General features: G+C 43.8%; 1 protein-coding gene, 1 long non-coding RNA gene, 2 other non-coding genes and 1 pseudogene across 4 annotated transcripts in view; 4 read left to right on the top strand and 1 right to left on the bottom strand.

Moving 5' to 3' along the window:
* NOP58 (NOP58 ribonucleoprotein) overlaps nucleotides 1-26,736 on the top strand; it is a 37,182-nt gene extending 10,446 nt beyond the window's left edge. The window contains 13 exon segments of the mRNA XM_033230680.1: nucleotides 4,195-4,316; nucleotides 6,316-6,452; nucleotides 9,876-9,940; nucleotides 13,101-13,235; nucleotides 13,920-14,065; nucleotides 15,737-15,863; nucleotides 18,364-18,527; nucleotides 20,061-20,195; nucleotides 20,519-20,580; nucleotides 22,924-22,994; nucleotides 22,997-23,056; nucleotides 25,930-26,072; nucleotides 26,461-26,736. Coding sequence (XP_033086571.1) covers nucleotides 4,195-4,316; nucleotides 6,316-6,452; nucleotides 9,876-9,940; nucleotides 13,101-13,235; nucleotides 13,920-14,065; nucleotides 15,737-15,863; nucleotides 18,364-18,527; nucleotides 20,061-20,195; nucleotides 20,519-20,580; nucleotides 22,924-22,994; nucleotides 22,997-23,056; nucleotides 25,930-26,072; nucleotides 26,461-26,511 — 1,418 coding nt within the window. The 3' untranslated portion in view covers nucleotides 26,512-26,736.
* On the top strand, nucleotides 8,103-8,917 carry LOC117094641. The gene is made up of 2 exons (XR_004441623.1): nucleotides 8,103-8,232; nucleotides 8,540-8,917. It is a non-coding gene; the product is annotated as an uncharacterized LOC117094641 (long non-coding RNA).
* LOC117095528 lies at nucleotides 14,127-14,214 on the top strand. The gene has a single exon (XR_004442057.1). It is a non-coding gene; the product is annotated as a small nucleolar RNA SNORD11B (small nucleolar RNA).
* On the top strand, nucleotides 16,011-16,094 carry LOC117095526. Its single transcript, XR_004442056.1, has one exon. It is a non-coding gene; the product is annotated as a small nucleolar RNA SNORD11 (small nucleolar RNA).
* A 34,817-nt stretch (nucleotides 26,737-61,553) lies between the features above and the next one.
* Nucleotides 61,554-62,275, bottom strand: LOC117094175 (annotated as a pseudogene).
* Nucleotides 62,276-71,599: the final 9,324 nt, after the last annotated feature.

Genomic DNA, 71,599 nt, shown 5'->3' with positions numbered 1-71,599 from the left:
TGTTAAATAACCACAGGAGAAAGGTACAGTTTTTGTTCGAAAATTGGGAATCCAACTAAACATTCTGGAATGTAACAGACCACCCTAACCTTGGCAGAGGGTAGACTGAAGGAAGACCCATAGGGCCAGTTTCTTTGTTTTTTGTTTTTTGTTTTTGAGACGGAGTCTCGCTCTGTCACCCAGGCTGGAGTGCAGTGGCCGGATCTCAGCTCACTGCAAGCTCTGCCTCCCAGGTTTATGCCATTCTCCTGCCTTAGCCTCCCGAGTAGCTGGGACTACAGGCACCCACCACCTCGCCCGGCTAGTTTTTTGTGTTTTTTAGTAGAGACGGGGTTTCACTGTGTTAGCCAGGATGGTCTCGATCTCCTGACCTCGTGATCCGCCCGTCTCGGCCTCCCAAAGTGCTAGGATTACAGGCTTGAGCCACCGCGCCCGGCCCTGTTTTATAAACATAGTTCTCCGGCAGCTTCACCAACCCTTCAGTAATTAGAGTTATATACAGCCATAAAGAACAACTGTGGTAATATTAACTGGGAGAATTTTTTAAAAGTATGGGTAAAAATTTGGTAAAAAAAAGTATGGGTAAAAATTTGGTAAAATTCCAAGCAAGATTGTGTTACCTGTATTCCAACTCTAGGGGGTGATGTTGACATAGACTGGGATATGAACAGTTCCTAGTGGAGATGTAGTGTGCTGCAGTCCTGATCTCAATAGTCTCTTCTGAATTCTTTTTTGCATATGATCTTTAATCTGCTTGGGATATTTCTGGCCAGTCCTTATTAAACTGTATTAAATGGACAAGCCAAGCTTTTGCCCAAACAAGCAGGGGTTTACTATTAATACCTAATATATTGAGCACATACTGATTGTCAAATTTATGTTTATGATTTCATAATTGTTATTTAATTCTTGAATCCTGTGAGGAAGATAACCATCATCTCTATGTTACAGATGATAAAACTTGAAATTTGAGCAGTATTTCCAGATTCCTTTACCTAGCTTCTTTGTATTATTTAAAGTAATGTACAATAAGGCTAGGCACAGTGGCTCACGCCTGTAATCCCAGCACTTTGGGAGGCCGAGACAGGCGGATCACCTGAGGTCAGGAGTTCGAGATCAGCCTGGCCAACATGGTGAAACCTCGTCTCTACTAAAATTACAAAAATTAGCTAGGTGTGATGGCAGACACCTATAGTCTCAGCTACTCGGGAGGCTGAGGCAGGAGATTCACTTGAACCCGGGAGGCGGAGGTAGCAGTGAGCCGAGATTGCACCACTGCCCTCTAGCCTGGGCAACAGAGCGAGACTCCGTCTGAAAAATAACGTAAAATAAAGTAATAAAGTAATATACAGTAAATAGACAAAATGCCATAGTAGTTGAGAATTTAAAGTCAGACTCACCCCTCCCCTCCCAGTCTAAGCTCCTTGAGGGCAAAGACTGTTCTGTACTGTCAAATTCCTGTGTAAGGTTTATAAATAAATACTTTGGGGAAAATGAATGAAAATAGTGAATTTTGTCAGGAGTGCTGTCATAGAAACATTTACAGTGCCTTTTCCTATCTGTTTTCACCAGAAAGTTAAATGAACATCAGCTAATTAAGAGAGCAGAATCCTTTTTTGAGAATTCACTTCTCACTGCCTGTTACGAGGCAGTTTTGACATGACAGAACTACAACTAAATGACTGTTAATGTCACAGTGTACATTTTAAACCTCATAGCCTTAGAGTTTGATGAGACCAGGTGCAGTGGCTAACGCCTGTAATCCCAACACTTTGAGGGGCTAAGATGGGCAGGAATTTGCGATCAGCCTGGGCAGTATAGTGAGACCCCCTCAAATTTTTTTTTTTTTGGAGATGGAGTCTTGTTCTTTATGTCACCTAGGCTGGAGTGCAGTAGCACGATCTTGGCTTACTGCAGTCTCCACCTCCTAAGATCAAGCAATTCTCCCAGGAGGCTGGGTTCAGCCTCCTAAGTAGCAGGGATTACAGGTGGTGCCACCATGTCCAGCTAATTTTTATATTTTTTAGTAGAGACGGGGTTTTGCCTGTTGGCCAGGCTGGTCTCGAACTCCTGACCTCAGGTGATCCACCTGCCTTGGCCTCCCAAAGTGCTGGGATTACAAGCACGAGCAAGTGTTCCTGGCCATCAGTTTTTTTTTTAAATGAAGAAATAGGGTCTGGGCCGGGCGCGGTGGCTCACTCCTATAATCTCAGCACTTTGGGAGGCCAAGGTGGTTGGATCCCGAGGTCAGGAGATCGAGACCGTCCTGGCTAACAGTGAAACTCCGTCTCTACTAAAAAAAAAAAAAAAATAAATACAAAAATGTAGCCAGGCGTGGTGGTGGGTGCCTGTAGTCCCAGCTACTCGGGAGGCTGAGGCAGAATGGCATGAACCCGGGAGGCGGAGTTTGCAGTGAGCTGAGATCGCACTACTGTACTCCAGCCTGGGCGGCGGAGCGAGACTCCGTCTTAAAAAAAAAGAAAAAGAAATTGGGTCTGTTGGGGTATGACGTTGAAGTTGTATTGGTTTCAGACATTCATATATGCTATCTGCATGAAATGGTTTATTTTTATTCTTAATTGTGTTTTCAACTTGCAAGTCTTTTTTTGTTTTTTGAGACTGATCCTCGGCTGGAGTGCAGTGGCGCAATCCCAGCTCACTGCAATCTCTGCCTCCCACGTAGCTGGGATTACAGGTGCACGCCACCATGCCCACCTAATTTTTGTATTTTTAGTAGTAGAGACGGGGTTTCACCATGTTACCTAGGATGGTCTCATCTCCTGACCTCGTGATCTGCTCACCTTAGCCTCCCAAAGTGCTGGGATTATCCATTTGATCGTAATTCAAATGGGTATACGATCTGGAGGGAAGAGCAAGACCTTACTTATTAAGTGCAAACTGCCTGACCTTGGAAATTGTTGACTTCCTTCCTTCCAAGCATTTTGCTTTTTTTTTCTTCTTCTTTTTTTTTTTTTTTTTTGAGATGGAGTTTTGCTCTTGTCTCCCAGGCTGGAGTGCAATGTCACAATATCACTGCAACCTCCACCTCCTAGGTTCAAGTGATTCTTCTACCTCAGCCTCCCAAGTAACTAGGATTACAGGCATGAGCCACCAGGGCCAGCTAATTTTTGTATTTTTAGTGAAGAGAAGGTTTCGTCATGTTAGCCAGGCTGGCCTCTCGAGCTCCTGACCTTAGGTGATCTGCCAGCGTCAGCCTCACAAAGTGCTGGAATTACAGACTTGAGCCACCGCGCCCGGCCCAAGCATACTTTCTATGTTTTTTGTTTTTGTTTTTGTTTTTTTGAGACAGAGTCTCGCTCCTGTCATTGGGCTGCTGGAGTAGAGTGGTATGATCATGACTCACTGCAGCCTCAAGCTCCCTGGGCTCAGGTGATTCTCCCAGCTCAGCCTCCCCAGTGGCTGGACTACAGGCATGTGCCACCACACTCAGCTAATATTTGTATTTTTAGTAGAGACAGGGTTTCCCCATGTTGGCCAGGCTGGTGGTACATGCCACCATGCCTGGGTAACCCAAGCATACTTTTACCTCAGTCAAATGTCAGATAAATATCAGAAGAGGTTTAGTTCATGTGGGTCCAAAAAATGGGAATAAAGGTCTAAGGAAGGATCAGTATCATAAAGTAGCCGATTTAGAACTTCCCAGAAATACCAGGGGTCTCAAAATAGAATAGGTAGCCTTTGCTACTAAGTTTTACATTGCTGGAGGTGTACAAGCAGAGATACGAGCAAAGGTAAGGCTTTCACTCAAACACGCTTATGTTGTGGCAGAACTTTGAAAATGATTACACTCATTTTTACTAGGTTTGATGTGATTTTAGGGTACTTCAGGGCAGTCTATTTGAAATGACAAAGGAAAGTGAATCTATTTTGTCTTCCCAAAAAGATTGTTTCTAAGATTTCATGATTCTTGAGTTCATGAGAAGATTCTTGTGAGAGGGAAAGAAACTCTGTACCTGATTTTACCCCTGACTCTGTAGCAAAAATGAGGGTGGGAAGATCAAATGAAATTGTGAAACTTGTAACTTATAAAACATATATCATTTCATTTCAGAAGTAACATTAAATTCAAGCCCTTTGAAAGGTCTATTTTATTTTTTTAAATGTCAAATAGGACAAGGTCTCAAAGTTAAAAATTTGAGAGTTAATGCTTTTGTTTTTCTTTTTCCTGAAAAGCATTCACAGCTCTGATGGAGGGCAAAATCAATAAGCAGCTGAAGAAAGTTCTGAAGAAAATAGTAAAAGAAGCCCATGAACCGCTGGCAGTAGCTGATGCTAAACTAGGAGGGGTCATAAAGGTAAAGTCATGATTTTTTTGGTCATGCCTGCTAGTCAAATCTCACAGCATACCAACTACAAAACCTAGCCTTTGTAATAAGCTGCTTATCGTAAGTTCTTAATACTTTTTTTCTCTTTTCTCTAAGCTGCATGATACTGGATTTCCCCTAACATCTGCTGAACCAAGCAAATAAGCAATACCTATTTGTTGTAGAAGATATAGAAGAACAAAAAATGATAAAAATTGTCTTTAACAAATCTACTACCCATATATAATGTTAACATTCTATGTATATCATGCCATATTTTTGTCTAGCCACATTTTTCTTTTTTCAACAAAAATGGGGTCCTTATATTTTTTAGAAATTGTTTATTAGAGAACTTTGGTAGGGGTGTATTGCTGAAGATGAAATAAAATGTGAGAGTGAATAGAAAGACTAGGAAAATAGCTTCCCAAATGCAGAAAGCAGAACAATTTGGGCCGGTCACGTTGGCTCACACCTGTAATCCCAGCACTTTGGGAGGCCGAGGTAGGAGGATCACAAAATCAGGAGATCGAGACCATCCTGGCTAACATGGTGAAACCCCATCTCTACTAAAAATACAAAAAAGTAGTTCGGCATGGTGGCAGGCGCCTGTAGTCCCAGCTACTTGGGAGGCTGAGGCAGGAGAATGGCGTGAACCCAGGAGGCGGAGCTTGCAGTCAGCCGAGATCACGCTACTGCACTCCAGCCTGGGCAACGGCAAGACTCCATCTCAAAAAAAAAAAAAAGAACAATTTGAAAGTCAAGGCTGGAGTGCAGGCAGTGGCGCAGTCTCACAGCTCACCACAGACGTGACCTCTGTTCTCGAGCAATCCTCCCTCTTCAGTAGCTGGGACTACAGGCACGTGCCAGCATGCCGGCTAATTGTTTTATTTTATTTATTTGAAACAGAGTCTCGCCCTGTTGCCTTAGCTGGAATGCAGTGGCACAATCTCAGCTCACTGCAACCTCTGCCTCCTGGGTTCAGGGGATTCCCCTGCCTTAGCCTTCCCAGTAACTGGGATTACAGATACCCGCCACCATGCCCCGGCCTCCCAAAGTGCTAGGATTACAAGTGTGAGCCACCACGTCCAACCTGTAATTTTTTTTTTTAAGGCGGAGTCTCACTCTGTTGCCAGGCTGAAGTGCAGTGGCACAATCTTGGCTCATTGCAACCTCCGCATGCTGGGTTCAAGAGATTCTCCTGCCTCAGCCTCCCAAGTAGCTGGGACTATAGGCACCTGCCACCATGCCCGGCTAATTTTTGTATTTTTACTAGAGACGGAGTTTCACCATGTTGGCCAAGATGGTCTTGATCTGGTGACCTTGTGATCCTCCTACCTCGGCCTCCCAAAGTGCTGGGATTACAGGCGTGAGCCACTGCGCCCAGCATAACCTGTAATTTAAAAAGAAAGTTAAATAGCAGGTAGTAAAAGATCCCCTTAAACCGACTACTTGGTCAAATTATATTAATCTTTTTATAGCTTTTGTCTTACATAACCAAGCTGCCTTCTGGAAGCTTGTATCAGTTTTTACTTCCACCAATGATACACTCAAATAATCTACAAACACACAAGAAATTATACTTCTTGTCCAGCTGAGAAATGCATATATTTAAGTCAGTGCCACTTTAAGAAATAATTTCAGGCTGGGCACGGTGGCTTATTACTGTAATCCCAGCACTTTGGGAAGCTGAAGCAGGCGGATCACTTGAGGTCAGGAAACCAGCCTGGCCAACATGGTGAAACCCCGTCTCTACTAAAAATACAAAATTAGCTGGGCATGGTGATTCATTCTTGTAATAATCCCCGCTACTCGGGAAACCGACATAGGAGAATCACTTGAACCCAGAAGGTGGAGGTTGTGGTGAGCCAAGATTGCGCCATTGCACTCCAGCCTGGGTGACAGAGCGATACACTGTCTCAGAAATTAATAATAATAACTTCAGGTAAGTCTTCTTTTTCTTTGTTTAATATAGATGTTCTTGTTCTCGTAGGAAAAGCTGAATCTCAGTTGTATCCATAGTCCTGTTGTTAATGAACTTATGAGAGGAATTCGTTCACAAATGGATGGATTAATCCCTGGGGTAGAACCACGTGAAATGGCAGCTATGTGTCTTGGATTGGCTCACAGGTGAGAATTACTGGAAAATAAAGTCAACTTACTTTTGTTTGATAAGCACTGTTCTAAGAATATTACAAATGTTCATTTGAACCTCATCAGAACCTTATGAAGACGATTATAGTAATATCCTCATTTATAGATGAAACTGATGCCCAAGGTCAGTACAGCTAGTAAGTGGTAAAGCCAGGGTTTGAACCCAGGCAGTCTGGCTCCATTGTCTGAGTTGTTAAAACCTCAAAACCTCATCAAAGGAATTCTCTACTCCTCTGATCTTGGATCCCCTATTTCTTGGGCTTTCCCTCTTTTATCTCTGCTAAGTCATGCCACTCCTCCATCTACTTAATATTTCCCCAAATTCTGTCATCTGCTATGGTCTCATGGGGTAGGTGTGTATTTGTGTTTGGGTTATTTTACTCTGATATTTAATGAGGCAAAGAGGACTAGGTGCAGTGGCTCACCCCTGTAATCCCAACTCCGGGAGACCAGTAGTTTGAGACTAGCCTCGGACACCATAGCAAGACCTCGTGTGTCTCTTTTTGTTTTGTTTTTTTTTTTGAGACAGAGTCTTATTCTGTCGCCCAGATTGGAGTGTAGTGACGTGATCTCAGCTTACTGCAGCCCCTGCCTCCTAGGCTCAAGTGATTTTCTTGCCTCAGCTTCCGAGTAGCTAGGATTACAAACGTGCAACACCACTGCCCAGCTAATTTTTCTATTTTTAGTAGAGATGGGCTTTCACCTTGTTGGCCTGGGTGATCTTGAACTCCTAACCTCAAATGATCCACCTGCCTCGACCTTCCAAAGTGCTGGGATTACAGGCTTGAGCCACCACGTCTGGCCTTTTTTTTTTTGGAGACAGGGTCTCACTCTGTCGTTTAGGCTAGGGTGCAGCGGTGCGATCTTGGCTCGCTGCAGCCTTGATGTCCTGAGATCAAACAATGCTGCCTCAGCCTCCCAACTAGCTGGGACTACAGATGTATGCCACCATCCCTCGCTGATTTTTTAACTTTTTGTAGAGATGGGGTTTTGCCATGCTGCCCAGGCTGGAACTGCTAGGCTCAAGTGATCCACCTGCCTCAGCCTCCCAAAGTGCCGCTGCTACAGGTGTGAGCCATCATGCCCAGCCGTGTCCCTATTTTTAATTGCATCTTAACCCTATCATATTTAATTAGAATAGGCATTATTCTACCTTAGAATAGGCATTACTGCTTTGTTGTGATTTATCTGTTCATGAAAAGCATAATGCTCTGGAATTGCACTACAGTTAACAGGGTTATGAAGAAAGTAATGGTAGGTAGTTACTCAAAACCTGTGCAATTTTGTAATCAGTACTATCAAATAGTAATCCTAATAAAATTATTACCACAGTTCAAAAGACATCTTAAGTTCATATTAAAGAAACACTGCAGGCCGGGTGCAGTGGCTCACGCCTGTATTCCCAGCACTTTGGGAGGCCAAGGTGGGCGAATCATGAGGTTAGGAGATTGAGACCATGGTGAAACCCCGTGTCTACTAAAAATACAAATAATTAACTGGGCGCGGTGGCGGGTGCCTGTAGTCCCAGCTACTCAGGAGGCCAAGGCAGGAGAATGGCATGAACCCGGGAGGTGGAGCTTGCGGTGAGCCGAGATTGTGCCACTGCACTCCAGCCTGGGTGACAGAGCAAGACTCCATCTTAAAAAAAAAACAACAACACTACAATTAAAAAAGGTCTATTTTAAAATTAAAATGTGGGCATAGATTGAAAGGGTTGAAGCTGCTAAGTTAGAGTTAAGAGCAAAAATGTACAAAGGTCAGAGAGATGTGGTCGGGCGCGGTGGCTCAAGCCTGTAATCCCAGCACTTTGGGAGGCCGAGACGGGCGGATCACGAGGTCAGGAGATCGAGACCATCCTGGCTAACACGGTGAAACCCCGTCTCTACTAAAAAAATACAAAAAATTAGCCGGGCGAGATGGCGGGCGCCTGTAGTCCCAGCTACTCGGGAGGCTGAGGCGAGAGAATGGCGTAAACCCGGGAGGCGGAATTTGCAGTGAGCTGAGATCCGGCCACTGCACTCCAGCCTGGGCTACACAGCGAGACTCCGACTCAAAAAAAAAAGGTCAGAGAGAGCTTTGTAATAAGTGTTTCTAAGAGAGAACAAATGGTGAAACTGAGTCACAAGTCCAAACTTGGGTAAATCTGCATTGTATATAGCAGTGGTTCCCTATCAAGGGGAATCAGATGTCCCCTCAGTGGGCATTTGCCAGTGTCCATAGACATTTTTGGTTGTCACAATTGGAGGTGGGTGGGGTGTGCCACGAACATCTAGTGGATAAAAGTTAGGGATACTGCTAAAGGTCCTATAATGCACAGAGCAGCCCCTGCAACAAGGAATTAGGCCCAAAATGTTAATTGTGCTGAGACGAAAAACATTTATATACAAACAATATTGTTACTCCACAGCTTTCTGTTTTCAGATGTTAAGAGTGCTGCAAAATTCTTTTTTTTTTTTTTGAGACGGAGTCTCCCTCTTGCCCAGGCTGGAGTGCAGTGGCGCAATCTTGGCTCACTGCAAACTCCTCCTCCCGGGTTCACGCCATTCTCCTGCCTCAGTCTCCCAAGTAGCTGGGACTACAGGTGCTCGCCACCATGCCCGGCTAATTTTTTTGTATTTTTAGTAGAGACGGGGTTTCACCGTGTTAGCCAGGATGGTCTCGATCTCCTGACCTCGTGAACCACCCGCCTCTGCCTCCCGAAGTGCTGGGATTACAGGTGTGAGCCACTGTGCCTGGCAAAGTTCTTAACTGGTAGTATAAAGCTTAATATGTGCTATAAAAGATTGCATGAACCAATATGGCTTGTTTTTGAGACGGAGTCTTGCTGTGTCGCCCAGGCTGGAGTACAGTAGCATGCAATCTCAGCTCACTGCCACCTCTGCCTCTCCGGTTCAAGCGATTCTCCTGCCTCAGCCTCCAGAGGAGCTGAGATTCAGGCGTGCCCCATCATACCTGGCTAATTTTTGTATTTTTAGTAGAGACAGGGTTTCGTCATGTTGGCCAGGTTGGTCTCGAACTGCTAACAGGTGATCTGCCCACCTTGGTCTCCCAAAGTGCTGGGATTACAGTTACAGGCGTGAGCCACCATGCCCAGTCCAAGATGACTTTTGTATTACACAGCTTATTCTATTTGTCACTCATACATAAACTCATTCATGTTACAGAAATACAGGTCGTAGCAGTATATATAGTTTTTTGTTTTTTTTTTAATGTGTATTTTCTGATCTTGCATGGTGCATTTCTACTTAGCTGATTTTTCTTCTTAGAAAAACCAGTTATAGCTCTGACTACAGGCTGATTTGAGTAAAAAAAAAAAAAAAAAAAAAAAACTTTAAGGTGTTAATTTAAATGCTTTCCCTAGATGCTATCTTACTAATTTATTTTCCCCTTTTTTCCCAGCCTGTCTCGATATAGATTGAAATTTAGCGCTGATAAAGTAGACACAATGATTGTTCAGGCAATTTGTAAGTATAGTACATGCAAAGTCTGATTTGTTGCTCTGTCCTTCATGCGTTTTCTTACTGTTGAAACTGTATCTTTTATGATTCTATCTGTTGAGAAAGAGAAAGGAGGCCAGGTGCGGTGGCTCACGCCTTTAATCCCAGCACTTTGGGAGGCCGAGGTGGGCGAATCACCTGAAGTCAGGAGTTCAAGACCAGCCTGGCCAACATGGCAAAACTCTATCTCTACTAAAAATACAAAAAAATTAAATGTGCATGGTGGTGTGCACCTGAAATCCCAGCTACTCAGGAGGCTGAGGCAGGATAATCGCTTGAACCCAGGAGGCAGAGGTTGACTATTTGGAGATTATATGAATCACAGAGTTAACATTACGTTAATTAATTCATTTCTGTTTTTCCATGAAAATGTTAAAAACATAAGTGGAGGCCGGGCGCGGTGGCTCAAGCCTGTAATCCCAGCACTTTGGGAGGCTGAGGCGGGCGGATCACAAGGTCAGGAGATCGAGACCATCCTGACTAACACGGTGAAACCCCGTCTCTACTAAAAAATACAAAAAACTAGCTGGGCGAGGTGGCGGATGCCTGTAGTCCCAGCTACTCGGGAGGCTGAGGCAGGAGAATGCCGTGAACCCGGGAGGCGGAGCTTGCAGTGAGCTGAGATCTGGCCAGTGCACTCCAGCTTGGGTGACAGAGCGAGACTGTGTCTCAAAAAAAAAAAAAAAATAAGTGGAATCTTTGTAGTTGTATGTTCTGCTGTGTCATTAAATGATTTTTAGAAAGCTGAAAAGCTGCCAGGCACAGTGGCTCATGCCTATAGTCCCAGCACTTTGGGAGGCTGAGGCGGGAGGATCACCTGAGGTCGGGAATTCGAGACCAGCCTGACCCACATGGAGAAGTCCCATCTCTACTAAAAGTACAAAATTAACCAGACTTGGTGGTGCATGCCTGTAGTCCCAGCTATTCGGGAGACTGAGGCAGGAGAATCACTTGAACCCTGGAGGCAGAGGTTGTAGTGAGTTGAGGCAGCGCCATTGCGCTCCAACCTGGGAAACAAGAGCAAATCTCCATCTCACACATACACACAATAAAACTGAAAATCTTAATCATTTTTCTATTTTAGAAATGCGTTTGGCCTTGGCTCATGCCTATAATTGCAACACTTTGGGAGGCTGAGACGGGTAGATCACCTGAGGTCAGGAGTTTGAGACCTGGCCAACATGGTGAAACCCAATCTTTAGTAAAAAAAAAATACAAAAATTAGCTGAGCATGATGGTAGGCACCTGTAATTCCAGCTACTCAGGAGGCCGAGGGAGGAGAATCACTTGAATCCGAGAGTCGGCAGGTGCAGTCGGCTGAGATCACACAATTTCACTCTAGCCTGGACGACATGAGCAGCACTCCGTCTCAAAAACACAAAAAAGTATTCGGCTGGGCGCAGTGGCTCACACCTGTAATCCTAGCTCTTTGGGAGGCCAAGGCAGGTGAATTGCCTGCGATCAGGAGTTCAAGAGCAGCCTGGCTAACATGGCGAAACCCTGTCTTTACTAAAAATGCAAAATAGTAGCCAGTCAAGGTGGCGTGTGCCTATAGTCCCAGCCACTTGAGAGGCTGAGGAAGGAGAATCACTTGAACCCAGGAAGCAGAGGTTGCAGTGAGCTGAGATTGCGCCACTGCACTCCATCCTGGGTGATAGAGTTAGACTCTGTCTCCAAAAAGAGGAAAAAAAATGTGTTCAAGCAGCAAGTCCTTTCCTAGATTTATACCCAAAAGAATTAAAAGCAAGAACTCAGAGTTCCTTGTACACCGATGTTCATAACAGTGTTATTTACAAAACCGAACAATGGAAACAACCCAGATACCTTTTAACAGATGAATGGATAAACTGCCTTGTGGATGCAGCTTGAATGTCTTTAATCTGAAATTCAAAATGCTCTAAAATCTAAAACTTTTTGTGCTACCACACAAATCCACAAGTGGAAAACTCTACACCTAACCACATGTGATAGGCCACAGTCAAAACTGTTTTATGCACAAAATTATTTAAAATATTATGTAAAACAGCCAGGCGCAGTGGCTCATGCCTGTACCCATCACTTTGGGAGGCCGAGGCGGGCGGATCACAAGGTCAGGAGATCGAGACCATCCTGGCTAACACGGTGATACCCCATCTCTACTAAAAATACAAGAAATTAGCCGGGCATGGTGGCGGGCGCCTGTCGTCCCAGCTACTTGGGAGGCTGAGGCAGGAAAATGGCGTGAACCCGGGAGGCAGAGTTTGCAGTGAGCCGAGACTGCGCCACTGCATTCCAGCCTGGGCGACAGAGCGAGACTCCATCTCGAAGAGTCCCATCCTCAAAATAACCTCATATGTGTTTGCAAATACTCTGAAATACTTCTGGTCCCAAGCGTTTTGGATAACGTACACCCAGCCTCTACACACAGTGGAATGTCAATCAGCCTTAAAAAGAAATGAAATTCTGATACACATTTCATTTCTTATGCTAAGTGAAATAGTCACAAAGTACTGCATGATTCTGCTTATATGAAGTACCTAAAATAGTTGAACTCAGAGACTGAAGTATAGAGATAACTAGAGGTTGGGAGGAAGGTGGGAATGAGTTACTATTTAATGGGTACAGAATTTTTCAGTTTCTGATGATAAAATTGCTCTGGAAACAGATAGTGGTAATGGTTGCATAACATCATAAATGTACTTAATGCTACTGAATAGTACACTTGAAAATGGTTGAAGTGTTACTTATTATTTTTTTTTATTTTTTATGACAGAGTCTTGCTCTGTCACCCAGGCTGGAATGCAATGGCATGATCTCGGCTCTGCAGCCTCCACCTCCTGGGTTCCAGTGATTCTTCTGCCTCAGCCCTCTAGAGTACCTGGGGTTACAGACATGAGCCACCACGCCTGGCTAATTTTTGTATTTTTAGTAGAGACGGAGTTTCACCGTGTTGGCCAGGCCCGTCTCGAACTTCTGACCTCATGATCTGCCTGTCTCGGCCTTCCAAAGTGCTGGGATTATAGACATGAGCCACTGCACCCGGCCTGAAGTGTTAAATTTTATATTGTGTATATTTTACCACAATAAATCCCTTTAAGTTCCTGGTTTTCTTTTGTTTTTGTTTTTGTTTGTTTTTGATCTACTACAGCCTTGTTAGATGACTTGGATAAAGAACTAAACAACTACATTATGCGATGTAGAGAATGGTACGGCTGGCATTTCCCTGAATTAGGAAAAATTATTTCAGATAATTTGACATACTGCAAGTGTTTACAGAAAGTTGGTGAGTAATTTGTTCATCCTTTAAGGCACTGAAAGTAAATGAATTTGATTGCATCCTAAAACATAACGTATAGCATTTTGTTAAGCAAGATTCCCAGGCTTTTTGCAATTTCCATGTATTTGGGAAATGTAGCAATTTAGTGTCTTAAATTTAAGAAACAAAATGAATTTTAACTTAGATTTTGATGGCCTATAATATGACATTAGTACCTAACACTAAATAGCTGTATTTAGTGTTACAGACAGGATTGCTGTCTGTACTGTTAACATACAGAGGAACTTGATTGTTGATTTTTGTTAATATGCAGAGGAACTTGATTGATTGATGGTTTACTTGCCTTACAAATTACTGGCCCCAGCTTCAGTATAAAATTGTCTGTGACATTATTATTAGTCCTGTCTTTTTAAATTTTTGCTACTTATTTTCTGTAATAAGTTTTGTGGCATATTTTGTCTTGTTTTTACTCTGATTATCTTTTGGAGGAAGATGGTGGGGAGACATTTCATGTCTAAACTTAAACCCTTAAATGAGGAAAACTATTATACTAGGTCAAACTTCTTCATTTTTTTGTTTTGTTTAGGCATCCTTTTCATTGGCTTTCTACTTTTTCTTTTGACTGTTTGCTGGATTTTATATAATTTGTTGAAGAGTGATTCTCCCTCATCCTCTGCAAACATTCCATAGGCGATAGGAAGAACTATGCCTCTGCCAAACTTTCTGAGTTGCTGCCAGAAGAAGTTGAAGCAGAAGTGAAAGCAGCTGCAGAGATATCAATGGGAACAGAGGTTTCAGAAGAAGATATTTGCAATATTCTGCATCTTTGCACCCAGGTAAATTTTACTTCTGGAGAATCTAGTTGTGGTGTTACCAGCTCTATAATACTAATTTTTCTGATGGCAATGATGATTTACACTTACTGTTGTTCACCTGATAACATAAATATGAGGGTGTTCAGTCACTACCTCATCTGATGCCATCATGATTTGTATACTTAAAAGGGGGAAATACATATTAAAAGGAAGTAATTTACAATCATCGTCTGAATAATGAATTAACCAAAAATCAGTTAAGACGGCAGAGAAGACACGGGGCGTGTTGGCTCACGCCTGTAATCTCTGCACTTTGGGAGGCCAAGTTGGGTGAATCACCTGAGGTCAGGAGTTCGAGACCAGCCTGACCAATATAATGAAACCCCATCTCTACTAAAAATACAAAAATTAGCTGTGTGTGGTGGCATGCACCTGTAATCCCAGCTACTCAGGAGGCTGAGATAGAATCGCTTGAACTAGGGAGGTGGAGGCTGCAGTGAGCCGAGATGGAGCCATTGCATCCAGCCTGGGCAAAAAGAGCAAAACTCCATCTCAAAAAAAAAAAAAAAAGATGGCAGAGAATTATGGATTGAGCTTTTTAATTCTGAGTTTTATGTCTATATCTTGTGATTTTTTTTTTTTCTTTCAGATTTGAAGATAGCCATATGGGAATTAAAGAGAGCATGACACAAATGTTTATTGCTTAGAAACTCTTTTTTTTTTCTTTTTTGGGAGACAGAGTCTCGCTGTATAGCCCAGGCTGGAGTGCAGTGGCACATTCTCAGGCTCATTGCTACCTCTACCTCCCAGGTCCCAGTTTAAGCGATTCTCCTGCCTCAGTCTCCCGAGTAGCTGGGATTACAGGCATGTGCCATCATGCCCAGCTAATTTTTGTATTTTTAGTAGAGATGGGGTTTCACCATGTTGGCCAAGGCTGGTCTTGAACTCCTGACCTTGTGATCCACCTGCCTCGACCTTCCAAAGTGCTGGAATTACAGGCGAGAACCACTGGGCCTGGGAGCTGCTTAGAGCTTAGAATTTTTTTTTTTTTTTTTGAGACAGAGTCTCGCCTGTGGCCCAGGCTGGAGTGTGGTGGCACGATCTCAGCTCACTGCAAGCTCCGCCTCCCGGTTTCATGCCATTCTCCTGCCTCAGCCTCCTCAGTAGCTGGGACTACAGGCGCCTGCTAGATTTTTTTTGTTTTGTTTTGTTTTTGTTTTTGTTTTTTTGATTTTTTAGTAGAGATGGGTTTTCACCGTGTTAGCCAGGATGGTCTCAATCTCCTAACCTCGTGATCTGCTCGCCTTGGCCTCCCAAAGTGCTGGGATTACAGGCATGAGCCACCGTGCCTGGCCTAGAATCTTCTAAAAGTACAGTTCCATTGACTAAGATTTTCAGGCAGTGGACTAGGTGGTTTACATACCTTACATAAGAAAGTTCTCACTACAGCCATTTTATAGAAAACTGATACTAGGATCACAACATCACGAGATTGCACCACTGCACTCCAGCCTGATGACAGAGCAAGACTGTGTCTCAGAAAACAAAAAGAAAACTGATGTTAGGCATATTTAATGTACCCAGGGTTGTGTAGCTGCTCTTTCATGATTGAGGGCTCCAGTGTTTTAGACAGGAATTTTATACTGTTTTTACTCATATGATATTTGTGACTTACTTTATTCTTTATACTAGGTGATTGAAATCTCTGAATATCGAACCCAGCTCTATGAATATCTACAAAATCGAATGATGGCCATTGCACCCAATGTTACAGTCATGGTTGGGGAATTAGTTGGAGCACGGCTTATTGCTCATGCAGGTGATGGTTTTAATGTAATTTGTAAATATTAGTGTTTGAAGTATTTTCTGGTTAGGATTTTGTTTACATCTTTAAGCCACAGCTATTAAAGAAATTTTAGCTAATAACACAAAAGTAGATGGTATGTAGGAGATCACTAAGGGCCAAGTGTTCAATGATGATTTCTATTTGTTTGCCTGATTTCCTTTTGGATAATGAAGGCATCTTTAGTCACTACCTCTTCTGAGACACCTGTGGTCCATTGTTAGACGTTTGTTATGGTTAATTAGAATAATCAGATGCATGCAGAAGGATAAAACAGTTAACATTTTCATAATAAAAACTCACTAGACCTAGATTTGAATACAGTTTTAAGAAATCACTGTAGAGGATTTATGCCCTCGATTGATTATCTTAGTTTCACTGTTGAGTGTGCGGATGTAATATTTTTGACTTTGAAAAATATTTTCAACAACTGATTTATAATAAAACAGTATATGTGTGTGGCAGTATTATAAGGATGATATGCTATAATTAAAATGCTGTGTAATTGAATACCTACAAATACAATGAAGTGCTGATTCATCATTTTTATGTTACTTGGAGACATTCTTATAATCCATCAAAAAAGATCCTATATCATCTGCATCAGAGTGTTTAAAACAGCATAACTCCTTTTTTGTTTGTTTGTTGGTTGGTTTGAGACAGAGTTTCAGTCTGTTACACTTGCTGGAGTGCAGTGGTTCACTGTAACCTCCACCTCCCGGGTTCAAGCAATTCTCCTGCCTCAGCCTCCTAAGTTGCTGGAATTACAGGCGTGCGCTGCCACCATGCCTGGCTAATTGTTACATTTTTAGTTGAGACAGGGTTTTTGCCATGTTGGCCAGGCTGGTCTCAAACTCCTGACCTCAGGTGATCTGCCCACCTCGGCCTCCCAAAGTGTTGGGATTACAGGCATGAGCCACTGCGCCTGACCTGGCATACCTCCTTTAGCTGCATCATTAATCAAAGATTTCATTCAAGTGCCCTCAGCTATAAGATCAGATGATTTCATTGCCTCCACCCATTTTCATAGGTACAGCTAAACTTGTAGCAGTAAGCAATGGCAGGGGTTAATAGAAGTATGTATTTGTGGGCCAGGCGTGGTGGCTCACACCTGTAATCCCAACACATTGAGAGGCTGAGGTGGGTGAATCACCTGAGGTCAGGAGTTCAAGACCATCCTGGCCAACATGGTAAAATTCCATCTCTACTAATAACACAAAAATTAGCCAACCTTGGTGGCGTGAGCCTGTAATCCCAGCTACTCGGGAGGCTGAGGCAGGAGAATTGCTTGAACCCGGCAGGTGGAGGTTGCAGTAAACCGAGATTGTGACATTGCACTCCAGCCTGGGCAACAAGAGCGAAACTCCATCTCAAAAAAAAGGAACTATGTATTTATTACACTTTTTAAACTATGTCTAGTGCTTAAATTCATAGCATTAATATTGAGTCTGTTTTCTGACAATAAATATTCTATACAGCATATCTAACTAAGCAGCATGTTGATAACAATAGTCCCCAGCTATTTATGGGGATATATTCTAAGCTCCCCCTTCCAAGGATGTTTGAAACAGAGGATAATACTGAACCCTATACTGTATATGCTTTTTTTTCCTAAACATACATATCTACAATAAAGCTTAATTTATAAATTAGGTACAATGGGATATGAACAACAGTAATAATAGAACAGTTATAACAATATTCCAGCGACCAGGTGCAGTGGGTTACACCTGTAATCCCAGCACTCTGGAAGGCCGAGGAGGGTGGATCACAAGGTCAGGAGTTCAAGATCAACCTGGCCAAGATGGTAAAACCCTGTCTGTACTAAAAATACGAAAAAAATTATCTGGGCGTGGTGGGGGGCACCTGTAATCCCAGCTAGCAGGAGGGTGAGGCAGATTATTGCTTAAACCTGAGAGGCGGAGGATGCAGTGAACCAGGGTCACGCCACTGCACTCCAGCCTGTGCAACAGCAAGACTCCATCTCAAAAAAAAAAAAAAAATGCCAGCATAACTATTTTTATGCATTGTTTACTTGAATATAAGCACTGCAGTACTACTGCACCACAGAGAGGGCTACAAAAATGACTAATGGGTAGATAGGGATGGCGGGGGAGCTGAGTGGGGTGGCAAGAGACTTAAAACCTAGTGTTCCTATGTGTGACATTTATGTCATCCTGTAGTACACTAATGAAATACAGAATGGTACTACCATCTTTCAGGTGAATAGAAACATTGGACTTAATAAGCTTAACCTTCAGTTTGTCCTAGGCATTCATTGCAAACCTGCTTGTGCTAATGAAGAAATTACAAATGAAACATCAGGGTTTTTAGGGAATTCTGGATTATAGAATTCTATATTATATGTGATTTTTATTTATTATGGTAGCTATAATATTGTATAGGTCTTTTGTTTTAGTACATGGAACATTCGTATATTTGGAGGTGCATTCTTTGTAACTTTTTTCTTTTGTAGGTTCTCTTTTGAATTTGGCCAAGCATGCAGCTTCTACCGTTCAGATTCTTGGAGCAGAAAAGGCACTTTTCAGAGCCCTCAAATCTAGACGGGATACCCCTAAGTATGGTCTCATTTATCATGCTTCACTCGTAGGCCAGACAAGTCCCAAACACAAAGGAAAGGTGTGTTACAGGGTTTTGTTTTGTTTTTGAGGTTGGACTTTTTCATTTTTTACAACCCTTTTTTCTTCTATAGTACACATTAAATCTTTCTATTGTCTCTTTCTTGTTAGAGAATGGTGAGTTATTTAAATAAAAAGCACTTTGTGTACACTGAAGGATAAGGTTAGAAGAAACTTATTTGTTGATTTAAAGCCAGTTTCTTTATTGTGTTAGTATTTTTTTTCCCTAGGATCTCCGTGTGTTTGGCACACTGAAAATATTATCTCTGGCAGGAAAAAAAAATCTAACATTTGTGAATCATAAAAGATAGTATATGCATTATGCAAAAACACCTTGATAGAATTCACTAAATCTTTTTTTTTTTTTTTTTTTGAGACGGAGTCCTGCTCTGTCGCCAGGCTGGAGTGCAGTGACTTGATCTTGGCTCACTACAACCTCCACCTCCTGGGTTCAAGCGAGTCTGCTGTCTCAGCCTCCTGAGTAGCTGGGACTATAGGCATGTGCACACCTGGCTGATTTTTGTATTTTTAGTGGAGACGGGTTTCACCATGTTGGCCAGGCTGGTCTCAAATTCCTGACCTTGTGATCCACCCACTTTGGCTTCCCAGAGTGCTGGGATTACAGGTGTCAGCACCCATGCCCATCTTAAATCTTTAGTAGCCTTATGAGATGTAGGTATCTGTTTTACAGATGGTGAAACTGAGGCTTAGGCAAGTTAAGTACTTTCAATATTTTTGAAAGATGTGTTGTGTAACAGAAGTAAACTGAAATTTGATAAAATTTAGAGCAGAGTGGTGGAGGGAAATAAAGGGTGCAATAAAATAAAATGTTAATTAGGTTGAAAAAGAACCCACACTTTTATTTATTTATTTATTTTTTTTTTGAGACAGAGTCTCTCTCTGTCCAGGCTGGAGTGCAGTAGTGTGGTCTCGGCTTACTGTAACCTCCACCTCCTGAGTTCATGTCATTTTCCTGCCTCAGCCTCCTGAGTAGCTGGGACTACAGGTGTCCGCCACCACTCCCAGCTAATTTTTTGTGTTTTTGGTAGAGACAGGGTTTCACTGTGTTGGCCAGGATGGTCTCGATCTCCTGACCTCATGATCCACCCGCCTCAGCCTCCCAAAGTGCTGGGGTTACAGGGGTGAGCCACCGTCCCCAGTCAGAACCCACACATATTTAAGATTGTTATGGGGAAAAAGATGCACTTGTTTTGAATGACCTCAAGGCACAGAACTAATGTCAGTGAGTAGAAAGTAAAGTTATTTTACAAAATCCAGTTTGAGCTAATTTTTGACAGGAATTGCTATAAAATATTTTCACCACAGAATTGGTGGTGATGTATGGCCATTAGATTGTGGCAAAGATTGAAATACGATGGATGATTTGAATTGTATGATTCATAATAGTTTTATAACTCCTGATTTTAAAACATCCTAGAATAAATGTGATAATTTGCTGGAACTGTCTCATGAGCCAGTTATTGAGGATTTTACATCTGAACATGGAATATAGTTCTTCATGTTTTTCTATTAGATTTCTCGAATGCTGGCAGCGAAAACTGTTTTGGCTATCCGTTATGATGCTTTTGGTGAGGATTCAAGTTCTGCAATGGGAGTTGAGAACAGAGCCAAATTAGAGGCCAGGTTGAGAACTTTGGAAGATAGAGGGGTAAGAGTACCACATCATGCCTATTCCAGAAGTATTAAACTGTCAAAAGTTAATAAACTAGTAAATTTATGAAGTTACTTTATCTGCTAAACAGTTTTATGATCCTTGTTAGTATGTCTAAAGTATTCTTTTTGTGCCTACTATTAACAATTGCTATTATTTACGAAGAATTGATGTATACAACAGCATTTGCCATTAGAATATGCTATTCAAAATAACAAAAAATAGCAGAAATTGTTTGCTGGCCCACTGATTCACTAGACTGTTTAGTGTATTATAAAATGACTTAGAATTGTATTTGTAATTTTTCCTTTTCGTCTTAGATAAGAAAAATAAGTGGAACAGGAAAGGCATTAGCAAAAACAGAAAAATATGAACACAAAAGGTGAGTACATTTAAGTGAGGATGGGGTGAATAGTTTTTTTAAATGTTAATTATTGACAGCAATTTTGTAAATTTCACCTTGATGTGCCCATAGTTTTTCAAATTTATTTAATTGACAAAAATTGTTTATTGTGTACATGTTGTTTTGGAAAATGTGCACATTGAGGAATGATTAAGTCAAGGTCATTAACATGCATTGTCTTACATACTTTTTTTTGTAGTGAGGACACCTTAAAATCTACGTAGCAATTTTTAAGAATATAACACATTGTTAACTCATGTTGTGCACCCCTAATTTTTTTCCATGCCATCTAGTTTTCCACATTAACTTCTAGTTTTCATTCATATACGTATTTATTCATTTCCAGATATTGATAGTAAATTTTTAAATCTAAAGTTTCTCTAGAATATGTTCTTTATCAAAAAGTTCATTCAGCCGGGCATAGTGGCTCCTGCCTGTAATCCTAGCACTTTGCAAGGCCAAGGCGGGCAGATCACCTTAGGTCAGGAGTTCAACACCAGCCTGGCCAACGTGGTGAAACCCCGTCTGTACTAAAAATACAAAAAATTATCTGGGCATGGTGGTGGGCGCCTGTAATCCCAGCCACTTCGGAGGCTGAGGCAGGAGAATCGCTTGAAACCCGGGAGGCGGAGGGGTGCAGTGAGCTGAGATTGCGCCATTCCACTCCAGCCTGGACAACAAGAGCAAAACTCTGTCTCAAAAAAAAGTTCATTCAGAGTTAGTCCCTACAGAAACCTACTTTGTAAAAAGTATAAAGACAGAAAACAAGTCTAAAAATGACTGAGGCATGATAAAGCATTCAAACTTAACTATCAGATTAACAAAAGATTTGTCTGTGGAGGGGTATTTGGGTTATTATTTGAGGTAATGCTCAATGCTGGTGAGGTTGTGATGGTGGAGGTAGAATGTGGTATAGCTATTCTAGGAAGCCATTTCACAGTATGTATCAGGATTCTTCAAAATGTTCCCAGTCATTAACCCAATAAATTATACTTTCAGGGCTCATAAACCTTCAAGAATTTATTTATTTGTTTTTTTTATTTTATTTATTTATTTATTTTTCTGAGACAGAGTCTCTCTCTGTTGCCAGGCTGGAGTGCAGTGACGTGATCCTGGCGCACTGCAACCTCTGACTCCCTGGTTCAAGAGAGCCTCAGCCTCCCAAGTAGCTAGGATTACAGGCATATACCACCACATCCAGCTAATTTTTGTATTTTTAGTAGAGCCAGGGTTACACCATGTTGGCCAGGATGGTCTCGATCTCCTGACCTCATGATCCGCCCGCCTCAGCCTCCCAAAGTGCTAGGATTACAGGCGTGAGCCACAGCGCCTGGCCTCCTTCAAGAATTTTAATAGTAAAATCTTACACTATAAGTGGATGAGGAGAGTAATATATAGTAACATTAGCAATTATAAATACATATTTAAGTATAATTAGTGTGTTCTGGAAGGAAATCAAATGTGTTTCAGTGGGCATTCACATTTTCTTTTTTGTGAATTTTCCAAGCTTTCTACAATAGCCATACATTCTGCAATATTTACAGTCTGTAACTTATCTCTGGTTGACAAACATGGGTCTTTGTTTCTTAAATTGTAAATGTCTTTAACCTATAAAAATTAAATAGTCATGCAGTTTACAAGTCTACTTAAGAAACAGAACATTTTTTAGCTTGTTTTGAACCAACTTTTTTAATGTTCCTGTGCAATTAATGCTTTTTACTTAAAACATATGCAGTTAAAGCATCAGTTCACATTTTAGGCACTCATTTCAGTATTTTCTTTCTGCTTACATTAGAACATTAGAACAAAAGCAAATGTTGGGTTCTAAGGAATCTTTTCCATGTGTATGTATTTGTATCCTTTCTTGTTCTGCTTGTGATCTTGTGATGAAGACTTCTATACTAAGCTTGGTTTAGATTTTTTGTTTTGCTTTTTTTTTTTTTTTTTTTTCATTTAATTGCGCAGTGTTCTGAAAGTTGGATTGGTTCATTTTTCACTTTCTAGTTAGGTGTGAAGACATTTTCTCCTTTCATTTCCCCCATGCTGATTGAGTGTTTTCCTGTACCATAGTAACTACATTGATTACTAAATCAGAATTCATTTAGCTCACCACTTCTCTTGAATGTGATTGACCTACTTGAAAAATATTAATACCTTTAACTTTTGGAAACTATTAGTCTTCATAAACTACCCCAAAGCCACTAAAATGAAACAACATTGTGTGCTTATGTAAGTATTATCTAATGGCATTTTCTTTATCTCGAGAATTATTTCAATTACAGATACTTGTAGGGATTTTCTAAAACTTTTTGGGTCTTTCAGTGAAGTGAAGACGTACGATCCTTCTGGTGACTCCACACTTCCAACCTGTTCTAAAAAACGCAAAATAGAACAGTAGATAAAGAGGATGAAATTACTGAAAAGAAAGCAAAAAAAGCCAAGATTAAAGTTAAAGGTTAGTTTGAATTTTTTTTAACACAACTTATACTCATTTCTTTAGAACTATGGATTTTGTGAGTCTTACAAGTACATGCCATTGCACTTTATTATAAAACTGCTCGTTAAACGCTAATGGTGTTTTAATAATGCCATGATGTTCTCTGGGAATAGTTATGATATTGTTAAATTTATCAGACTTCACAGAGGAAATGTGAGAAGTTTAGTCAAATTAGGTATTTTACTAAGAGTACCAAAACTTCAGTTTCTACTACATGAACTCTTTTGAGAATTAAGAGAAAAAAGGAATGTGTTTTCTAAATTGGTTGTTGAAAATTTTTTGTTTTATAGTTAAGAATGAATATGGGCCGGGCGCGGTGGCTCAAGCCTGTAATCCCAGCACTTTGGGAGGCCGAGACGGGCGGATCACGAGGTCAGGAGATCGAGACCATCCTGGCTAACACGGTGAAACCCCGTCTCTACTAAAAAAATACAAAAAATTAGCCGGGCGAGATGGCGGGCGCCTGTAGTCCTAGCTACACGGGAGGCTGAGGCGAGAGAATGGCGTAAACCCAGGAGGCGGAGCTTGCAGTGAGCTGAGATCCGGCCACTGCACTCCAGCCTGGGCGACAGAGCGAGACTCCGTCTCAAAAAAAAAAAAAAAAAAAAAAAAAAAGAATGAATATGGAATTGATGGAACAGTGATTTTCTTCATTGTTTCTGTTATATGGAGTGGACTAGAAGGAACACATACTGGTAGCCTGCCGTCATAGTTACAATATCTAGTAGGTGCTCACCAGTTAACTAGGCTGTCTTGTGAAGTTGATAAGCAGGGGCCCCATTATTAGTTAAACCTGGGTTTCTTGAACACCTACTAGCAAGTCTAGCAAAAGAGTAAAGCATTAACACAATGATTGCTTTAACTTGGTTTCTAAGTAGCTTAGTGGTCAAAAGTGTATGTTCTACAAATGTGGATAGTATACTTGATAGAGAAATAATTTATTTAACTTTTATGCTTCTTTTTATTGAAAAGTAAGGAGATCCCTAAACCCATTAGTAGCATTTGAGGCACCAGACTCTGTCTTTTGTATCCTCAATTGTGTATCCAACAAGCTTTTCCGATTTATCTATCAATTTTTCATCCCACAATTTCCCCCCTCTTCCCCCCCCGCCCAAGACAGAGTCTTGCTCTGTCACCCAGGCTGGAGTGCAGTGGCACGATCTCAGCTCACTGCAACCTCTGCCTCCCAGGTTCAAGTGATTTTCCTGCCTCAGCCTCTTGAGTAGCTGTGATTACAGGCATGCACCACCATGCCCGGCTAAATTTTTTAATTTTAGTAGAGACAGGGTTTTACCATGTTGGCCAGGCTGGTCTCAAAATGCCTGACCTTGTGATCCACCCACCTTGGCCTCCCAAAGTGCTGGGATTACAGGTGTGAGCCACCACACTCAGTCCTCCCCCATCTTCTGTATGTGACAATTCCAGTTGCTTTGGCCATCAACCTTGACTTTTTTCTCATAACTCAAATCTAGTCTGACAGCAAATCCTCTCAGTTCTACTTGAAAGCATGTAGTAGCCACAGTGGAACCACCACTAGCTTTTTAAATCTAAATTTGTTCCAGCCATACTGGCCTGCTTGCTATTTCCTGAACCTGTTTTCCATCCAGTTATCCCATCTGCCCTCCAAAAAGCCTTAAGACTTAAGCATCTGCTCTTCTCTACCTGGAATATTTTCCCTCAAGATACATGTATCATTCATTCACTCCCTCACCTCTTTTAGGTGTTTGCTGACCATTCTGCCTAAAATGGCCATATATACTGCCCTTTTCCAACATTCCCCTTCCTGCTTTGTTTTTATTCTTATCACTTTAATATCTATTATGTAATATATCATTTATGTCTTTCCACTCTGCCACTAAAATAAAGATTCATAGGGAAATGAATATTTTTGCCTTTTGTGCCTTGCTCGAATTTATGCCAGAACAGAGTCTGGCATAAATATTATTTGGTTGCTGAATTTCTCTCTCTCTCTCTCTCTTTTTTTTTTTTTTTTTTTTTGAGACAGAGTCTCCCTCTGTCTCTGTCTCCCAGGCTGAAGTGCAGTGGCATGATCTCAGCTGACTGCAACCTCCGCCTCCTGGGTTCAAGTGATTCTCCTGCCTCATCCTCCTGAATAGCTAGGATTACAGGCATGTGCCACCACGCCCGGATAACTTTTTTTGTATTTTTATTAGAGACAGAATTTCACCATGTTGGCCAGGCTGGTCTTGATCTCCTGACCTCAAGTGATCCTCCCACCTCAGCCTCCCAAAGTGCTGAGATTACAGGTGTTAGCCACTGCACCCAGCTGGTCACTGAATGTCTAATGATAGCTACGTGTTGAGTCCTTATTGCAATGTGTGCTAAGCATTATACTTAGTGCTTTCTATGCATCATCTTTTTAAGTCTCGGTAACAATCCAGTAAGATAAGACATTCTTAAGTTTTATAGATGAGGATATGTAGTTTTACCAGGGGTAAATACAATTTTTCAGGGTTGTAGAGAGTAGACTAAACCCAGGCCTTCTGACTTCAGAGTGCAAGCTCTTAACCATTTCTAATATAATTGACTCTCTTCCCAATAATGATTGGAGATCAGATGACCGTTGTTTTAATCCTGATTTTTATACATGATTTCATGCTCGTGAGAAAATTGCCTGAGCTCTATCTGTATCGTTTGTTAAAGTTAGTGGTACGCCTTGGAGAACCTTCCCAATTATAAAATAAACAAAACAAAACATTGGGTAGTTGATGAGAATGACAGAAAAAAAAAACTAGGACTCAAACGTTTTTGGAAAGAGTGAGATCTGATACAGTGTTAATTTGTTGTGCCTTTACACTTACCCTATTCAGTTGAAGAAGAGGAAGAAGAAGAAGAAAAAGTGGCAGAAGAAGAAGAAACATCTGTGAAGAAGAAGAAGAAAAAGGGTAAAAAGAAACACATTAAGGAAGAACCACTTTCTGAGGAAGAACCATGTACCAGCACAGCAATTGCTGTATGTTTGTTTTTAATTATCGATGTTCACTTGAAGGGGCCAGTTCTCCATATTTCAATCTATTTTCTATCTCAGAAATGAGCAGGCATTTTAAAAATGGTTTTCATTGATGGGGAGGTAAAAGTGAAATGGCTTTGTTGTATTTATATTATAAAAGGCCATTTCCCGAATCTAGAATTTATTACTAAAAATTGAGTTTGCATTGAGGGGAAGAGTATGATGTGCTGAAACTTACTTTTATAGGTGGAGTTTTTATATTTTCAATTTTAATCTTTTCCCTGAATTTGTTTTCAAGGGAAACAGATTGGTTTTGCATTTTATGAAGAAAAGTGATTAGTCACCCATACAATTACAGCTCTTTCAAAGCATTCTTGTTGGCTATTTTCAGAGTCCAGAGAAAAAGAAGAAAAAGAAAAAAAAAAGAGATAACGAGGATTAACAGAAAGGAATTACAAGTATATCACCTGGACATATCATGCTTAAGATTCAACTGGGAGCATATCAGGGATGCTCTCTAACATAACCAAGGGAAGGTTCAGTAAAACAAAGTGATTTATCATCTATAACTTCAAACCTATTTGTGTCTTGACATCAACTCTGTTAACCTTATGTCATCATTTCTTAGAGTCTTTGATATACAAATAAAATTTTCTTTGTATTTTAAGACAATTTTGTGATCTCTTTATATCTTGAGTAGAGAATCTTTGGCTCTTTCTATAGTTTGCTGTGTGATGATTATTGTTTTGATAATTATAACTGAAAAGTGAGAGTTTTTTTGAAATTTGACCTTTTGGAAGGCAGTGACTAAGTGGACCAATTCAAGAACCCTACTCTAATGTGTTTCTTTTGCCTTTTTGGACTACTTTTTATTTTCCACCTATTATCTTTCTACCTCTCTTTATTTAAAGATTTGTTTCTTGTTCAAATTTTAAAATTAGGTGAGCAAAACATTTTAGTATCTGTTCAGAAGGGTGGGAGACAGTATCCCTACCTTTATTGCTTGCAATTCTAAAAGGCACACCAAAATAATTCTTAATACCCTGATTTATTTTTAAAGTAGTCAACCTGAAGTGACGATTTTATTTTTTTTATTTTTTTTATTTTTTGAGGCGGAGTCTCGCTCTGTCGCCCGGACTGGAGTGCAGTGGCCGGATCTCAGCTCACTACAAGCTCCGCCTCCCGGGTTCACGCCATTCTCCTGCCTCAGCCTCCCGAGTAGCTGGGACTACAGGCGCCTGCCACTTCGCCCGGCTAGTTTTTGTATTTTTAGTAGAGATGGGGTTTCACCGTGTTAGCCAGGATGGTCTCGATCTCCTGACCTCGTGATCTGCCCGTCTCGGCCTCCCAAAGTGCTGGGATTACAGGCTTGAGCCACCGCGCCCGGCCCTAAAGTGACGATTTTAAAGGTTGTACAAAGTGATCATAAAGAATGGAGAATAGAGAAAAAAAATAAGAAAAAAAAAGTGCCAGTGGGACTGAGGTATTAAAAAGTAGGACAGTAGAATGCCAAAGAGAAATCTTTATTTCTGAGTGGTAGTGTTTAATATGCAAACAGAAGCCTGGTAGACCTTATAGTCATGAGAGTCATGAGTTTTATAGCACTGTTACGTATTGCCAGTTTGTGTATGTCATAGGCATCTTACTAAAGCCCAATTCAGTAAACACTGTTGGTGGGTGGAAACTAGAATGACTATGGCTTCTGAGTTCCACCTCTGCTTTTCAAGTCAACAGCTCCTCTTTGGTTTTCTCATTTCTGAATCACAGATAATGGTCAATTTTATCTCTCCCAACTGGTTTGTAGAAAATGAAATGATATAAACTTTCAGAGATGTTACTAGGCTTCAAATTTAATTTGCTTGAAGTAAATGTTGATAAAATACATGCAGCCATCCCTAGACAAAATTACATAATAAAGCTGGTTATCTTGTTCCCAGGAGAGCATTGTCATTTTTGCATCACCCACTTGTACCGCAGATACATTCCTAATTTAGGACAAAACAGACTTAGTTTATGACCGACTTTTGATGAAAATGGCCTAACCACCTACCCAGATGTACAGTCAAAAGGTTTACATGCAAAACAAGATAGGTTTTTGAGAAACCTAAATAATAAACTTCTAGTTATTTGAATAGTCTTCTGCAGGCCCAGAGAAAGCATACTTAAATCCTACAGCAATCACCTCTCACAAGGGCTGAAGGCTTAACTGTTTAAAAACACTAACCAAAAGGTAGGTTCTTATTCTACTTGGTACTATTGAAGCACTTCTGATGAAGAGCCTTGTGAACTTAGTTTGAAATCGGAAACTCGGGTGAGTTTTATATGCCTAGTTTTGATTAGTACATTTGAAGAATTTCTGTGGCTGCACCGCAAAACTCTGCGGAAAACCTACTGATTCTCCATTTCCCTTCAAAAATGGAAATTTCTGTTTTCCAGTTTGAGCTCCTGTATCTGTCTGTTGCCTTCTGGCTCCTCAGCATGATTACAAGGCCCTTAAGTGAGCTGTCCTCTCTCCTCCAACTTCAGTGCTGTCCCAGGGCTCATTTAGAAAAAGATTTATTTGCTGCCCTTGATGGGTTCTCTGATCCATCTGTTGCTTCTCTGTGACCATTTTCAGACTGGGCTCAGGCTCATCCTTTATCCCAGCTGTACCCCTTAGAATAACATGGAGTAGGGCCATATGTCTCAAACCCTAACTAGTGTGCATAGGAATTATCTAGAGACCTTGCTTGATAAAATGTAAATCTGATTCTCTATTAGTGCCACCAGAGCAGAAAAAAAAAATGCAGGTCTGGGTTGGAGCCCAAGATGTCCTCATTTTTCACAAGCTCAGGTGGTGCTAGATGAGGGTCCATGTGCATGGTAGCGAAGTACTAGGATAAATTACTTAAACTCTCAGAACCTGTTTGCTTATCTGAAACTGGATTTCTCTGAGAATTACGTGAGATAATGCTTGTGAAGAAGTTTATGTGGTAAAGTCAAGATTTAACCCCTAGCTACTTGGGAGGCTGAAGTAGGAGGATCGCTTGAGTCCAGGAGGTTGGGGCTGCAGTGAGCCGTGGTCACACCACAGCACTCCAGTCCAGGTGACAGAGCAAGACTGTCTCTTAAAAAAAATTTAGCCAGGCACGGTGGCTCATGCCTGTAATCCCAGCACTTCGGGAGGCCAAGGTGGGCTGACCACGAGGTCAGGAGATCAAGACATCCTGGCTAACACGGTGAAACTCCATCTCTACTAAAAATACAAACAAAAATTAGCCGGGTGAGGTGGTGGGCGCCTGTAGTCCCAGCTACTTGGGAGGTTGAGGCAGGAGAATGGCGTGAACCCGGGAGGTGGAGCTTGCAGTGAGCCGAGATGGCGCCACCGCACTCCAGCCTGGGTGACAGAGTGAAACTCGGTCTCAAAAAAAAAAAAATTTTTTTTAAAGAAGTGCAGTTGACTCTTGAACAATAAAGGGCTAGGGGGCCTGACCCCTGCACAGCTGAAAATTTTGCATATGACTTATGATTCCCCCAAAACTTAACTGCTAACAGCCTACTGTTGACCAGAAGCCTCACCAATAACAAAGCCAAAACACATTATGTGTGTTATGTATTATTTACTGTATTCTTACAGTGAGCTAGAGAAAAAAGTGTTGAGAAAATACTGTTCATTAAGTGGAAGTGGGTGATCATAAAGATCTTCATACTTGTTTTCATGTTGAGTAGGCTAAGAAGAGGAGGTGTTAATCATGCTATCTCGGGTGGCAGAGGCGGAAGAAAATCTGTTATGTGTCAAGGATCAGCTGTAAATTAGAATGGTGGTTCCTAAAACACCTGGAGGTTTAAAGAGTAAATGTCTGATTTAGTGGGTATAGGGTAGAGCCCAAGAATTTCCATTTGTTACAGATTCCAGTTGTTAGTTGGGGGACAGTACCTGGACCACTGTACTGCAAGGACTCCCTTCTTTTACCTTGCCTAGCCCTATAGTTCTCCAAACTAAAACCTAACGATGGTCAAGAAATCAGGCCTGCCCATTTTGTCCACATGAAAAGCACCAGAAAACCAGCGTCAGGCCTGAGTTGTGCTGTTGCACTGTAGGTAATTGAGCGCCCCAGAGGGCTAGACAATCAGATCAATGCTCTTCCTACATAGATAATGCAAGCTTGAATGGGTACAAGAAATAATTACTAGCATTGTTTCCTGGCTATAAGAATTTGCTTTTGAAGGGACAAACTTAATTGCTGATACTGCAGGTGTTCTATGTATATTTAGTATTAAATAAAAGGGAAAAAACTTAGTCTTTTTGTTTCTTTTTTTGAAATGGAGTTTTGCTTTTGTTGCCCAGGCTGGAGTGCAATGGCATGATCTCGGCTCACTGCAACCTCTGCCTCCCGGGTTCAAGCAATTCTCCTGCCTCAGCCTCCCGAGTAGCTGGGATTACAGGCATGCACCACCAGGCCTGGCTAATTTTCTATTTTTAGGACAGATGGGGTTTCACCATGTTGGTCAGACTGGTCTCAAACTCCTTACGTCAGGTGATCCACCCACCTCAGCCTCCCAAAGTGCTGGGATTATAGCCGTGAGCCACCGTGCCTGGCCCCATTGTGGTGTTTGTTAAAGTTTGTGAAAACAATACAAGAATTAAAGCACCATACAATGTACAGCAAAAAGTGTACATGCAATGCAAAATCATCTGAAAAATGTCAGAAGATAAATTCATGCCCTAGTCCTGACATTGTGCATGTGGCTGAGCATTGCTTAGTCTTGCTTTAATTAGCTAAAATTCTAAGGAGTCTGATATGACTAGTTGAAAGAAAATTATCAATTTAGCATCAAATTTTTATTTATACTAGACTCCCCATATCTTCATATCCAAGTGTCTTCTATTTAGTATTTTTGAGTACTTCCAAATTTTTTTTTGTAGGCTGCAGTGAATGCTTTTGAACATTTATCTATCTTCATGTATTTGCATTTCCATAGGATAATTTTTAGATGTAGAATTACTATGTCAAAGGGATTATAAGTGTAAAATAATGTCAGTTTGCCTCCAAAAGAATGTTGTAATTTACACTCCATAGCATTAAGAGAAAGCTCATATGTCAGGAACCATCTCATAATCATCTTTTTATTAGCATCTATTCCAGTCCCCTGCTCACTAGTGGTTTTTCATATAGTAGTAAACAATGTTTTAAAATACTAATTTGAACTTAGTGGCTTAAAACCTGGATAATTTTCCTCTCACAATTCTGTGGTCCATGATGTACGAGAAGATTCCATTTATCAGTACAGCACTGAAATCATCTTCAAGATTATATACTCCCGGCCGGGCGCGGTGGCTCAAGCCTGTAATCCCAGCACTTTGAGAGGCCGAGACGGGCGGATCACGAGGTCAGGAGATCGAGACCATCCTGGCTAACACGGTGAAACCCCGTCTCTACTAAAAATACAAAAACTAGCCGGGCGAGGTGGCAGGCGCCTGTAGTCCCAGCTACTAGGGAGGCTGAGGCAGGAGAATGGCGCAAACCCAGGAGGCAGAGCTTGCAGTGAGCTGAGATCCGGCCACTGCACTCCAGTCCGGGCGACAGAGCGAGACTCCTCCTCAAAAAAAAAAAAAAAAAAGATTATATACTCCCACCTAGCCTTGTGCTGCTAACCCAAAGGGTATTTGTGTAAATAGGGAAATATTTATTTTTTTAAAGATGGGGGTCTCACTATGTTGCCCTGATCTTGAAATCCTGGCCTCAAGTGATCCTTCTACCTCAGCCTCTGGAGTAGCTGGGACTACATGCACAAGCCACTGCACCCAACTGTTGGAGCATTTTAGTAGCCTGAAGATCATTGGAATCCTGTCATTGGAAAAAATAAATAGTTTGAGTCTAGCAGTGAGTTGTGCTTGCTACCCCTGTGGAGACAGATTGGAGTAGCAGCTCACTGGAGGTTTCTCATGAAGCCTGGGGACCCAAGGCTGGTACTTGCTACTTTGATTTAAACCAAGCCCCTAAACCTGGCAAGCCACCGAGCAGTAGCTAGCTTTGGAAGTGGCTGCCTGGAAATTCCTGGCCTACAGTGTTGAGACAAAAGGCCCCTAGTACTCAGCTGGTCATGACATCCATTTGCATACCAACTCCTATGTCATAGCAGCAAATGCAGCCTTCAAAGTTGGAAGGTAAACTGTTATTAGGATAGCTGTGAATATATCCTGTATAAAAGTAACCAAAGCTGAACAAACTGTCATAAAAACTACAGCCCTTGATTACTCAAGGTGTCACAATACTTGATAGCTAATGGCTGTAAATGAGACAGCAAGGAGCATGACATCACATTCGTCAAAAATTTCATCTGTTGTCAGGGGAATAGGAGATTTTAGAGTTAAAAGGAATCCAGGAAATCACCTATATACAATGAAGACTCAGACCCAGAGAGACCTTTGTACATGCACCCAGCGTGCTGATGTATTCCAAAGACATTAGGCCTGTCTTTTCTCTTAGAGAACAATTTCTTTTTCTTTTTCTTTTTCCTTTTTTTTTTTTTTTTTTGAGAGGAAGTTTCACTCTTGTTGCCCAGGCTGGAGTGCAATGGTGCGATGTTGGCTCACTGCAACCTCCGCCTCCCAGGTTCAAGCGATTCTCCAGCCTCAGCCTCCCTAGTAGCTGGGATTACAGGCATGTGTCACCATGCCCGACTAATTTTGTATTTTTAGTAGAGACGGGGTTTCTCCGTGTTGGTCAGGCTGGTCTCAAACTCCCGACCTCTGGTGATCTGCCCACCTCAGCCTCCCAAAGTTCTGGGATTACAGGCATGAGCCACTGCGCCCAGCCAAAAGCAATTTCTTTTATTGAAAGTTTACACATTTAATTCAGCTTTTAGGTTGGTCTTTTAGGTTTCAGTTTACAGAAAAAGCATCATAGGAAACAATCAGATCCAAAATGTGCAACGTTAAAGTTGAATAATTAAGAACGCAGGGGACAGAGCCAGCTGAGGTGACTCACGCCTGTAATCCCAACACTTTGGGAGGCCGAGGCGGGCGGATCACTTGGGGTCAGGAGTTCGAGACCAGCCTGGCCAACATGGCAAAACCCCATCTCTGCTAAAAATACAAAAATTAGCCAGGCGTTGTGGCACACGCCTGTAATCCCAGCTACTTGGGAGGCTGAGGCAGAAGAATTGCTTGAACCCGGGAAGCGAAGGTTGCAGTGAGCCGAGATCACACCACTGCACTCCAGCCTGGGCGACACAGTGAGACTCCATCTCAAAAAAAAAAAAAGTGCAGGAGAAGGGCAGGCCTAGTGGCTCACGCCTGTAATCCCAACACTACTTTGGGAGGCCAAAGTGGGCATATCACTTGAGACCAGGAGCTCCAGACCAGCCTGGGCAACATGGCGAAACCCCTTAATACAAAAGTTAACCAGCCATTGTAGTGTACGTCTGTAGTCCCAGCTACTTGGAAGGCTGAGGTGGGAGGATCACCTGAGACCAGGAAGTTCGAGGCTGCAGTGAGCCGATATTGCGCCACTGCACTCCATCCTGGGTGAAAAGGCAAGACCCTGTCTTAAAAAAATAATAATAATAAATTAAAAAAAAAAAGGTGCAGGGATTTCATTGTGATTGCTTCTTAGGAATTACATTCTGAGAATTGAGGGTGGGATGGGGGATAAGGGACTACTGGTTTCATTATATCTTAGTAGCAGTTGTCTCAGTCTCTAAACTATGTGTATGGATTGCTTAGATTTGAAAACTGTTTTTAAAAAATTATTCTTTTTTTTTTTTTTTGAGATGGAGTCTCGCTCTGTGCCCCAGGCTGGAGTGCAGTGGCGCAATCTCGGCTCACTGAACGCTCCGCCTCCCAGGTTCACGCTATTCTCCTGCCTCAGCCTCCTAGTAGCTGGACTACAGGTGCCCGCCACTGCGCCCGGCTAAATTTTTGTAGTTTTAGTAGAGACGGGGTTTCACCGTGTTAGCCAGGATGGTCTCGATCTCCTGACCTTGTGATCCGCCCGCCTTGGCCTCCCAAAGTGCTGGGATTACAGGTGTGAGCCACCGCACCCGGCCTAAAAAATTATTCTTAAACATGGGTATGAGGAAGAGGGGCTGTTTAGATCAGAGGTGGGCAAAGGACAGCCTGAGGTTCAGATCCAGCCCACGGCCTGTTTTTGCAAGTAAAGTTTTATTGGAACACAGCCGTGCCCATTCCTTTAAGCTGTCTGTGTCTGTACTGTTCATGGCTATATGCTCCAACAGCACAATTAGGTATTAAAAAGGACTATGGCCTGCAAAACCTGAAATATTTACTGTCTAATCCTTTACTGGAGAAATTTTCTAACCACTGTTTTGGATTAAAAGGCACTTAAAGGTCAAATGCAATGTGTAAACCTTGATTTATCCTGATTTCAAAACATGAAAGATATAAAAGATATTCTGGGAACAGTTAGGGAGGTTCTAATATAAACTGGATATTACATGACTTTAGGGAGTTATAATTACTTTTAGATGTGATTAGGCTACTGGGGTTATGTAGGATAATGTCCTTAGTTTTCTTTTGGTTTTTTTTTGAGATGGAGTCTCACTCTATCGCCCAGGCTAGAGTGCAGTGGTACGACCTTGGCTCACTGCAACCTCAGCCTCCTGAGTAGCCGGGATTATAGGCATGCGCCACCATGCCCTAATTTTTGTATTTTTACTAGTGACAGGGTTTCACCACGTTGGTCAGGCTGGTCTCAAACTCCTGACCTCGTGATCTGCCCTCCTCAGCCTCCCAAAGTGCTGGGATTACATCCGTGAGCCACTGTGCCGGCCGTCCTTAGGTTTTTTGTTTTTTGTGTTTTTTTTGAGATGCAGTTTCACTTTTGTTGCCCAGGCTGGAGTGCAATGACGCCATCTCAGCTCTCCGCAACCTTCGTTTCCCGGGTTCAAGCAATTCTCCTGCCTCAGCCTCCCGAGTAGCTGGGACTACAGGTGCCCCCCACAACACGCAGCTAATTTTGTATTTTTTAGTAGACACAGGGTTTCTCCATGTTTGTCAGGCTGGTCTCGAACTCCGGGCCTCAGATAATCCACCCACTGTGGCCTCCCAAAGTGCTGGGATTACAGGCATGAGCCACTGCGCCCGGCCTGTCCTTAGTTTTTAAAGATGCAAGCTGTTGGGAAGAAGTATCCTGATGTCTATAATTTGTTTTGCAGTGCTTCAGCAGAGATTATGAATATAAATAGATGAAGCAAATACAGCAAAATGTTCACAGTTGTTGAAATATGTGGTGCGGGTATATGAATGATCATCATACTATTTTCTCCCTTTTTATTCCTGAGTGCTTGAAATGATCATAAAGTCTTATTTTTTAAAGCAGAAACATGCTATTTATTTTGCTTTAATTCTGAGTTCTTTCTCTCTGAAAACTTCCAAGATTCTTGCAAAGTTCTCGCCAGCAAGTATTTGGGACATCCACTATGGGCCAGGCACTTGCGAGCAGGGAGAACTCAAGGAGAAAGATGCAGGAGTTGCTGAACTCAGAGAATTCACAAAGTGAACCTCAGACCTCAAACGCTCCTGATGAAGAAGGCATGTTCTCACTGAAATAAATAACTGAGGAAGGGGAATGTAGGGAAGCAGCAGTTAGAGATCGCCATAGAAGATTAGAATTATGGAAATTAGGAAGACAGAAGCTGTGAGGTCGAATTTGAGTTTATGAAACAGAAATCATTCCTCTCCCTTTCTCCACTAACCACCAAATACTACACATCTGAAGAAAGTAGAAAACAGCAGAAAGAGCTGAATGGGGTGACACTTGCCTATAGTTTCAGCTACTCAGGAGGGTGAGGCAGGAGGGTCACTTGTGCCCAGGAGTTCGAGTCTAGCCTGGGCAACATAGCAAAACCCTGTCTCTGGAAAACAAAAAACAAAAAAGCAGCAAAGCCCACCCCTTGGCAGATTAAAATAGAGTTGGAATCTCCCCACCCAAAACTGGCCTTCCACATCCTTTAAGCTTTGGCAGTTTAGTACTCACCTGGAGAGCTCTTCTGTGCCACAGAAGTGTAAGGAGGCAGTCATGTGCCTTCTCAGGGCCTCATAAAACTGCCTCTTAACCTGAGCCAAGAAGCAGGGAGGGCTTGGTTTCTAGCAAGGGTAAATGTGCCTGACTCCAGGAAAAGAATCAGTCAGACAACAAATACATCTATTTATAGCCTAAAATCTGCTGGGCCAGCAACATGCTAATAACCAACTGGGCGTGATGGAGAGGCCACAAGCTAACTGTCAGGATAGGAAGAGCCCTGCACTACTGGTCAGAGAAAATATACGTGAAAGTACTGCATAAGCCACATGGCACTATTTAAAATATCCTTGCTGTTATAAGCTGATTTCACTACTTACTAGTTCATGTCCTTAGACAAGTCAACCTTGCCCTTTCAGGCTCAGTTTCTTCAGCTATAAAATGGTAATAATTTTTTGCTTATCTTATAGAGCTCTTAGAAACTCAGATTAGGCCAGGCACGGTGGCTCACGCCTGTAATCCCAGCACTTTGGGAGGCCGAGACGGGCAGATCACGAGATCAGGAGATCGAGACCATCCTGGCTAACACCGTGAAATCCCGTCTCTACTAAAAATACAAAAAATTAGCCAGGCATAGTGGCGGGTGCCTGTAGTCCAGCTACTGGGGAGGCTGAGGCAGGAGAATGGCGTGAACCCGGGAGGCAGAGCTTGCAGTGAGCCGAGGCTGCGCCACTGCACTCCAGCCTGGGAGACACCAAGACTCTGTCTCCAAAAAAAAAAAAACAAAAAAAACCTCAGATTTAAAAAATGCACAGGCCAAACACGGTGGCTCATATCTATAATCCCAGCACTCTAAGAGGCTGAGGTGAGTGTATCACTTGAGGTCAGGAGTTCAAAACCAGCCTGGCCAACATGGCAAAACTCTGTATCTACTAAAAATACAAAAATTAGCCAGGTGTGGTGGCACAGCCCTGTAATCCCAGCTACTCAGAATTCTGAGTGAGGCAGGAGAATCACTTGAACCTGTGAGGCAGAGGTTGCAGTGAACCGAGATGGCGTCACTGCACTCCAGCCTGGGCAACAGAGTGAGACTCTTGACTCCAAAAAAAGCACAAATTCCTTGCAAACTAAAATATATATATATATATATATATTTTTTTTTTTTTTTTTTTTGAGCTGGAGTCTCACTCTGTCACCCAGGCTGGAGTGCGGTGGCACGATCTCGCCTCACGGCAAACTCGGCTCCCGGGTTCAAGCAATTCTCCTGCCTCAGCCTCCCAAGTAGCAGGGATTACAGGTGCACACCACCACACCCAGCTAATTTTTTGTATTTTTAGTAGAGATGGGGTTTTACCATGATGACCAAGCTGGTTTTGAACTTCTGACCTCAAATGATCCACCTGCCTCAGCCTCCCAAAGTGCTAGGATTACAGGCGTGAACCACCACGCCCCGCCTATTGTATTATTATTACTGGAAATTTATTTACATAAAAAAATAAGATGCAAGAATGTACCAGCCTTATTTTCTCTTATTTTTGGGCACAGCTAGCTAGAATATTCCTCAGCCTTTCTTGCAGTTAGGTATGGCCATGGGATGAGCTCTATCCAACGAAATGGTAGTGGGTGGCAGTGATTACATCACTCAGAGGCCTGTTCCATAAACATCCCCCAGTACACTCCTCAATGCCTTATCCCCCCATTCTGTCTCAATGTGGCAGATATGATGACCTTGGAAGTCATTTGTTAAAGACAGAAAAGTTACAAGATAGAAGAAACCTGGGACACTGAATCACCAGTGGTGTCAAGGACAGCTACCAACTGAAGAAGAACATCTGTTTTGGACTTCATAGACAAATAATAAACTTTTGTAATGTTTAGGCAATTAGATTAGGTTGAACCACATGAAACTGCCAATATTTGACTGGTTTTGACCTATAAAAATCATTCCATGTGGTACAACCTAATAGATATTTTGCTTTGTTTCCTCCAAAATGAAAATCTTAGAGAAAAAAAAAAAAGTTTTTTTCTTTGTTTTGTTTTGTTTGTTTGTTTTGCTGGAATGCAGTGGCACAATCATGGCTCACTGCAGCCTCAATTTCCCGTGGCTTAAGTGATCCTCCGACGTCAGACTCCCTAATTGCTGGGACTACATGTGCACGCCACCATGCCCAGCTAATTTTCGTATTTTTTGTTGAGATGGGGTTTTGCCCTGTTGCCCAGGCTGGTCTCAAACTTCTGAACTCAAGCAATTCATCCACCTTGGCCTCCCAAAGTGCTGGGATTACAGGTATGTGTGAGCCACTGCGCCTGGCCTTTTTTTTTTTTTTTTGAGACAGGGTCTCTTTCTGTTGCCCAGGCTAGAGTGCAGTGGCATGATCTCAACTCACTTTAGTCTCAACTTCCTAGTCTCAAGTGATCCTCCCACCTCAGCCTCCCCAGTAGCTGGGACCACAGGTGTGCGCCACCATGCCTGGCTAATTTTTATATTTCTCTGTAGAGATGGGATCTCCCTATGTGGCCCAAGCTAGTCTCAAACTCCTGTGTTCAAGCAACCCTCCCAAAGGTTGGGGATTACAGGCGTGAGCCACTGTGCCCGGCCTGACGAAATCTTTTTAACAGCCATATTTTCAAAAGTGAGAAGGGAAATTAGTATTTTTGAGCTCATAGATCAGAGATTGTAAACTGTCTGCCTTTGGTCCACATTTGGGTGTAAAAATATTTTATTTGCTCCACAAAATGTTGGCCCACATAGTTTTAAACAATTGAATTCATTGCTGAATCAAATATATCTTCCTGTGATACAGTCAAAAATATTTTTCTTTTTCATTGTTTTTTTGACCTTTGGAATTAACATAGCAAAATAAAAACCTAAAACCAAACTAAACAAAGCAAAAAGAACAAAGCTCCTTTAATAAACAAAGAATTAAACTGTTTAGGCCTTAAAAGAGAGAGATCATTGTATAATTATGGAATGAGTAAGTTCTTTCTAAAATATAACATGAAATTCAGAAAACAAAAATAAATTGATAAAATTGACCACATTACTCTTGTATGGCAAAAATACTGTAAAATAGTCAAAATATAACAGATACTTTATTTAATATGTAAAGAGATTAAACAAGGTAATAAGAAAAAATGAAACTTACGAATAGCAGACAGCTCAAGAAGAAAAGGTAAGGCCGGGCGCAGTGGCTCATGCCTGTAATCCCAGCACTTTGGGAGGCTGAGGTGGGCGGATCACCTGAGGTCAGGAGTTCAAGACCAGCCTGGCCACCATGGTGAAACCCCCGTCTCTATTAAAAACACAAAAAATTAGCGGAGTGTAGTGGCAGACGCCTGTAATCCCAGCTACGTGGGAGGCTGAGGCAGGAGAATCGCTTGAACCCGGGAAGTGGAGGTTACAGTAAGCCAAGATTGAGCCACTGAACTCTAGTCTGGGCAACAAGAACAAAACTCCATCTCAAACAAAAACAAAAACAAAACAAAACAAAAAAAGAAGAAGAAAAGGTATACAGGCCACGTATGGTGGCACACGCCTGTAGTCCCAGCTACTTGGGAGGCTAAGGCAGGAGGACCACGAGCCTAGGATTTTGAGGCTACAGTGAGCTATGATAGCGCCACTGTACTCCAGTTTGGACGACAGAGCAACTCTTCTCTGAAATAGAAAAGAAAAAAGGTATACAGATCATCAATAAACATAAGAACAACTTTATCAAATTACCAAAATTAAGTAATAATAATACCAGTGTTGGCCAGAGTGTAGGGAAACAGACATCCATTGTAGGGGAGAGTATAAATTTGTGGAAGCTTTTGGAAGGATATTTTGCTAATAGCTAGAGTAAAAATGCTAACCAGGCAATTATACTGCTAGTTGAATATATGAATGTAGTCATAAAAGTCACTAAGATATTGGTACAAGAATGTTCTTTATAGCATTATTTATATATATGTATGTATATATAAATCTCATAAATGGGGCTAGTAAATAATCCTATTTCCAAAAAATTCAGTAATTAAAATGCAAAAATATTTCCTGGATAGACTATTTAGTGGGAAAAGCAAAGTGCAGGACAGTGTGAAACCATCTGTGTAAAATTTGTGAAAGGATGTATGTTTTTCTTTTTTCCTTCCCCTTCTTGTTCCATATACAGGAAGCTATCAGGCTGGCTCACACCTATACTCTCAGGACTTTGAGAGGCTGAGGCGGGCGAGTGCTTTAGCCCAGGAGTTCAAGACCAGCCTGGCCAGAATGGTGAAACACTGTCCCTACTAAAAATACAAAAAATTGGCCGGGCGCGGTGGCTCACGCCTGTAATCCCAGCACTTTGGGAAGCCAAGGCGGGTGGATCACCTGAGGTCGGGAGTTCAAGACGAGCCTGACCAACGTGGACAAACTCCGTCTCTACTAAAAATACAAAATATTGGCGGGGCGTGGTGGCGCATGCCTGTAATCCCAGCTAATCAGGAGGCTGAGGCAGGAGAATCACTTGAACCCGGGAGATGGAGGTTGCAGTGAACCGAGATTGCACCATTACACTCCAGCCTGTGCAACAAGAGCAAAACTCTGTCTCAAAAAAAAAAAAAAAAAATTAGCTGGGTATGATGGCTCACTCCTGTAGTCCCAGCTACTCGGGAGGTTGGGGTAGGATCACTTGAGCTTCAGAAGTTGAGGCTGCAGTGAGCCATGATCGCACCACTGCACTCCAGCCTGGGCAACAGGAGTGAGACCCTGTCTTAAACAAAACAAAACAAACAAACAAAAACTATTAACAGTTCCCACCTTTGGGTAAAGGGATTAGAGATTTGGAGATGAGAGAATGGGGAGGAAGATGTGAAGATGTTTGTTTTTCATTTTTTTCTGTATTGTTTCATTTTTATTTATTTTTTTCTTTTTGAGACAGGGTCTGGCTCTGTTACCCAGGCTGGAGTGCAGTGGCACGAGCTCACCTCTCCTTCCCAGGTTCAACTGAGCTCAAGTGAGTCTCCCACCTCAGACTCCTTGGTAGCTGGGACTACATGCAGGCACCACCACGCATGACTAATTTTTCTATTTTTCGTAGAGATGGTTTCACCATGTTGCCTAGGCTGATCTAGAACTCCTGAGCTCAAGCAATACACCTGTCTTGGCCTCCCAAAGTGCTGGGCATGGTGGCGCATACCTGTAGTTCCAGCTACTTGGGAGACTGAGGCAGGAGAATCGCTTGAACCGGGGAGGTGGAGGTTGCAGTGAGCTAAGATTGCGCCACTGCACTCCAGCGTGAGCAACAAGAGCAAAACTACATCTCAAAAAAAAAAAAGCACCTGTGTTATTTTCACATGTATTATTTTCATGCTTTAAAAATGTAAAAATGTAAAATAAGTGAAGCTATAGGGAAAAACTACCATAATCTATTTTATCTAAAGCTAGGATACCGGTTATTTGTTTTGTTGTTTGTTTTTTCCTCTAAGAATTCATGAGGTATATATACAGTTTTGTGGCTTCACCACTGTAATCCCCAAGACTTTTCCAGTAAGGAACAAAGTAGAAAGTGTAAAGTATAAATGAACAGATTATTTGAGATTCATCAGTTCCCTGCACATAGCTCTCCCTTAGCCCCAATTACTATTCTTTCTACTTCAGGCTAAGAAATCACCCCATGGTTTTGAAAGTATTAAGGTATCATTTTATAGCAGAAGGACTAGAATCACAGAAGAGTTATAGGGACAGAATTAGAATTCCAGCTTCCACCTGTTTATTCTCTTATTAGAGAACGGTAATGTTGTGAAATGGTAGACTGGGGACCACAGTGTTGTATTATAATAAGCTTAAGTTAATGCCAGTGATCTGGTTTGATCTTAAATGAACTGTAATGATTTGAAAGAAAGTACAAATCTTAAGATGTTGCTATTCCTTCTCTCCTTGTTCTAGATTGTTTTTCTCTTTTTTATAGTCTTCCTTAGAACTTTACTCAATCTCTTGTCAGTTCTTGGAATTAGGTTTTCTTACTTCTTCCCAAATCACAGATGTTTTCCCACCCTGTAAAATCTAGGGACTGGCTGGCCAGAGTGTTACCGCAATTGTGTTCTTCTGGAGGAAATCCTTTCTTTATCTGCCAGGAATTTCTGGCTCCAAACTGGGGGAAAAAATTTGGTGCACTGCCAGGTAATTGCCTTCTTCCTTTTCCCTTTAGCCGTCTACAGGCGACTAGCTGGAGCCCAGGGGTAAAACCACAGCCTCCAGGGTTGGGAGGGAGCAACTTTCAGGGATCCTGAAGGTTAAGGCCAATCACTTATCCTCCATACAGACAGGACCTCATTTAAACGACAACCTAGCCTTTGTTAGTGCCTTCCAAAAGGAGAACTCATCTAAACTCTGTTGATCACGAATCTCAGTGTTAAAAACCACTATCATAAAATTTCTTCTTTCATCTACACCAGAGGTTGGCAAACTTTTTCCCAAAGGACCAGTTAATATTTTAGTTTTCACTGACTATATGATCTCTATGGTGACTGCTTAACTCTTCCATTGTGGTGCAAAAGCAGCCACAGAGAATACCAAAACAAATGCGTGTGCTGTCTTCCAATAAAACTTTCTTTATGGACACTGAAAATTGGTTTTGATTTTATTTTCCCATGTCATGCAATATTATTATTTTTTTCCCATCCCTATATAAGTGGGAGAACCATTCTTAGTTCATAGGCAGTATAAAAACAGGTAGCAGGCTGTATATAGTTTGTTGGCCCCTGATCTTTTTATTTTATTTTATTTTATTTTGAGACGGGGTCTTGCTGTCTCCCAGGCTGAAGTGCAGTGACGCGGTCTCGGCTCACTGCAAGCTCCACCTCCTGGGTTCACGCCATTCTCCTGCCTCAGCCTCCCAAGTAACTGGGACTACAGGCTCCCGCCACCACGCCCGGCTAATTTTTTTTTTTTTTTTTTGTATTTCTAGTAGAGACGAGGTTTCACCGTGTTAGCCAGGATGGTCTCAATCTCCTGACCTTGTGATCCGCCTGCCTCAGCCAACCAAAATGCTGGGATTACAGGCATGAGCCATCGCACCTGACCTGCCCCGATCTTAACAACTGGTTTTCTTGTTTTGTTTTTTTGAAACAGAGTCTTGCTCTGTCACCAAGGTTGGAGTGCAGTGGCACGATCTCAGCTCACTGCAACCACGGCTTCCCAGGTTCAAGTAATTATCCTGCCTCATCTTCCTGAGTAGCTGGGACTACAGGCGTGCACCACCACACCTGATCAAATTTTTTTGTATTTTTAGTAGAGATTGGGTTTCGCCATGTTGGCCAGGCTCATCAAGAAATCCTGAACTCAGGTGATCCGCCCACCTCAGCCTCCCAAAATGCTGGGATTATAGGCATGAGCCACCATGCCCAGCCAACAACTGGTTTTCAAACTGTGTTTTGGCAAGCCCTCTGAGGAGAGAGCTTGCTGGGCTAGGGAATCCGTCTTCTAGTACCCTTTTTTTCTGTTTTATATATTGTCCTTTCAAATTTTGTTTCAAGGGTTCTATAACCAAAACTTTAAAAGTCACTAACCTAAGCAGAATCCCTTCTTTTGCAACTTTAGCCCATTTACTTTTGGTCTTCTCTCAGTGCAGGTGGAGAAGAGCTGGTTATTTGACTTTTTTTTTTTTTTTTTTTTTGAGATGGAGTCATACTCTGTTGCCCAGGCTGGAGTGCAGTGGCATGATCTCGGCTCACTGCAATCTCCACCTCCTGGGTTCAAGCAGTTATTCTGCCTCAACTTTCTGAGTAGCTGGGATTACAGGCACCTGCCACCACACCCAGCTAACTTTTTGTATTTCTAGCAGAGATGGGGTTTCACCATGTTGGTCAGGCTGGTCTCAAACTCCTGACTTCGTGATCATCCTGCCTCGGCCTCCCAAAGTGCTGGGATTACAGGCATGAGCCACTGCGCCCCGGCTATTTAACTCATTTTATAGGCCTCTCAAGGAAGTCATTAAATAATTGAAAGCTCAATCTTAAGCCTTATCCTTTCATATACTTCATAAGTCTGTCATATTTTTCCAGTCCTTTTTTTTTTTTTTTTTTTTTTTTGAGACGGAGTCTTGCTCTTTCACCCGGGCTGGAGTGCAGTGGCTGGATCTCAACTCACTGCAAGCTCCGCCTCCCGGGTTTTACGCCATTCTCCTGCCTCAGCCTCCGGAGTAGCTGGGACTACAGGCGCCCGCCACCTCGCCCGGCTAGTTTTTTTTTGTATTTTTAATAGAGACGGGGTTTCACCGTGTTAGCCAGGATGGTCTCGATCTTCTGACCTCGTGATCCGTCCGTCTCGGCCTCCCAAAGTGCTGGGATTACAGGCTTGAGCCACCGCGCCCGGCCTCCAGTCCTTTAATCTGTATTTATGACCCTTCTCTCCAAAATCATACAAATTTGCACACAGTGAAATAATACTCCAGATGGAAGAGTACCTTTCTATGTATCCCAGCATCTTTCCCTTATTATTCAGGGTCACCAGCAGCACCATGGCCAGAAGGAGTGTCCAGATAGTGCTAGAAGAGAGGCAAGAGGTAAGGCCAAGTTTGATGAGAGGATTAAGAGAGTCGCTAAGTGGGGAAAAAAAAAAAGTCCTGAGGTCAGAATCTAGGAAAATCTCGCTCTGTTGCCCAGGCTGAGTTCAGTGGTGCGATCTTGGCTCACTGCAACCTCCACCTTCCGGGTTCAAGTGATTCTCCTGCCTCAGCCTCCAAAGTACCTGGGATTACAGGTGCACAGCACCACACCTGGATAATTTTTTTATATTTTTAGTAGAAACGAGATTTCACTGTGTTGGCCAGTCTGGTCTCGAACTCCTGACCTCAAGTGATCCACCTGCCTCAGCCTCCCAAAGTGCTGGGATTTACAGACATGAGCCACCTCACACAGGCTTTTTGGTGTTATTTTTTGTCTGTTTGTTTTTGAGACAGAGTTTCACTCTGTCACCCAGGCTGGAGTGCAGTGGTGTGATCATGGCTTACTGCAACTGTGACTTCCCAGGCTCAATTGATCCTCCCGCCTCAGCCTCCCGAGTAGCTGGGACTACAGGCACTTGCCACCATGCCCAGCTAATTTTTTGTATTTTTAGTAGAGACGGGTTTTCACCATGTTGCCAAAGCTGGTCTTGAACTCCTGGGCCCAAGCAGTCCGCCCACCTTGACCTCCCGAAGTGCTGTGATTTACAGGTGTGAGCCACCACACCAGCCTGTATGTTTGTTTTTTGTTTTTGAGGCAGGGGTCTTGTTGTGTTGCCCAAGATACAGTGCTGTGTTACTCAGGTTGGTCTCGAATTCCTGGCCTCAAGCAATCCCCCTGCCTCAGTCTCCTAAAGCACTGAGAGTACAGGCTTGAACCACCATGCCCAGCCAATACATTTTAGTCAGTCATAGCAAATATTTATATTAAAAAATTAAAATCACCCGAAATTCTACCACTCAGAGACAATTACTATTACAAAATTTGGTAATTTTTAAATTTTTTATTATTATTATTATTATTTGAGATGGAGTATCACTCTGTCGCCCAGGCTGGAGTGCAATGGTGCGATCTTGGCTCACTGCAGGCTCCGCCTCCCAGGTTCCAGGGATTCTCCTGCCTCAGCCTCCCGAGTAGCTGGGATTACAGGCATGCACCACTACACCCAGCTAATTTTTGTATTTTTAATAGAGACCGGGTTTCACCATGTTGGCCAGGCTGGTCTGGAACTCCTGACTTCAGGTGATCCACCTACCTTGGCCCCCCAAAGTGCTGAGATTACAGGAATGAGCCACCATGCCCGGCCCATATATAAAACATTTGTATACACAGTATTGTCACTTTTATGTTCCATGGACAACTCAAACACACTATGTGCCCAAAAAAAATAATAAAATTCTCCATCTTCCCTAAACCCGTTTCATTGTCACCTACTGTTCACTTCCAAACCTGGGAGTTCATGACCCTCCATCTCCCTCACCATCCCACGGATCACCAACTCTCCTTGTTAGCTCTTCTCTTCCAGAAGTCATCCTAGTAACACTCTGACCCATTCTTTCTAAGACTGAAGTCTAGCACTTAAGAAAATATAAAATAGGCTGTGTGCAGTGGCTCATGCCTATAATCCCAGTACTTTGGGAGGCCAAGGTGGGAGGATTGCTTGAGCCCAGGAGTTAAAGACCAGCCTGAACAACATAGCGAGACTCCATGTCTACAACAAATTAAAAAATCAGCAGGACATGGTGGTGTATGCCTGTGTACCCAGCTACCTAGGAGGCTGAGGCAGGAAGATCAATTGAGCCCAGGGGGCTGAGGCTGCAGAGAGCCATGATTGTGTCACTGCACTCCAACCTGGGCAACAGATCGAGACCCTGTCTCAAAAAAAAAAAAAGAAAATATGAAACATGTTTATTTCAAGAGTCTACATTTGCATAACTAAAAACTGGGCTCCCCAATGCAGGGTGCCCAGTGTCTCTGTCAGCTAATATTGTACTACCCGCTGGAAAATGAAAGTTGTCATTTTCAGGGAAACCAATACAAACGGGTGTGAAGTCATGTTTAGTCATTTTGAAGTCAGGTGTCTATGTTCGAGAGTTGAATTCTAGAGGCCTCCAGAAATAAAAGGGGTACAGACTAGCTCCGAAATGAGTTGGTTGCAGAGGTGTCCAAATATAATAATGGTGAATATACCTTGTAATTTAGAATCTAAGGAAGAGTTATTTGGAAGTGGGTAATTAGTCTCAACTAACATTGGTGCCACTTCTCCTTTCAGCCTGAGGAAACTGTGGAGGGAGAAGGTACCCAGATGACAGATCCACTTTCACTCTGCTATACTAATGATAACAGGTAACATTTATTGAGCACTGGGTGTGTACTAGGCATAGTGCTAACAGTGCTCTTTCTTTCTTTTCTTCACACCACCACTGTAAATTGAGGCACGTGCAAAACAAGAGGACAGAGAGGCTTAGCGAGGTTAGCTACTTTGTCTAAGGTCACATAGCTAGAAAGTGCAAGAGCTGGGATTGGAACCACGACCATGCAGCTTCAGAGTCCTAGTTCTTAAGGCATTCAGCCTTTGCTGCCTATAACCACGATTCCACATAAGAACCAGGGTCAGAGAGAAGAGGAGGTGACTTAAGAGGATGATCCATCATAGTCTTGTGGAAGGTAGGGGCCTGGGAATAAACCTACTCCAAAGGGAGTAAAACTCCTAGTCCAAACTGTGCCCCCAAAGTTTCTGCATTTGAACGAAGGCCTGAAACAGACATCTACAATAGAATGAGCCAGTTTGGACTGTTGAAGAGGCTCTGAGTAGGGAGTTAGCTACCCTAAAGAATAAGGCCAGAAATTTGCCAATTACCCAATTTCCGAGTGTCCACTACAGTCAGGGCAAGTTCTTCACCTGCTGCTCATCTCCTAATTTAGCCATCCATATGCACAGTTAACAGAACCTTTGGATTCCAAAAAAACACTGTTATTATATAGTATTTACTTCAACAACCTATTACCCTTGCAAGTTTCCAAATGACTGAAGATTAGTTATACACTCACTCAGCAGTTATTTACTGATTCTGTCTCCCAGACACTGTGTCAGATGCTGGAGATGTAGTGGTGAATGGGAAAACCAGAGTCCTTGTTTTCATGGCATAAAGGGGAGAAAGCAGATGGTATTTGAGTAATTTACAAAGTGTAAGGAATGACATGGTGGGAAAGTACATGAGTCTACATAAATACATAGCAAAGAGACTTTCCAACTCAGAGGTCAGGGAATGTCTCCTTGAGGAAATTACTTTTAAGTTTAGACTTGAAGAAAATAGGCCTTTGCCTATTGATAGGGTAGGTAATATTAATCGAAGGTGAAGAATCAGCTGGGCACGGTGGCTCATGCCTGTAATCTCAGCACTTTGGGAGGCCAGGGCGCACAGATCGTGTGAGCTCAGGAGTTTGAGACCAGCCTGGGCAACACGGTGAAACACCCATTGCTACAAAAGAATTTTTAAGAAATTAGCTGGGCAGAGTGGTGTGTACCTGTGGTCTCAGCTACTCAGGAGACTGAAGTGGGAGGATCCCTTAAACCCAGGAGGTCAAAGCTACAGTAAGCCAAGATCATGCCACTGCACTCCCGCCTGGGTGACAGAATGAGATCCTGTCTCGACCAAAAAAAAAAAAAGAAAGAAAGAAAGAAAAGAAAAAGGGTGAGCAATCTAGATGGAAGGAAAGTAGCCTTGGAGGTAGAGAAACTGCCAGAGGAGAAGAGTGAGATCAGCAATTGGAAAGGAAAATGGGATTCAGGCAGAGGTTTTTTTGTTTTGTTTGTTTGTTTGTTTTGCTTTGAGTTGGGGTCTTGCTCTGTCACCCAGACAGGAGAACAGTGGTGCTATCATAGCTCACTACAGCCTCGAACTCCTGGCTCAAGGGATCCTCCTGCCTCAGCCTCCCATGTAGCTGGGACCGTAGGTGCCCCCTAGACAAAGGTTTTTGTCGATGGTTTTGTTTTACAAAATGGGAGAGATTTGAGCATGCTCATGTCTAATGGGAAGGAGCCAGTTGAGAAGGTGAGACTGAGACAGTCTTATCCATAGTAGAATCTTATGCACAGTGTGAGGTCCCTAAGAAGATATGAGAGAAGCGAATCGAGGGATCAGGAGCAGCATTTAGATTTAGGAAGGAGAAGGAAACTCTTTTATAACACACCTGAAGAAAATCAGGGTTATGGATTTGGACGGTTTTGCCATTTGTTAGTAGGAGTTGGATTCTGTCTTTTCCGGAAAGCAGTGAGATCATCTGCTGAAAGTAAGGGGGTACGTAAGGCATTGGGGAGTTGAGGAGGCTTGGAAATAGCCACTGTGAAGGGTTGTGTCTGTGAATTTAGAGGGGCACTGTTCTGCTCAGGTGTGGGTTTTATCCAGCAGCATTCAACAGCACAAGCGTGGGTAGCTAGAAAGCTAAAAGTTGGAGTCATCCAGGCCCAGGGCTTGCCAGGCAGATGCAATGAAGACAAAGGGGCAAAGGAGTATAGGACATCGGCAAGAGAGTGGGTGAAGTCAGGGGCCATGGAATATAAGTTTGTGCAGAGGGGGAAAAGACAAGAGAGGGCCAAAGAGAGAGAACACAGATGGGTCCATGGACTAGAGAGCAGAGAACTAGGGAAGTGGGAATAACTGAGCAGCTCTACTCTAAACATACACTGAATCTGATCACCTTCTACCATCTCTGCTGCTACCAACCTGTTATAAACTATGATCATCTGTCTCCTGGACCACTGAAATGGCTTCTTCTTGATCCCTCTGCTTCAATTCTTATTACCCTGCAATCCATTTCTCATTTACATTAAAATTATCTTTTTTGTTTTTTCTTTTGAGATGGAGTCTTGCTCTGTCGCCCAGGCTGAAGTGCAGTGGTGCAATCTCGGCTCACTGCAACCTCCGCCTCCCAGGGTCAAGAGATTCTCCTGCCTCAGTCTCCCAAGTAGCTGGGGCTACAGGTGCTCACTAGCACATCCGGCTAATTTTTGTATTTTTAGTAGAGATGCAGGGGGGGCGGTTCGCCATGTTGGCCAGGCTGGTCTCAAACTTCTGACCTTAGGTGACCCACCAGCCTCAGCCTCCCAAAGTGCTGGGATTACAGGCATAAGCCACTGTGCCCAGCCTCAAATTATCTTTTTGTGTATAAGTCTCTGGTGCCAGCCAACATCATGTGCCTCCTCATGATGCACTGAAGAAAACACAACATCAGTTTTGTGGTTTTCCTGACAAAAATGCATGTCTGATTAGAATCACGAGGAAACATCAGACAAACCAAAATGGAAGACCATTCTACAGAATGACTGCACTCTTTAAAAATGTCAAGGTTGGCCAGGCGCGGTGGCTCAAGCCTGTAATCCCGGCACTTTGGGAGGCCGAGACGGGTGGATCACGAGGTCAGCAGATCGAGACCATCCTGGCTAACACGGTGAAACCCCATCTCTACTAAAAAAATACAAAAAAAACTAGCCGGGCGAGGTGGCGGGCGCCTGTAGTCCCAGCCACTCGGGAGGCTGAGGCAGGAGAAGGGCGTAAACCCGGGAGGCGGAGCTTGCAGTGAGCTGAGGTTTGGCCACTGCACAGAGCAAGACTCCGTCTCAAAAAAAAAAAAATGTCAAGGTTGCCGGACGCAGTGACTCACGCCTGTAATCCCAGCACTTTGGGAGGCTGAGGTGGGTGGATCACCTGAGGTTGGGAGTTTGAGACCAGCCTGACCAACAAGTAGAAACCCCATCTCCACTAAAAATACAAAATCAGCTGGGCATGGTGGCGCATGCCTGTAATCCCAGCTACTCGGGAGGCGGAGACAGGAAAATTGCTTAAACCTGGGAGGTAGAGGTTGCGGTGAGCCGAGATTGTGCCATTGCACTCCAGCCTGGACAACAAGAGCGAAACTCCATCTCAAAAAAAAAAAAAAAAAAAGTCAAGTTTGGCTGGGGGTGGTGGCTCACCTCTGGAATTCAAGCACTTTAGGAGGCTCAGGTGGGAAGATCGCTTGAGGCTAGGAGTTTGAGAGCAGCCTGAGCAAGACAGTGAGACCTAATCTCTACAGAAAAATTTAAACATCAGCAAGGTGTGGTAGCACATGCCTGTGATTCCAGCTACTCAGGAGGCTGAGGCGGGAGGATCAATTGAACCCAAGAGGTTGAGGTTGCAGTGAGCCATGATCATCCCACTGCACTCTAGCCTGGGCAACAGAGAGAGACCCTGTCTCAAAAAAGGGTGGGGGGAAATGTCAAAGTTGGGAAGACAAAGAAAGACAGAGGAAGTGGTCTAGATTAAAGGTGACTAAAGAGATAATAATGAAATACAGTGGGCTCACGCCTGTAATCCCAGCACTTTGGGAGGCCAAGGAGGGCGGATCATGAGGTCAGGAGATCGAGACCATCCTGGCCAACATGATGAAACCCCGATTTTGTAAAAATACAAAAATAAGCCTGGCATGTGCCTGTAGTCCCAGCTACTCAGGAGGCTGAGGCAGGAGAATCGCTTGAACCCGGGAGGCAGAGGTTGCAGTGAGCCAAGATTGTGACACTGCACTCCAGCCTGGGCGACAGAGCAAGACTCCGTCTCGAAAGAAAAAAAAAAGAATACAGTGCTTTGTCCTGAAGTGGATCTGGACTAGGGCACAAGTAGCTCTAAGGAACATTACTAGGACAATTAAAATGTGAACATAACCTGCAGATAAGATTAATAGTACTGCTGTTCTCATGTTAAATTTTCCAATTTTGACAATTAAAGTGACCTAAAAGAATGTCCTTGTTTTTAGATCATACACGAAGTGTATTTAGGAGTGAAAGGACATGATCATCTGCAATTTACTCTTAAATGATTGAGAAAAAACTATGTGTACATAAAATGTGTGTGGTGTGTGTGAATGTGAGAAAGAGAGAATTATGAAAGGAATGAGGGTAAAACGTAAACAGTTGGTGAATTTGAGTAAAGGGTATATGGGAAAAGTTACCCCTCCAAAAAAAAGTAATCAATCATGTTAGTTCCCTGGTTGCATCCCATCAATGTCTTCCCATGACACTAAAATGAAAAATCCTCGTTAGGGCCTACACCATCCCTGAAATATGCAGCCTGCTTGTTTATCTCTTTGGCCTCATCTCCTTTCATTCTGTTCTTTGATCACAGCCTTCCAGCCACACAGATTTTGTTTCTGATTCTGGAGCACTTAAGCTCATTCTTGCCTCCAGGCCTTAGGACTTCTGTCTCCCTCTGTCTGAAATACTCTTCCTCCAATTGACAGGGTTCATTCCTTATCATTCAGGTTGGAGTACTTGTATTACTTCCTCAAAGGAGCCCTCCCCAGCTACCGTTCTAACGTTGCCCCATTTCTCTACCCAAAAGTTTTCAGCATACCAATTATTTACCTATGTCTGCCTCCTCCAGTAGACTGTAAACCTCCAAAAGCAGGATCTGTGTGGTCTTATGCATCACCCTCAATCAGGAGCAGGACCTATTTCCTCTTCTGTATCACCCTATCTCCTGCACCTCATTCAGTATAGGAGGACATGCTCAGGCTGAGCGCAGTGGCTCACGCCTGTAATCCCAGCACTTTGGGAGGCCAACGCAGTAGGATTTCCCCAAGGTCAGGAGTTGAAGACCAGTCTGGCCAACATGGTAAAACCCCGTTTCTACTAAAAAATACAAAACTAGCCTGGCGTGATGGCAGGCACCTGTAGTCCCAGCTACTCTGGAGGCTGAGGCATGAGAATCGCTTGAACCCGGGGGGCAGAGGTTGCAGCAGTGAGCTGAGATTGCACCACCGCACTCCAGCCTGGGCAACAAGTGAAACTATCTCAAAAAAAAAAAAAAAAAGAAGACATGCTCAATAATAAATCATTTCTGAAGTCATAAACAAACAAGGAAGGAGACTGTGAACAGAGAGTATATTAGTGAAGGAAGTGGACCAGTGCTGATGAGCTCCATGTGTTAAGAGTGGGTGATTCGGGGCCGGGAGCGGTGGCTCAAGCCTGTAATCCCAGCACTTTGGGAGGCCAAGCTAAAAAAAATACAAAAAAAACTAGCCGGGCGAGGTGGCGGGCACCTGTAGTCCCAGCTACTTAGGAGGCTGAGGCAGGAGAATGGCATAAACCCAGGAGGCAGAGCTTGCAGTGAGCTGAGATCCGGCCACTGCACTCCAGCCTGGGTGACAGAGCGAGACTCTGTCTCAAAAAAAAAAAAAAAAAAAAGAGTGGGTGATTCGAGGGTTGGGCATGGTGGCTCATGCCTGTAATCCCAACACTTTGGGAGGCGGAGGCAGGCGGATCACCTGAGGTCAGGAGTTCAAGACTGGCCTGGCCAACATGTTGAAACTCCATCTCTACTAAAAATACAAAAATTAACTGGGCATGGTGGTGTGTGCCTGTAATCCCAGCTACTCGGGAGGCTGAGGTGGGAGAATTGCTTGAACTTGGGAGGCGGAGGTTGCAGTGAGCAGAGATCAAAGCCACTGAACTCCAGCCTGGGCAACAGAGTCAGACTCCGTCTCAAAAAAAAAAAAAAAAAAAAGAGTGGGTAAGTCCCTGATGCGCAGTGGAGGCAGCTCCTTAAATGATGAATGGGCGGGGCACGGTGGCTCACGCCTGTAATCCCAGCACTTTGGGAGGCCGAAGCGGGTGGATCACCAGGCCAGGAGTTCGAGACTGGCCTGGTCAACATGGTAAAACCCTGTCTCTACTGAAAATACAAAAATTAGCCTGGCATGGTGGCGGGTGCATATAATCCTAGCTACTCGGGAGGCTGACGCAGAAGAATCTCTGGAACACAGGAGGTGGAGGTTGCAGTGAGCTGAGATTGCGCTATTGCACTCCAGCCTGGGCAACAAGAGTGAAACTCCATCCCCCCCAAAAAATAAAAATAAAATGGTGAATGAAGTAAGTAAACGTCTATGAAGTATGGAACAATGATAGTGCATTGGAGAAAAAGAGTTTCTCCTGCCCCCTTATGTTCCTCCCTTCTTTGGAAACTGGAAAAGAAGCTGCCAGGGATGAACGCCTTTGCTTCTCCTCATCCTTGGAAACCATTAAAACTGCATCTGAATCTTTGCTGCACTCCTAGAGTATGGACTGGAAAATAGCCCAGAGGTGTCAAAATCCTGACTTTGATTCACAAGCATGCTTGAAAGAAAAAAGAAAGGAAGGAAAAGAGAAATTGTAGCTATGACCTAACCATAGCCAAAAAAAATCTCTTTGACTTCCAGTGGTTTGGTGTTAATGGAAGCCTTTTATCTTCAGCACTTTGTGCTTGTGCTGCCAAGCGGAGGAAGGGAAAGTGCAGAAAGCTCTGTCTGCATAATCATGTGCTTGCTGGCCCTCCCCAAATCCAAAGCCACATGAAGGCTCACCCTCCTGGCTCTGGGAGCCCTAGGCTAGCATGAGAAATCAGTGGGAAAATGTTCCTTCAGATGTCAAATCCACCTTCTCTCAGAAAAGGACAGATAAATAAAGCCGTAGGCAAGGACAGGCAGGCCCTTAGGTTGCTTATGCGAGCATTCTAAAAATCTCTTTATCGATGCCTAGCCTAGATTTCATAGACCAAATGCTAATATGTTTTGCCCTAAAACACAGTTTATAAAATTAAGAGATCCTTTTCCAGGGGACCTCAGCCTCATGACCTCTGTATCTCTTGTTAGGACCACTTTCAAGGAGGAATAATTTACTGAAAAGTGCATTTTAGGCTGGGCATGATGGCTCATGCCTGTAATCCCAGCACTTTGGGAGGCTGAGACAGGCAGATCACTTGAGGTCAGGAGTTCAAGACCAGCCTGACTAACATGGAGAAACCCCATCTCTATTAAAAAAAAAAAAAACCAGGCCGGGCACAGTGGCTCATGCCTGTAATACCAGCACTTTGGGAGGACGCGGCAGGCAGATCACAAGGTCAGGAGATTGAGATTATCCTGGCTAACACGGTGAAACCCCGTCTCTACTAAAAATACAAAAATTGGCCGAGTGTGGTGGCGGGCGCCTGTAGTCCAGGTACTCGGGAGGCTGAGGCAGGAGAATGGCGTAAACCCAGGAGGCAGAGCTTGCAGTGAGCCGAGATCGCGCCACTGCACTCCAGCCTGGGCGACAGTGTGAGACTCCATCTCAAAAAAATAAATAAATAAAAAATAAAATAAAAATAAAAATAAATTAGCTGGATGTGGTGGTGGATGCCTGTAGTCCCAGCTACTCAGGAGGCTGAGGCAGGACAATCACTTGAACCCAGGAGGCGGAGGTTGCACTGAGCTGAGATCATACCACTGCACACCAGCCTGGGCGACAGAGTGAGACGATCTCAAAAAAAAAAAAAAAAATGCATTTTATCCTGTGGTTCCCTCCAAATAATTACCTTTTCTCCTATTTTCTATAAGAATTATTTAAATAACCTTTTTATTTTGGAATACTAGATTTACAGAAACAATGCAAAGATAGTACAGAAAGTTCCATATACCCCTTGTTCATTTTCTCTTGTTAACCTATTACTATGGTACATTTGATTCCATTTAAGAACTGATATTGTTTTGTTACTATTAACTATACTTGGCACTTTGCTCAGATAGTTTTTCCCTAATGATCCTTTTTCTGTTCCAGATTCCATCCAGGATACCACATTACATTTACTCATCATGTCTGGTCAGACACTGTGTAAAATGTCCCTCAAATTTGGTTTTTCTGGTGTTCTCCTCACATGTAGATTGGGATTATGGGTTTTCAGAAAGAATACCTGAGAGCTGAAGCGCCCTTTTCATCGTGTCAGGGCAGATGACATACACATGGCATCAATGGTGAAGTTAACCTTCACTGCTTAGTTAAGGCAGAGTTTGCCAGCTTTCTGCATTGTGAAGTTACTGTTTCTCCCTTTCTGTAATCTATTCTTTGGAAGCAACTCCCACTAAGTCTAGCCTACCCTCAAAAAGGTAGAAAGGGAATTGGGAGGGAATTAAGCTCATTTCCTGGAAAAGGGAGTATTTACAGATATTATTACTGTTATTATTTTAAAATTCAGACAAGGTCTCGTTCTGTCACCCAGGCTGGAGTGCAGTGGCCCCGACTGCAACCTCCACCTCCCGGGCTCAAACAGTCCTCCTGCCTCAGCCTCCCAAGTAGCTGGGACTGCAGGCATGCATCACCCTGGCTATTTTTTTGTTTTTAGTAGAGAAGGGGTTTCACCATGTTGGCCAGGCTGATCTCCAACTCCTGAGCTCAAGCGATCCTCCTACCTCAGCCTTCCAAAGTGCCAGGATTACAGGCATGAGCCACCATGCTCAGTGGGAGTATCTACATTTTTTTTTTTCTGAAACGGAATCTCACTCTGTTACCTAGGCTGGAATGCAATGGTGCGATCGTGGCTCACTGCAACCTCCACCTCCGGGCTCAAACAGTCCTCCTGCCTCAGCCTCCCAAGTAGCTGGGACTGCAGGCATGCATCACCCTGGCTATTTTTTTGTTTTTAGTAGAGAAGGGGTTTCACCATGTTGGCCAGGCTGATCTCCAACTCCTGAGCTCAAGCGATCCTCCTACCTCAGCCTTCCAAAGTGCCAGGATTACAGGCATGAGCCACCATGCTCAGTGGGAGTATCTACATTTTTTTTTTTCTGAAACGGAATCTCACTCTGTTACCTAGGCTGGAATGCAATGGTGCGATCGTGGCTCACTGCAACCTCCACCTCCCGGGTTCAAGTGATTCTTCTGTCTCAGCCTCCCGAGTAGCTGGGACTACAGGCGTGCACCACCAGGCCTGGCTAGCTAATTTTTGTATTTTTAGTAGAGATGGGGTTTCCCCATGTTGACCAGACTGGTCTCGAACTCCTGACCTCAGGTGATCTGCCCACCTCGGCCTCCCGAAGTGCTGGGATTACAGGAATGAACCACTGTGCCCAGCCAGACCTACATATATTAAATGGGATTATTCTGTCTGAAAAATTAGTTTCTTCTTCTTGACTAATTTTTATTCATTAATGGCAAGGTGCAGTGGCTCACACCTGTAATGCCAGCACTTTGGGAGGCCAAGGCAGGTGGATGGATTTGAACTCAGGAGTTTGAGACCAGCCTGGGCAACATGGTGAGACCCTTGCCTCTATTTTTAAAAGTACAAAAATTAGCCAGGCATTGGTGGCTTGCACCTGTAGTCCCAGCTACACAGGAGGCTGGAGAATCCCTTGAGCCCAGGAGGCTGAGGTTGCAGTGAGCTGAGATTGTGCCACCTGGGTGACAGAGTAAGACCCTGTCTCAAAAAATAAAATAAAATAGAATAATAATTTTTATTCATTAATGTATTTATATCAGCCTGAACTCATATTTACAGTAGGCCCATGGTATCCATGGATGGGTTCTGTATCCATAGATTCAACCAACCATGAATCAAAAAAACATTTAAAAAAAACAGAAAATGAAAAATAACAATGTGACATTTAAAATTAATATGCATTTTTGCTGGGCGCGGTAGCTCACGCCCGTAATCCCAGTACTTTGGAAGGTCAAGGCGGGCGGATCACCTGAGGTTGGGAGTTCAAGACAAGCCTGACCAACATGGAGAAACCCTGTCTCTACTAAAAATACACAATTAGCTGGGCATGGTGGCGCATGCCTGTAATCCAAGCTATGTGAGGCAGAGGCAGGATAATTGCTTGAACCCGGGAGGCGGAGGTTGCACTGCACCGAGATTGTGCCATTGCACTCCAGCCTGGACAACAAGAGTGAAACTCCATCTCAAAAATAAATAAATAAATAAAAACGAATATGCATTTTTAAAACAACACAGTATAAATACTATTTACATAGCATTCACATTGTATTCGGTATTATAATTAATACATAGATGATTTAAGGTATACAGGAGCATGTGCATAGGTTATATGCAAATACTACACTATTTCATTTCAGGGACTTCAGCATCCTTAGATTTGGTATTCCTGGGGGTCCTGGAACCAATCCTCAGTGAATACCAAGGGACAACTGTACTCATTTTATACTTTGGGTTATAATCCAATACTATGTTGTTTATTTTGTTATTCAAATTGTTCCAGTTTTGACCATCAGGAGCTCTTCCAAGTTGGTCCTTTGACATGCACATCTCTTTGATATGGACACCTTCTTGTAAAATATTAAAAACATAGAAATGAAAGATAATCACTTATCTTTGGAGGCACTTTATTTTTAATGTTACATACATGGGGATGCACTCGGTGTCTCATGCTTGTAATCCCAGCACTTTGGGAGGCCAAGGCAGGAGGAGCGCTTGAGGCTAGGAGTTCATGACTAGGCTGGGCAACATAGCAAGACCTCATCTCTAAAAAAAAAAAAAAAAAAAAAAAAAACGAGACTTGGCAATCCTGCAGTGAGTCCAGAAAAGACGTCATTTTATTTTTTTATATTTTTTTGAGACAGAATCTCACTCTGTCACCCAGGTTGGAGTGCAGTGGCATGATCCCAGCTCACTGCAACCTCCGCCTCCCAGGTTCAAGTGATTCTCCTGCCTCAGCCTCCCAAGTAACCAGGATAACAGGTGCCTGCCAGCCACTATGTCCGACTAATTTTTGTATTTTTAGTAGAGATGGGGTTTCACCATGTTGGCCAGGCTGGCCTCGAACTCCTGACCTCAGGTGATCCGCCAGCCTCAGCTTCCCAAAGTTCGGAGATTACAGGCATGAGCCACCACGCCCAGCTGCCAAGATATCATTTTAAAAGGTAGTGTTTTCCTGATCTGATTGTGCCCTTATAATGAGTCATGATTTACCTTTAATTACCTTGATCCTTTTACTTGTTAAAAAAATTTACATTTGTGGGCCAGATGCGGTGGCTCACGCCTGTAATCCCAGCACTTTGGGAGGCCAAGGTGGGTGGATCACGAGGTCAGGAGATAGAGACCATCCTGGCTAACACGGTGAAACCCCATCTCTACTAAAATTACAAAATAATTAGCTGGGTGTGGTGGTGGGTGCCTGTAGTCCCAGCTAGTCGGGAGGCTGAGGCAGGAGAATGACATGAACCCGGGAAGCGGAGCTTGCAGTGAGCCAAAATTGCGCCACTGCACTCCAGCCTGGGCAACAGAGCAAGACTTCGTCTCAAACAAACAAACAAAAATTACATTTGTGCCAGGCGAGGTGGCTCATGACAGTAATCCTAGCACTTTGGGAGGACGAGGCAGGAAGATCACTTGAGCTCAGGAGTTCAACACCAGCCTGAGTAACATAGTGAGACCTCATCTCTACAAAAAAATACAAAAATCAGCCAGCTGTGATGGCATGCGCCTGTAGTCCTAGCTACTCAGGAGACTGAGATGGGAGGATCGCTTGAGCCCAGAAGGTAGAGGCTGCAGTGAGCTATGATCATGCCACTGTACTCCAGCCTGGGCAACAGAGCAAGACCCTGTCTCAAAAAAAAAAAAAAAAATTTACACTTGTAATCTGGATTCATTGTAGGAAAATTCAGATAAGAAATAGGAGAAATTGCCAGGCATGATGGTACTCATCTGTAGTCCCAGCTACTAAGGAGGCTGAGGCAGGAGGATCATTTGAACCTAGGAGTTTAGGCTGTAGTATGCTATGCCTATTGGATGTCTGCACTAAGTTCAGCATCAATATGGTGACCTCCCAGGAGCAGGGGACCACCAGGTTGCCTAAGGAGTGGTGAACACAGATTGGAAACAGAGCAGGTCAAAACTCAGAGCAGGTCGATCTGATCAAGAGTGGGATCGTGCCTGTGAATAGCTACTGCACTGCAGCCTGGGCAACATAGTGAGACCCTGTGAAAGAAAGAGAGAGAGAGAGAGAGAGAAAGAAAGAAGAAAGGAAGACAAAGAAAGGAAAGGGAAGGGAAGGAAGGGGAGGGGAGGGGGAGGAAAGAAGGAAGGAATTATCCATAATCTCATTATGCAGTGATAATTACTTTGTTTGTTTAAGATGGAGTCTTGCTCTTTCTCCCAGGCTGGAGTGCAGTGGCATGACCTCAGCTCACTACAACCTCCGCCTCCTGGGTTCAAGAGATTCTCCTGTCTCAGCCTCCTAAGTAGCTGGGATTACAGGCACCTGCCACCACACCTGGCTAATTTTTGTATTGTCAGTAGAGACAGGGTTTCACCACGTTGGTCAGGCTGGTCTTGAACTCCTGACCTCAGGTGATCCACCCGTCTTGGCCTCCCAAAGTGCTGGGATTACAGGCGTGAGACACCTTGCCTGGCTGTTAATTGCTTTTGTTTTTGTTTTTGACTCCAGGCTGGAGTGCAGTGGCGCAATCTCAGCTCACTGCAACTTTGACATCCCAGGCTCAAGCAATCCTCTGCCCTCAGCCTCCTGAGTAGCTGGGACGACAGGTGCATGCCACCATGCCTAGCTAATTTTTTTTCTTTTTCCTTTTTTCTTTTTGTAGAGATGACGTCTCACTATGTTGCTCAGGTTGGTCTCAAACTCTTCCTGGGTTCAAGCAATTCTCCTGCCTCAGCCTCCCAAAGTGTTGGGATCACAGGCATGAGTCACCACACCTGGCCGATAATTACTATTAATACTTGGCTATACATTTCTCCTTTCTAGTGTGTGTGAATGTGTGTATCATTTACATATATACATATTTTTTTGAGACAGAGTTTCACTCTTGTTGCCCAGGCTGGAGTGCAATGACATGATCTTGGCTTACCGCAACCTCTTCCTCTGCCTCCTGGGTTCAAGCAATTATCCTGCCTCAGCATCCTGAGTAGCTGGGATTACAGGCATGCGCCATCACACCCGGCTAATTTTGTATTTTTAGTAGAGACGGGATTTCTCCATGTTGGTCAGGCTTGTCTCGAACTCTCGACCTCAGGCGACCTATCCACCTTGACCTCCCAAACTGCTGGGATTATAGACGTGAGCCACTGCACCCGGCCATATATATATATATATACACACACACATACATATATATATACATATATATACACACACATACATATATGTGCATATATACACACACATACATATGTGTGTGTGTGTGTGTGTGTATATATATATATATATATTTTGGATGGATTCTTGCTCTGTCACCCAGGCTGGAGTGCAGTGGCTCGATCTCCACTCACTGCAACCTCCGCCTCCCAGATTCCAGCAATTCTCTGCCTCAGCCTCCCGAGTAGTTGGGATTACAGGCACCCGCCACCACGCCTGGCTAATTTTTGTATTTTTAGTAGAGACGGGTTTCACCATGTTGGCCAGGCTGATCTCGAACTCCTGACCTCATGATCCACCCGCCTTGGCCTCCCAAAGTGCTGGGATTGCAGGCGTGAGCCATTGCGCCCGGCTCACTTATCAATAAATTGTTAGATCTTTCCCACGTCACTATATACATTTTTTTTCAAATGCAAACAGTCTTTATTATGAGAAAACAGTGTTATCTAGAAAAGTCACACACCAGTTTCTTTCTAATAAAATGACAAAGAAGGGTTCTTAAATAATTTACAGAGAGCAGAAATTGCTCTTGTATAGGGCTACCCCTCCCGGCACACCCACAGTGCTCTGCATTGAACATATACATAGGTACCAGTGAGTCCAGGGTCTTAAGCCCGGAAATATCTCCTATGCCTTCCTCCAAGTCCCTGGTAGGGAAAGCAGGGATGAGAGTGGGACCCCCAAGAGCCTTAGCACTGGAAACACAGCAGGTGAGTGACTCTGCAGATGACTCTCCCAAAACCAGGCACCTGGGTGCACAGCTAAGAGCTCTCTAACATCTGATGCTAGCACTTCACGTTATAGATGAGTCAAATACAAGGCTCAAGGTCAAGTGTACGATCAGTTTCTAAGCTCAAGGGTCCCCTGAGAAATTCTCCCCACCTCTGCAAGGTCTTCCCAAGACACTCTAAGGCTGTGGCAGGTAGTCACTGATGGATCCAGATGTGGCCGGAGCAGGGGGGGGGCTCTGGACCCCTTGTTAGTCAGGTCCTTGTTAGCAGTGGCCCGGGGTACTGATGGCTCCTGGGGGCTTCCTCCAGGAAGCTCACGGGGAAGCACAGACACCTTGGGTATGAAGCCTTGGCAATCAGACAGGGCTTATTTCCTGCAGGCCACTTCCTCATCCATGAATGAGAGAGAGGATGTCAGCACCACTCTTCTGCCATAATGGCTTCATCTAGCTTTTGGGACAGCTTCTGGAAATGCTGAATTCCTGCCCCCATAGGCTCTAGGTCACTGTCAGACTGGCTGGGAGAGCAGAGGGGCTATGCTGAGGAGTAGGGGCTCCAGAAGGCAGCCTCCTACATCGACCACCGTAATGGGTAGGCATGGAAGCCTATCTGGGCAGAGAGGTTGTGATGCTCCTTCTCCCAGAGGTCTGTGGCTGAGTGGCCAGGGGCGTCTCCAGACAGCCGGGTGTTCTTCTGGCTCAGGCTGTGAGTTGGGGATCCACTGCCCTTCTGTGCCCCTCTCTTCCTCCTCCTGGGCTTCACTTGGATCTCCACCAGCCACTTGGTGCCACTTTGGCAGGACTCCTGGATTCTCTGGGACATGGCACCCAAGGCATTCTTAGCTGAGTGAGCTATAGCGTGGAAGCCCTGCTGCCCTGGCTCTGGGGTTTCCAGGCATTTCCAGGAAAGGCCTGCGCCGAAGTTGAGGTTGATGGCTCTCAGGGGCAGCCTCCTTTGGAACTGTCTGCACAGAGACCCCAGGGCCCCCATGGAGTTATCCTGATGGCTGGCTGGCCACAGGCTGCAGCTCCTTGCTGTCCTCCAGCTGCTCCTGGTGCTGGAGAGATCTCCAGTGCATAGAGGTCCCCATTCTCTGCCACCGAGAAGCCATCTGCCTGGCCAAGAGTGTTCTCTGCCCACTAGACCCCAACACAACCAATGCCAGTCACAACCCAAGCACAGCTGCTCCTCAACCACCGCCCACTATATACATTTAATGGATATTTAACTCCCTTTCTACTGTTTTTTTGTGATTATAAACATCCTTGTATATATTTAAATCATTACTTTGTGCCATAGCAACTAAACCAAGCTTGTTTCCAGACTGCAAATTCCAGCTTCCTAAGTCTTTACTGAAATAATTCAGCATGATTTTTAAATGTACTTACAGTGCTGACCTTATAGCCTGCATCATGGTAAAAACCAAAGCAGCTGAAGAATGATCCCTGCTTATGATGTAAAAATGGAGGCAGAAGACATAAATCTAAGGCAATATACAATTTAATGTGACAAAATTATGATATAGGCCGGGCGCGGTGGCTCAAGCCTGTAATCCCAGCACTTTGGGAGGCCGAGACGGGCAGATCACGAGGTCAGGAGATCGAGACCATCCTGGCTAACACGGTGAAACCCCGTCTCTACTAAAAAATACAAAAAAATTAGCTGGGCGAGGTGGCGGACGCCTGTAGTCCCAGCTACTGGGGAGGCTGAGGCAGGAGAATGGCGGGAACCCGGGAGGCGGAGCTTGCAGTGAGCTGAGATCTGGCCACAGCACTCCAGCCTGGGCGACAGAGCGAGACTCCGTCTCAAAAAAAAAAAAAAAAAAAAAAATTGTGATATAGAGGGTATGTAATTGCTGAAGGAATTCCAAAGAAAGAAAAATAAATTCTGACTTAGCTAATGTTGGTGTCACATGATCAGTTTATATGTGGCAAAGACTGTCGGTGCTCACCAGTGATTGTATTCTTTTCTTCTTCCTGGCCTACAGCCAGAGTCCCTCTTCCAGCCTCCAGTGCAGTTAGGTGGGACCATGTGACTATGCTGGCCTGTGGAATGTGAGCAAGAGTGGTGGGCACCACTTCTAGGTCCATAAAAACCTCTCAAGCACAATCCTCACTCTTTGGCCATCCCTTCTCTTGCTGAATGGAGATGACAAAGAAAGGGACAAAGAAAAGGTTGGAACCACAAGACGGAAAAAGCCTTTGTCCTTGAGTAATCATATGGAGCAAGACTCCTTCCCTTATGCTACCTCCTTCTCCCACCATCCCCTCTCTCTCTCCTTACTTCTTTCCCTCTCTCTTCCTTCCACTCCCCATACCCTTCCAGCAACCCACACTGGACTGTGAACAAGAGAAATAAACTTTTATTATGTTAAACTACTGGAATTGCAGGGTTTATTTATTACAGAAGCTGGAATTATTTAACCTATCTAACATACAATGGAATAGATCTATGGGGGGTTTATTTACCTGAAATGTCCTTCTTCTTGAGAACATTTCCCCTTCTTCAAAAATGGAAGTGTGTCTGTATAATGAAGAATTAACTTAACCCTGGCCAGGTGCAATATGGCTCATGCCTATAATCCCAGCACTTTGGGAGACCAAGGCAGGTGGATCACTTGAGGTCAGGAGTTCGAGACCAGCTTGGCAAACATGGAGAACCCCGTCTTTACTAAAAATACAAACAAATTTGCTGGGCGTGGTGGCGCACCCCTATAATCCCAGCTACTTGGGAGTCTGAGGCAGGAGAATAATTTGAACCAAGGAGGCAGAGGTTGCAGCGACCCAGGATCACACCACTGCACTCCAGCCTGGGCAACAGAGCAAGACTCTAGCACAAAACCACCCAAAGAGAGGCCTGGCCTTTGCCCTCGGCTAGAGGGGAGGTGACCTCCAGGCCCTAGAAATGTCCTTTGTGATAGGAGTGTCTGTTTGCTTGGCGTTCTGGCTAGTGGGCAGTTTAACAATGGGATTTAGGCTCTGGGTCATGCTGTTTCAGTTCTAACCTCTGGAGGAACTGGAGGCTAAAGGTACTAACATGACTCTGGGAGAGGAGTATACTCAAGGGCAGCCACAAAAGCAGTGTGTGATCGAGCCCCAGTAAAAACTCTGCAGACCTCAGACTCAGGCTCCAGTGAACTTCCTTGGTTGGTAATGCATGTGTGTATTGTCACACATCGTGACCAGGAGGAGATAACACTGTCCATGACTCCACAGGCAGAAGATGACCAAAGTACTACACGTGAACCTCTCCTGGACTCTGCCCTATGTGTCTCTTCCTTTGCCTGATTTTAATTTCCATCCTTTCTCTATAATAAACAGTAACTGGGAGTATAACAGTTTTCAGTGACTTCTGTGAGTCTTTCTAGAGAATTGTCAAACCTGGGGTGTTTTGAGGAAACTCCTGAACTTGCAGCTGGTGTCAGAAGTAGGGGTAATCTTGTGGGGACTGTTCCCTCCAACCTCCCAGTTTGGCTAACCCTGAGTACAGCCCTATAGTTAAATTTACACTATGTGAACTGTCTGCCTTGGCTGTGGCTAATTGGACTAGATAATGGATAAACACTCGACTCAAGACAAATCAATAGGCCGGGCATGGTGGCTCACGCCTGTAATCCCAGCACTTTGGGAGGCCGAGGCGGGTGGATCAGGAGGTCAGGAGATTGAGACTATCCTGGCTAACACAGTGAAACTCAGTCTCTACTAAAAATACAAAAACAAAAAAAAATTAGCTGGGCATAGTGGCCGGCGCCTGTAGTCCCAGCTACTTGGGAGGCTGAGGCAGGAGAATGGCGTGAACCTGGGAGGCAGAGCTTGCAGTGAGCCGAAGTCATGCCACTGCACTCCAGCCTGGGCAACAGAGCGAGACTCTGTCTCAAAAAAAAAAAAAAGACGAACCAATAAGCTTCTTCTGGACATTTGGACTAAGATCTAGTATGTTTCTATTAAGTGCTTGAACGAAAATGTCATGAAACTTAAAATATATCTGTGGCCCTTTCTCACTAAGAGCACAGAGAGGGCTGGGCACAGTGGCTCATGTCTGTAATCCCTGCACTGGGAGGCCAAGGCAGGCAGATCACCTGAGGTCAGGAGTTCAAGACCAGCCTGGCCAACATGGTGAAATGCCGTCTCTACTAAAAATACAAAAAATTAGCTAGGCATGGTGACATATGCCTGTAATCCCAGCTACTCGGGAGGCTGAGGCCGGAGAATTACTTGAAAGCAGGAGGCAGAGGTTGCAGTGAGCAGGGATCGCGCCATTGCACTCTAACCTGGGCAACAAGAGTGAAACTCTGTCTCCAAAAGAAATAAAAATAAAGGAGCACAGAGAGGCAGAGGAAGCTATAAAAATAGAAGGAAAGTGAACAAATGGAAGACCACATGGTTCCAGAGAGACACAGAGATGGCATGGACTAAGTCGCTGTCATGATTCTTGATACCTTTCTAGTTTCTGGTTCCAGTTCCTCCTAAGCCCTGACTACTTCCTATCCCTGTATCTTTATAATAAATTACCTCCTAGGAATGTCTCTCCTGCTTGCAGTGAAAAAAGCCAGCTGGGCACTATGGGTCAAGACCAGCCTAGGCAACAGAGTGAGACCTTGACTCTACAAAAAATTAAAAAATTAGGCAAGCGTGGTGGTGCACACCTGTAATCTCATCTACTGAGGAGGCTGAGGTGGGAGTATCGATTGGGGCCCAGCAGATGGAGGCGGTAGTGAGCTACGAACGCAGCACTGTACTCCAGCCTGGGCAAGAGTGAGATCCTGTCTCAAAAAAAACAAAAAAATGAAAGAAAATAGCCTGAATTAAGATTATATATAAATTTTTTGAGACAGAGTCTCACTCTTGCCTAGGCTGGAGTAAGTTGGCACAATCTTGGCTCACTGCAATCTCTGCCTCCTGGACTCAAGCAATCCTCCTGCCTCAGCCACCTGAGTAGCTGGGATTACAGGTGCCCGCCATCACGCCCAGCTAATTTTTGTATTTTTAGTAGAGATGAGATTTCACCATGTTGGCCAGGCTGGTCTCGAACTTCTGACCTCAAGTGATCCATCTGCCTTGGCCTCCCAAAGTACTGGGATTATAGGCATGAGTCAACACACCCAGCCAAGACGCTACATATTTTCAAAGTGCTTTGCATATAATATGAGGCAATAAAGTATACAGGGGAAAAGTGCCAAATCTGTGCTCTAGACCTGCTCAGCCACTTTCATGTTCTTAAGCCTTTGACACATCTCTGGGCCTCAGTTTTTTTTTTTTCTTCTTCTTTCCTTTGCTTTCTTTTTTTGAAATGGATCTCACTCTGTTGCCCAGGCTGGCATGCAGTGGCACAATCATAGCTCACTACAGCTTCGAACTCCTGGGCTCAAGGAATCATCATCACATCTCAGCCTCCTGAGTAGCTGGGACTACAGGTGGGTGCCACCACGCTGGTTGGGACTTAGTTTCATTGTCTGTAAAATGCAGGGTGGTCCTAGATGGTATCTAAAGGCAGTTACACTTCTAATTTTCTTTAATTAAATTTCATGTGATGCTCACTCTAACCACATGAAGTCAGCAGAACAAATATTATCTCTCTTTCACAGATCTGCTAATCGAGTCCTCAGAGATAAGTCTGAACCCAAGGGGAATGAGACCTAAAAGCATCTCATGGGCTAAGGATGGAGCGGTGGAGCAGTGTAGAAGATTGTGGGGCTTTAAACATTCATTCTTTCTGAAAAATAAAGGGAAACTCAAATGAGAGATCTCATCTTGCAAAAAATATATCTTTCTCTAAACCTACTATACACACAATGACTTCAGCACTATTTTTATCAGACAAAATCATACCAGTGTGAGCCAAGAAGTCCTAAAAGGAATAATAAATCATACATAGGCAGTTGCAGCCAGAATTATCCTAATCTAGGGATAATTCTGTCCAATAAAGTTAAAGGATTGCCTCGAAGTTCCAGAACATGTTAGCAGTAGAGCTAGACAGAAACCCAGCCTTCTATCCCCAGGACTGGGCACCCTACCATGTTAAAAGGCTGCAGGGGTAAGGCCACAGTTGAGGACATCTCAATTTTCCCTTGGTAGCCATTCGTGACCGATGCAAAGCCCTAGAGTCATTGTAAGCTTTGCCACACAACTCTGCCATATAATACATTTTTTGCAAAGGCAAGCAACGTCTTTGAAGTTCTTTCTTCTTCCCTCCCTCCCTCCCTCCCTTTTCTCTTTCTTTTCTTTTTTTCCTTTCTTTTTCTTTCTTTCTTCTTTTCTTTCTTTCCTTCCTTCTCTTTCTTTCATGCACTTTTTCTCTTTCTTTCTTTCTTCTTTTCTTTTCTTTTCTTTTTCTTTTTCTTTTTCTTTTTTTTTTTTTTTGTTTTTTGAGACGGAGTCTCGCTCTATTGCCCAGGTTGGAGTGCAGTGGTGCGATCTCGGCTCACTGCAACCTCTGCCTCCCAGATCCAAGTGATTCTCCTGCCTCAGTCTCCCAAGTAGCTGGGATTACAGGTACCCACCACCATGCCCAGCTAATTTTTTGTATTTTTTAGTAGAGATGGGGTTTCACCATGTTGGTCAGGCTGGTCTTGAACTCTTGACCTCAGGTGATCCACCTGCCTCGGCCTCCAAATGTGATTACAGACATGACCCACCACGCCCGGCCTTTCTTTCTTTTCTTTTTCTTTTTCTTCTCTTTTCTTTTCTTTTTCTTTTTCTTTTTCTTTCCTTTCTTTCCTTTTCTTTCTTTCAACAGTGTCTTGCTCTGTCGCCAGGCTGGAGTGCAGTGGCGCCATCACAACTCACTGCAGCCTCAACCTCCCAGGCGCAAGCTGTCCTCCCACCTCAGTCTCCCGAGTAGCTGGGCTAATTTTCGTATTTTTTGTAGAGATGGGGTCTTACCATGTTGCGTAGGCTGGTCTCAAACTTCTGGCCTCAAGTGGTCCTCCCACCTCAGCCTCCCAGATTGCTGACATTACAGGCATGAGCCACTATGCTGGGCCAGACTCTTTACTTTCCACACTTCTCCCCAATTTGATCATTCAAACCTGTGTGCTGAATGATGCCCTCAGAAGGTTGAATACTGTATCTGCTAAATGCTTCTCTTAGCTAGGATTTGGAGTCTAGTGAGCGTGGGTCAAGCTGGCAGCATTCAATGTCACCCTCCTTCGCTGATAACTCAGCTGCCTTGTGCTGAGAGAGCCACTCCACCTTGGGCCCTGAACATGCCTGCATTCTCTTGCTGAGTAGGCCAATCCACAAGACTTTCAGGCTCCTGATACTGAGCAATGTCTATAGCTACTCACGCAGATATAACTAGGCCAAGGCAACTACTGTAATTACCTGTAACTGCTTGCTCCCTAGAGGGAATGGGGATTGGCTTGTTTGCTACTTGCTCAATAAGTGCTGAGCCCTTGGCCTAGGGTTCCTCTGCTGTAATGCAAACCACTGCAGATACATGTGTCATCTGGGCTCATTGTGTTGCCCCACTAGAACTTGAGGGCAAGGGAAACCAATGCAAATAGGCTGACACATGCTATCTGCTGTGCCATGAGTAATGAATTCCTCTGTCTCTGACCAAGGAGTGTCATGACTATTGCCAGCATCCATGAAACAATGACAGGCTAACATATTAGCTTGCAAGTGGCCTTCATAGTCCTTGCAGCCTCTTCTCCACTTGCTCCACTTTTGCACTCAACCGGTAGTCTCCCAGCCTCTGGTCCCCTGGTGCATGGGGCTACTTGACTCTTTGTATTTGCAGAGAAGCTAAGGCTGTGCAAAAGCTATGGACATCCAATCTATAGAGCTCTTAATTCGTGATTCATTCTGCAAATATTTACTAAGGACCTATGCCAGGAACTATTCTATGTGATGCAGATACAACAGTGAACAAAATAAACCAAGTGCCTTTACTTAATGAAGATTGCCTTCTAGTGGAGGAGACAACCAATTTAGGACAGTCTCATCTATATATATATACTTAAGAGTATATAAAATTTCCCAGCACTTTGGGAGGCCGAGGCAGTCAGGAGATTGAGACCATCCTGGCTAACACGGTGAAACTCCATCTACTAAAATATAGAAAAAATTAGCCAGGCGTGGTGGCGGGCACCTGTAGTCCCAGCTACTCGGGAGGCTGAGACAGAAGAAAGGCATGAACCCAGGAGGCAGAGCTTGCAGTGAGCTGAGATCACGTCACTGCACTCCAGCCTCGGCGACAGAGTGAGACTCCATCTCAAAAAATATATATATATAAATTTTCTGCGATTTTTTTTTTTTCTTTTGAGATGGAATCTTGCTCTGTCGCCAGGCTGGAGTGCAGTAGCATGATCTCGGCTCACTGCAATCTCTGCCTCCTGGGTTCAAGCAATTCTCCTGCTTTAGCCTCCCAAGTAGCTGGGATTACAGGTGTGTGCCACCACACCCAGTTACTTTTTGTTTTGTTTTGTTTGAGACAAAGTCTCGCTCTGTCGTCAGGCTGGAATGCGGTGGCATGATCTCAGCTCACTTCAACCTCCATCTCCCGCGTTCAAGCAATTCTGCCTCAGTCTTCCAAGTAGCTGGGACTACAGGTGCGGCCACTATGCCTAGCTAATTTTTGTATTTTTAGTAGAGACGGGGTTTCACCATGCTAGCCAAGATGGTCTCAATCTCCTAACTTCGTGGTCCGCCTGCCTTGGCCTCCCAAAAGTGCTGGGACTACAGGTGCATGCCACCACGCCCAGCTAATTTTTGTTATTTTTAGTAGAGACTGGGTTTCACCATGTTGGCCAGGATGGTCTTGATCTCTTGACCTCAAGATCAGCCCGCCTCCACCTCCCAAAGGGATGGAATTACAGGCGTGAGCCACTGTGCCTGGCTTAATTTTTGTATTTTTAGTAGAAATTAGGTTTCACCATGTTGGCCAGGATGGTCTCGATCTCCTGACCTCGTGATCCGCCCACCTTGGCCTCCCAAAGTGCTGGGATTACAGGCGTGAGCCACCACGCCCGGCCTATAAACTTTCTTTTTTTTTTTTTTTTTTTTTTTTTTTTTTTTTTTTGAGACGGAGTCTCGCTCTGTGGCCCAGGCTGGAGTGCAGTGGCTGGATTTCAGCTCACTGCAAGCTCTGCCTCCCGGGTTTATACCATTCTCCTGCCTCAGCCTCCTGAGTAGCTGGGACTACAGGCGCCCGCCACCTCGCCTGGCTAGTTTTTTGTATTTTTTAGTAGAGACGGGGTTTCACCGTGTTAGCCAGGATGGTCTCGATCTCCTGACCTCGTGATCCGCCCGTCTCGGCCTCCCAAAGTGCTGGGATTACAGGCTTGAGCCACCGCGCCCGGCCTAAACTTTCTTTAATGAGGTTACTTTACCTTTTTAATTGTAAAAAAGAGAATGTTTATTTATTTTATTTTTTAAATTTCTTTCTTTTTTTTTTTTTTTTGAGACGGAGTTTCGCTCTGTCTCCCAGGCTGGAGCGCAGTGGCCGGACCTCAGCTCACTGCAAGCTCCGCCTCCCGGGTTTACGCCATTCTCCTGCCTCAGCCTCCCGAGTAGGTGGGACTACAGGCGCCCGCCACCTCGCCCGGCTAGTTTTTTGTATTTTTTAGTAGAGACGGGGTTTCACCGTGTTAGCCAGGATGGTCTCGATCTCCTGACCTCGTGATCCGCCCGTCTCGGCCTCCCAAAGTGCTGGGATTACAGGCTTGAGCCACCGCGCCCGGCCTATTTTTTAAATTTCTTTGAGACAGAGTCTTGATCTGTTGCCCAGGCTGGAGTGCAGTGGTGTGATCTCACTGCAACCTCCAGCAAAAGTGAGTGTTTAGATATTAAAGTTTTGGGGCCAGGCATGGTGGCTCCCACCTGTAATCCCAGCACTTCGGGAGGCCAAGGCAGGTGGATCACTTGAGATCAGAAGTGCGAGACCAGACTGGCCAACGTGGTAAAACCCCGTCTCTACTAAAAATACAAAAATTAGGCCGAGTGCGGTGGCTCACACCTGTAATCTCAGCACCATGGGAGGCCGAGGCAAGCAGATCACCTGATGTCAGGAGTTTGAGACTTACCTGACCAACATGGAGAAACCCCGTCTCTACTAAAAATACAAAATTAGCTGGGCGTGGTGGCACATGCCTGTAATTCCAGCTACTTGGGAGGCTGAGGCAGGAGAATCGCTTGAACCTGGTAGGCGGAGGTTGAGGTGAGCCGAGATCATGCTATTGCACGCCAGCCTGGGCAACAAGAGTGAAACTCCGTCTCAAAAAAAAAAAAAAAAAAGACAAAAAAAACCCCACAAAAATTACCTGGGCGTAGTGGTGCGCACCAATAGTCCCAGCTACTCGGGAGGCTGAGGCAGGAGAATAGCTTGAATCCAGGAGATGGAGGTTGCAGTGGGCTGAGATCTTGCCACTGCACTCCAGCCTGGGCCACAGAGTGAGACCCTGTCTCAAATAAACAAATAAATAAATAAATGGCCG

The sequence above is a fragment of the Trachypithecus francoisi genome, unplaced genomic scaffold (assembly GCF_009764315.1).
Source record: "Trachypithecus francoisi isolate TF-2019V2 unplaced genomic scaffold, Tfra_2.0 Lachesis_group13, whole genome shotgun sequence".
NCBI lineage: Eukaryota > Metazoa > Chordata > Mammalia > Primates > Cercopithecidae > Trachypithecus > Trachypithecus francoisi.
This window is presented reverse-complemented; position numbering and strand designations above follow the sequence as displayed.